Genomic DNA, 72,089 nt, shown 5'->3' with positions numbered 1-72,089 from the left:
CAGCCCCACTGTGACACCCTCCCATCCACCCTCCTGTCTCCCAGCCCCACTGTGACACCCTCCCATCCACCCTCCTGTCTCCCAGCCCCACTGTGACACCCTCCCATCCACCCTCCTGTCTCCCAGCCCCACTGTGACACCCTCCCATCCACCCTCCTGTCTCCCAGCCCCACTGTGACACCCTCCCGTCCACCTTCCTATGTCTCCCAGCCCCACTGTGACACCCTCCCGTCCACCTTCCTATGTCCCCAGCCCCACTGTGACATTCTCCCATCCACCCTCCTGTCTCCCAGCCCCACTGTGACACCCTCCCATCCACCCTCCTGTCTCCCAGCCCCACTGTGACACCCTCCCATCCACCCTCCTGTCTCCCAGCCCCACTGTGACACCCTCCCATCCACCCTCCTGTCTCCCAGCCCCACTGTGACACCCTCCCATCCACCCTCCTGTCTCCCAGCCCCACTGTGACACCCTCCCATCCACCCTCCTGTCTCCCAGCCCCACTGTGACACCCTCCCATCCACCCTCCTGTCTCTCAGCCCCACTATGACACCCTCCCATCCACCCTCCTGTCTCCCAGCCCCACTGTGACACCCTCCCATCCACCCTCCTGTCTCCCAGCCCCACTGTGACACCCTCCTATCCACCTTTCTGTGTCCCCAGCCCCACTGTGACATCCTCCCCATCCACACTGAGACCATGAAAGGACTAAGGGAGCATTCTTCAAATGTTATCCAAATGTCTTTTAATACTATGGTTATTTGGAGAGCCATCAGACTGTAGAGTTTAAAAACGTGTGTTCTGTGAAGGAATTTGTAGACAAGGTGGACTGTGTGGTTTCACCTGTGGAAAGTTCAGGAACAGGTAAAATTAATCTGTGCTGACCGAGGTCAGAACAGTGGTTATGTTTGAGGGGAGGGGTTGACTGGCGGAGGCTAGAGGATGTGTGTGTGTGTGTGTGTGTGTGTGTGTGTGTGTGTGTGTGTTGCAGGGGATGGAACCCAGGGCCTTGGATAGGGACTTGGATAGGGACTTGGATAGGGAGTTGGATAGGGCTGCCGGATAAAGTACAAAATGCCCAGTTACGTTTGCTATAGATGAGCAATGGATTCTTAGTGTCATAAATGTGATGAACACACTCCTCTCCGAATGGCCCAGGAGGGGGCAGCACCCTCTCTAGCCATAGTCACTCAGGGCTGCAGGCCCCTCCCGCTGCTGCAGGGACCTGAGAATCAGGGATGCAGGGCCCAGTAGAGCTGCCAGGGCTTCCCCAAAGGATCTAACAGGGGAGAAAGCCGTCCCTGTGAGAGCACTGGACTCTTCCATTTTCACGACTGGATACGGCATTTCCTCCTCGTCAGGAAGGGCAGAGGTGATGTAGCTGTGACAGCAAAGAGCTGAGCATGTCGAAGGCCTGGAGTCTGTCGTTCCGCCCTGAGACTCCCTGCTGGCACTCCTTGCTGAACTGGAGTACTGGCGCCACGTGCCTCCCGTTTTGGGGGATGATCTTGCTACTTTCTTTCAACCCATCCCACTGATCCATCTCACCCAGGGGCATTCTGGAACAGTTATATGTCATTTCTGGGGACCTATTTAAAATGTACCTTTCTTTGGTACTGTGTGACTCCAAGTCCAACGGAGGGTTCTCATTCCTGCCCCTCCCCATACCTCCTGATGGATGCAGAGATCTACCACACCCCTCTGCCCTGAGCCCAGGGGACTACCCTGAGTGGGAAGCAGCAAGCTCCTTAATAGAGAGCCCAGTGATGCCGGGCACCTCTGACACCTCCACTTCTGGCCCTGTTTCTCCTGAGGTGATCCCTGAGATTGAGTATTCCATTTAGAGAAGAGGGGTGTAGGAGCCAAGCAGCTTTTGAGAATATAGAGGGCACCAGACACCAAAGGTGTCTCTGAGGCTAAGTGCACAGTTGGTGTAGACTTCTGTGCGAAGTTCATGATCTCCATGTGGACGGGAAGTGGTTAGGAGTGTCAACCTGGGGACATCTGTTTCCTGGAACAGAAGCAGAGCAATCCTGTGCTGGGAGGCAGGTCCCCATATCACTCCTCCAAGTTCCCCCTTTTCTGTCCTCCAGATAAAGACAGTTGGGGGTCCATGCGAGGAAAGGGACTTCCTCACATGTGCTCCGGTCAGATCGAGGCCATTAAATACACATCAAGAGTGGACATCCATGCGCCAGAGGCAGACCTGCTGGCCTCTACCGTCTTGAAGACTTCCTTGTTATAGCTCTGGGACTCCGGCTTGGCTGCTGGGCCTCTCCACGTGGGTTGCTGGAAGCCAGTGGAGGGAGCCCCTGAGTCATCTTTGATGTGTGGAAGAATTTCTTGTAGAGCTTCCTGCGTGACTTAGAATGTCATTGTGCCCCAGTATGTTGGGGATCTGGGGAACAAAGCAACAGTTTTGAAAACTGGCACCTTGGGGGTAGGACTGCTGTAAATTGTTTTAAGCAACTGACTCTGAGACTAAATATGTAGGTAAACATTACAGGAGGACCAAAGTTTGTTCGTAACTTCTTGTTAGTGAGTAGAGTTAAAAATATAAGCACTTGAGAAAATGTATGTGTTAAAAAGCTTGATTTAGCCATTTCACAATGAGTGCATGTCCAAATATGTTGTTCACCATCAATATGTACAATTTTTATTTGTCAATTAAAATCAATAAGTGCAGAAATAAAAGGTAGGATAACAGTGCTATCAAATGAAGGCCAAGTAGGATTGAATAGGATCTTAGATCAGCGTGTTCTAAAATCTGCCTCTTTATTTCAGGGTATCTAATGGTTCCCAGGGATGCCAAGATCAAACATGGCTTGAGGTTCAGATTACCCACACAGGTCAGTTAGGTACTGGAAAGTGACTGTCACTCAAGTATGAGCCCTTGAGGCCCTCCCCTGGACCTTCTGTCACAGACCCCTCAATACTTCACATCCCTCTCCCTGATACTCTTCTTCAAATCTAGCACTTAAACATGAAGCGTTCTAAATGTTACTTATTGCTATTTTTATTGTTGATCTTTGCACAAGAAAATAAGCACCACGACTATAGGAATTCTTTGTAATTGCTCTGTTTGAGGCTCAGTCAATGTTTCTTTCAAAATGAATGAGTGAAGGTTGACGTGATCAGTAAGTCTTCTCCAGGAGGTAAAGCAGTGTGAGAGCCCCTCTGCGCTGTCGCTGAGCTGATTCGGTCTGGAAAGGTCAACACAGAGGTGACAGTACTCCCGACCCAAACGCACACTGGGGCTCGTCCCTTCCTCCCCTCCCTCCTAGGGCTAGCTCTGCTGTTACCAGGCAGACTCTTTGTGCTTGAAAGGAAGGGAGGGAATAGAAGCATGGGCAGGGCCAAGGTCTTTCCAAAGAATCAGGATGGAATAAATCGGTGGATGGGGAAAGCAGTATTCTGGAAAGGAAAAAGGTTTTAACTTCATGGTAAAGAACTCCAAAAGGACCAACCGAGTTACTTTTAAATTACTAATTGGCTCCAAACTCCTCTGTAATAGCAGATCCTTTCCTAATGGAGGATAAACCCTTTTGACAGGACACGATGTGAATGAACATTACAGGTACAGAAAACAATCAAAACTCCTCTGACCATCCCTGTAGACAGACTCCCTGAGAAGTCCTTGTTTGCATCTGTGGTTATCATTACAAACACAGTCCTGAAGCTAATAATCAGTGTTAGCACAAAAAGACCCAGCCAGATGCAAACTCCAAGAATCAGTCAAAAGCCTTATTCAGGAATGCAGTACTGGTTCTGACGGACCCACTTTTCTGGTGGAAAATGAGCCCTGAACAAAGAAAGGGGCTGGGCTTATAAAGGTTATCCTGAGAGGTGGTCTAGTGAGCATATCAGTTTTCTTGGGCTCTCAGGAATTTGGGGTCTGTCCTATTCATCAGTGAACGTGCCAGTTTGAGAGCTCAGGAATTTGGGCTTTTGGGTCAGAGGTCTGTGTTCCACATCTGGAGAGGATCTACTCTGCGAGGGGGATCACTGCCTCCCATGGACTGTCACTGTAGATGAGATGAGAGACCTCTCCCCGCCTACACCAGCGTCTGGAAAACGTCTGTCTTGGGAGATGAAGGCTGTCAGTGCATATGGTCTTTCTCACTCCCTTTTCTCAGGCCTCATTACCTGGGGGATTTTTCATTTTTCCATATCTATTAGGCAGCACATTCGTCTGCACACCTGCACTGGATGCTCTCTCCTTGTGCATCGACTGGGCCCCAAGGTACAGATGCTCCTGTTGGTAGTCATTGCAATGCCAGCCAAGCTTTTTCTTTGCCACGTAGTTGCTTTTGTTTGGGCAGAAGGCGACTGTGTCCTCCGCCCAGCTCCCTGAGCACCCTGCAGTACTTCCCGGCTCCACGTCTACCCCACAGCCTTGCACTGTAAATCACAGGCATGGGTGAGCTCTTGCCCTCACCAGAGGCAGGACCTGATGCTGGTAATGGAGGGAGGCTTGCTCAGGATACCAAGGCTGATTCTCCTGCAGGGCCTTCCTCCTCCAATTCTGGCACCCGGGCCCCGTGGCACTGCACTCCCAAGGCTGGTCCCTCCTCCTTAGCACCATGTGCACTACAGCGCTGATCCCAGCCAGCCCCTGTCCTCAGACCTCCTCAGGCACAGGACTGAATGCTTTCTCCCTGCCTCCCTTCAATGCAGGTGGAGCATCAGAGAACAGCTGACAGGAGTCTTAGGTTTGGGTCTTTCATTTATTAACTCTGTGATTTTGACATGTTATCTAAGCTGACTGAGTATGGATTACTACACCTGTGAAATGGTGTTAATAGACCAAAATGGTTTTAGGATTAAACATGTTATGAGAATAAAAATGTTTGGTAGACTTTAAAACACAGTATAAATTGAATTCTTGCAATTTTCTCCCTTCCGCCACCCCTTCAGTGCTACACTGCGGAAACCTGGCCAGGCCTCCTGGACTGGGCACCCCCATCAGCTTCTCCTTATTTTGCAGCAAACGGTGAAAGCTCGGCAGGGTCCCCTGAAGGGCTCACAGTTTGGTGATCCCCGCTTCAGGCAGATTCCACCCCGAAGGTAGCAGGGTCTTTCAAAATTGAGTGCCCTGGTGAGGCCTGCAAGGAAAAGACATTTGCATGAAGCCTCAATAAACTCAAGGTCAGGGCTGTGGTCAGAGCAGCAGGAGGCTCTGGCCGGGCCCACACCACCTCATCCAGGTTATTTGGGGAAAGGGAAGGAAGAGAGGATAACCACCTAAGGACATGTTTGTGTCAGAGTCACAACAACCAGTTACCAAGGGAGTTTGTTCAACATTTTTGTAATATTTTTCCTGTTTTCTTTTTCTCTTAGATAGTTGGGGATCAAACCCAGGACCACAAGCTAACATGTTCAATAAGTGATTTTGGGGTGTAGTGGTGACCTCTGCACAGCTCCCTAGTGCTTTGCTTTCTAACAGTTGTTGACTGGGAAAGAAAAAAGCAAACTGATGATAAGGAAGGGCAGGGAGTTGGTATTTACCGGGCAGTTCCTGGAGGACAGCACAGAGCGCCAAGAGGAAAAGGTAGCGTCTCATTGTTAGAATTAGGCTTCCAAAGACCTGGTGGGCAAGAGTCAAGAGCACAGAGTTAGACGTCCAGGTCTCTGCCAGAGGAAGTCATGGCAGCCAAGGAGTGGGGCAGAGGTCAGCTCTTTCTCACAAGGGTCTGCCTGCCGGGCACCGCCCTCCCTCTGTCCTGCCTGCCTGGTGGCATGGTGATCTCAAGGCAGAAGCCCCAGCACCTGAAGGCCAGGCGCAGGTCCAGAGCCAAGCTGTTTGCACAGGAGAGTAAGAGCAGCCCCACAGGTGAGGAGATAATTAGAAAAGAATCCAAGGCAAGCTGTTCGGATATTTCAGGGATCCTTAAAAGGAAGATCCAGAATGGTTTGGGACTAGTTATAACCTTTCCAGATAACCTGTGTTAAAGAAAAAAAAGAGTTTATGATGGATAAGAAAGAGTGGGAAAATGTGCCCAGTTATTTCTAGAGTTTGAATTAGACCATTTGTCTGCACTTAAATCTATTACTTTCTTGATTAAAAAAAAAAATTACAAAATTCAAAATAGTAGAGAAATTAAAAAATAAAAGATACAAAGATCCTCATAGCTTCTCTCTTCAATTATAGCCCCTATTTATAAGTCTGCAATTTTTGACCTTTTCCTTCACTAATGAAATCATGTAAATATTTGTGTGAATTTAAATTTATAATTGTACTTCATAACTAGCTTCATCATGCTTTTTCCCACTTAAACATCATCTTGGAAATTCTTTGCACATTTGTTTAAATATATCTGCCTCATGGACACATACAATACACATGGACCTTTAGAAATTCATGCAACTATCACATGTTATAAATTGCTAGAAATGAAATGTTGCTAGTTAAACATGTTTCAAGTTCTCAGATATGTTGCCAATTGCCCATATGGGAAACTGCCTTACCTCTTTATGAAAATGTCTTTGCCCATCAATATTCTCAGCAATACTGATTAGCAGCACCTGTTTTAAGCTTTGTCCATCATATGCAGCTAACGCTATTCCTGTTTACCTTATCATACCTTTTAAAATTATTTCTGAGGTTTTTTTTTTTTTAATGTTTGTTGATTATTTGTCTTGTGTAGTCCATTTTCCTATGGGATCCCTCATCTTGTTAATTTCTAAGAACCCCACACGCACTTCAGGCTATTAATTGTTTATCATGTGTGTCACAGAAATGGCTCTCAGGGTGCTTTTACTGCGCCTGCTGGTCCAGCAGCTGAGATCCATGGCTCAGTGCTGACTCCTCACGTTGCTCATGTCTGATGTCCCTGAAAGACACTAGTTTTGTTTGTGGTTTACCTCGCCATGTCTGCACCCCTGGGCAGCTTTGTTCGGAGTGTGCTCAGCCCTGGGCTGGACACGCTCTGAAAGCCCATGACAGACCTGCATTCCAGTGATGACCTGAGAGGTCCTTCCTGGCCCTCCAGACCCGAATTCCTGAGCCTACAGAAATGCCCTGTGGTCACCTCTCAACTCTGCCTACGGTGCCTCAGGTAGAAGGCCTGTGTCTGGATTCAGATCTTAGAAAACTAAGTCTGCATTCTTTGAGAAATAAAACCAGATAGGTTTCTGAGGAATTGCCGTCAGGCTTCTTTGATGTGTGGGTACAGTAAGGCATTCCGGAGAGAACGGGCAGGATGTTCCCACACTCATCGCCCACAGCATCTTCAAACAGCAGCCCAGCATGCCCCGTACCAAACAAACCCGAGGTCTTGCTAGGTCACAGTGGGCTCCGTCCACCTCTGCTCCTGTCCTGCATCAGCCTAACTAAGGCCGCTCCAGCAGGTCTTCTCAGACTCCACGGCCACTCTCAATGATTCAGTCCCATGAAAGAACTTCTGGATTACTTTCTGAAGTTAAAATTAATGTTATTGTTTTGTTAACATTAAATTGAAATTACAGGTTTTGTTTGCTTAAAAAAAAATGATGAGCTTTCCTAAAACATGTTTTTCCTTTATTTTAATACAGTCTTTTGGTGTCCTTCAATAAGCTTCTTCATATAGACCCAGAACATTTTTGTAACTTTATTGCTAGTTATCCCTATTTATTGTATTTTATATTTTCTCTTTTTGAGTCACATTCTTTCATTACATTACATACTTGGCTTATCTTCTTTTTTAACATAAAGAAAGCTATGGATTTTGTACTCTCATTTTTGTCACTATTCCCCAGGTTGAACTCCTATGGATGCTGATTATTTTGTGGTCACTTCTTAACAGTTTTTCAATCATAAAATCATAAAATTATCATTTTGCCTCTTCATCTAATTGTACTGACAAAAGAGGAGAACCTTGCCGGATCATCTCACCCAACCTATTCACATTGCAGATGAGAAAACTACGACCCAGGAGAAAAGTCAAAGTAACATCACCCAGCAGACCTGAGGAAAGCTCCTTGAACTCCCAGAACTTCTCTTACCACAACGTAATAATTGCCTTACTTCTCCATTTTCTCCTTGTTTGTTTCTCTTATTTCTCTCACGTCACGTACCAACTTTCTTAATATCCAAAAGCCAAACACGATAATTCACTTTTTTGAAAAAATAGATGTTTCAGTTTTTTTCGATGTGTGTGATTTCTTCCGCAAAAGGGTTTGATTTTTTCTTCCAGAACTTGATGAAGAACTTCAACTCATGCGTGAAGCATAGGTTGTAGCTTCAGCTCTGATGTTCGTGGAGATAAGTAGTGAGACTGTACCTGGGGAAGAAGTCGAGAGGATTTTAATGACAGCACCAAGAGCCAGTGCCTCTGTGACCCTTGGCCTGCGTCCGCCCCTGGAAGTGTCCCACATGGGGGTGGTTCGTTCAAGTTCGGCTTTCCATTTGGTGATCAGAGCCAGAGAAAAGTCTACTTAGAATCTAGGAACACTGAGGAGCACTGCTATTTGTACCCCTGAGAGAAATCGCTGAGAACGTGAGAGAAGTGAGAAAAATTAACAGAAACATAATGATGATTGGCATTTTAAGGAAAGAACAATAGAGGAAAAGGAGATGGGGGAGGATGTGGAAGAGGTGAGACTTCATGAGCATCTCTTGCAACATTCCCCAGGGCCCCTGGAGATGCCCGCTGCAGGGCAGACCTGTGAGTAAACACACCTGTGCCGAGTGACGCCCGTGGTGGCTTCAGTTAGTCCTCAGCGACAACCTTCAGGGGAAGGTTCTAGGAGGACTCTGCTCTGGAGATGAGGCAGCAGGGCCACAAGGTGTCAAGCGGAATGGGACTCGGATTCAACCAAAGCTGTCCTCGTAACCCCACAGAGGGTCGCTTCCTGTGGCCAAGACTCTTCCACAGAAATGGGTCCCAGCACCCGGAGAACATGAAGCAGAGAAGATAAGCGTCAGTGTTGCAGGATTTGGAGCACCTTGGAGCACCTCGGCTGGTTCTGCTCTGCCTCTGCTTAGAGCTGCGGGTGTCCGAGGGCAGGGCAGTGAGGTATGAGTGGGAAAGAGAGCTCTCCTCCATTCAAAAGGATCTTCTACCGAAGGCACAGCCACGAACAGTCGCTGATCTGGAATGCAGGACCCAGCCCCAAACCCTCCTTGGGTTGCAAATTGCAGTGTCCACGTGCCCCTCCCTCCCGTGGGCAGCCAGGCAGCTTGCTCAGCTTCTTCTTCATTCCTGAGTGGCTTGTTCTGCAGGTGCCAGTGACGGCCTGACCGTGTCTGACCGTGCTGGTGCCAGTGAACCTGAGAAACCAGTGAATCGGCAATTTCCAGACCAGGAGCCTGTGCCCCGGGCCCCGGAAAGCACGTTCCTTCCTGAAGCAAGCTTGGCTGAGGAGCAGATGTCTGAGGGGACAAGAGCCCTGTAAAATGCTGGAGGACAGTGTGTTTCTAGGAAGAACACGAGGAAGTTAGTTTTCTGCTCCAAGTGCTGAGCAGGCACAGGGCTGGGTGGAGCGGGGCAGTGCATGGACAGTGGCCATGCCACCGGTCAAGACTGCAGGGAAAGCCCAGGCCCACTCTTCACGTGACAAGTGACAGTGGGAAAAGCAGGCCTCGAGAGCCGGGTGACGTTCAGAGGATGAGAGGGATGGGGAGGGAACTTCTGAAGTCCTGCAGCTTCAGTGAAGCTGAGATGGCCAAGAAATGGGAAATGGGAAACAGTCTGCAAAATGCACAAAGCAAGGAGAGCTGGTCCTTAAAAAGTGTCTGGGGCAGACAGACACTGAAGCAAGGTCCTGGGGCATGAAGGAGCTGAGCGGGAGGGCGACCTGCGGATGCAGAGTTCTGCTGGTGCAGGCAGTGCCGGGGGCAGAATCAGGGCCCACCTGGTAAAAATGCGTTTGGGATAACCAGATGCATTGATCTTAACTGGAAACCACAAAACCGTCTTGGGTTATTCTTCAGAAGTGTTGCCCTCCGTGTTCATTGCAGCACTGTTCAAATGTGGAATAACCTGGCTGCCATCGGTGGACAAGTGATTAGGAAAATATGCTCTCAATACACAATGGAATGTTATTCAGCCATGAACAAGTGAAATCCTGACGTTTGCAACCAAGGGATGGAAGTGGATGACTTCCTGTCAAGTGACATGAGCCAGACACAGGAAGACCCCTACACACGTTCTCTCTCTCGAGTGGCTTTAGATGTGGAATGGTGATTCTGGAGGCTGAGAAGGGCAGGAAGCTGGGGCGTGGAGAGAGGTTGGACAGCTCTCCTGCTCTATGCAGAGTGGGGTGACTGCTGTTCACGATCACCTGCTATGTGTTTTACAGACAACTGGAGGAGATGAGCACGAAGACTCAGACACACAGAAACGATGAGGAGACAGAAATGCTATTGACTGATTATTCATTATATGCTGTACACTTGTATTGAATTGCACACTGTACCCCAGGAACCTGGACAATTATTACGTGATAATCAAAAATTAAAATGCAAAAGGGGTTTCTTAAAAGGGAATATCCTAATATTCCTCCATTTCACCTTTTTATTTTATTTATTTATTTGATACTGGGGATTGAACTCAGGGGCACTCAACCACTTAGCCACATTCCCCAGTTCTTTTTTTATATTTTATTACAGATGGGATCTTATTGAATTGCTTAGGGCCTCACTAGATTGCTGAGGCTGGCTTTGAACCTGTGATCCTCCTGTCTCAGCCTCCTGAGTCACTGGGGTTACAGGCGTGTACCATCATGCCCGGCTTAATTTTGCATTTTTTAAAGCAACTTTTGTTTATTTTTTAAAAGATAAACATGGCTGATCTGCACTAATCATAACATTTTGAAAAAATAAAACAACATTCAACATTTCTAGTCTATAAATAAAGAACACCCTGTTTTATTTATTCTTTTAACCAAAGGTAAAGTTGGAAATGAGAAAAAAAATGGATAATTCATATGAATTTAAAGAATCAGACATGGTTTTTGATTCTGAGAAAATAAAGACAAATGCAAAAAAACAGCTATAGGAATGAACTTAGTAAAGAATAACATTTAAAGGTTTGTGCTTAAGCTCTCCACGCTTGTCTTGACAGACTACGACATGTTTCAAGTCCTTAAGAACAGCAGTCAAATTTTGGACAATCCAAAAAAATCTCCATTTAAGAATCTGTTGTATTATTATAAATAAATGCAAGACAATGGTGTAAGTGAAGCCCAAGAACATTCCAATGACTACGGCATCAGCCAACTTGCACTGGCTTACATTTCACTTTTTCAAATGTGTTTCCCCCATTGCCGGTGTGAACCACCCCCCCAGATTCCAGGGCCAGGAAGACTGCTGGGTGACAAGATGTGCCTGCTGGCCCGTCTTACTCAGCACAACCGCAGCGCTAAGCACCTCTGTCTGTAATTAAAATAGCAAAACAGGCTCAGTGCACACACCCTCGTGTGACGAGCACAGCATGTCAGAATCGCAAATGCTAGAAATAAAGACAAGTGATGACTTGAAGGGCAAGAGAGTTTATTTTATAAAAACTGTACCACACCGACCATGATGACCAGCATACACATGATAATGGCATTTCTCTTGGGTGTCAACATTGCAGTGTTTTTGTATACTGCAGGACCAAGAACGTTAGAATAGAGATCTTAGATGAAAATGGACACTAATAACGCTGGTATTCTAACTCACAGAATTAATTCAAACCCCCTATGAAGCAGGGATATAATGTTACCTCGTTATGAAGAACAAAAGTTCTCTTAGCCAAGTAGGCAGGATGAACTTATACTCTCTTGTACTTTAAGCTTTAGTTTTTATAATTTAAACTGGCTAAAGCACAATCATACAAAGATAATTTCCATGCTACCATTGCACAAGTTTAGTGATTTTACTTAAAATTTTTTTAAAAAATCAACCCATCATCAAAATAAAGAGGCAAATAAATGTGACTTTCAAATCATTTGAAAAGCATAGTGCTTATTTGTCCAATACAGACTCAAATGCTTTAATTATAACTTCCAAACTTCTGCAATAACATTAATTTATATATGTATAAACATACACATATATACATAATTAATTTTTATATATGTATAAACATATGTACATATATACATTTATATGGGTTTTGTTTATAAGAACTATATTTCTCAATCAACAAGAGAAAGTTACTCTTTATAGAACAACATATTTGGTGGCATTTCCACATATCTATAGTAGACAAAGTCACATGATGTTATATCTGACTCTAAGTATTCTAAGGTACAAAATTTTGACCAAAGATCAAAATTATGATAATCTGATCTTTAAAATCAAACCCAAATGAGACTACTTTTAAGAGAATAAATGTGTCATTGAGTAACTATTCCAATAACTTTCTTCTTATGCCTTTCTGAAAACTGAATTTTTTTTAATCATGTGACTCACCACTATTTCATACTGATCTCTTTACGTCCGTGTTACCATTTTCACTACTGGGATTTCTGAGGCAGTGTTGAGTTTGATTTTATAAAAACAGTAGATACTTTAACTGTTCAGTGACAGTTTTTAAAATCAGTAAAACCAAGAATCACGTTATTTAACTCAGCAACTATAAAAACATTTGCGATTTTGGCATTTCCAACCAGAATCTGTATGTACTTTTTAAATTAAGCTGCTTTCAGATCTTTTTGGTATGTATCAGTCATTTGTATTTCCTTTATAATAAAATGCATTTAAAATAGTTTTTAAGGTTAAATGTCTGGGGGCAGAGACTTTAATCAATACCTTTTTTCAGCATAGTATAAATCAGTAAATTTTTTCCTTCAGTATGGGAATAGCAGAAATTATTTCTGGTCCCTCCTTAGATCAACCAACACCACTTTTAACATGTATAACACTGAAATTTACAGACATCCCTGAAAAGTTTTTTGATTAAGTAAACGAGGGAATCATAGTGGAGTCTCAATCAGTTAACAGTGTAGATCCATTTAAAAACAAACCAAAATACTGAATATTGAGAAAACTTTCAAGCTAAAAAAAAAAAAAGAAAGAAAGAAAGAAAAGAAAAAGAAAACCCTCCAGGAACTGAAACCAAGTGTGTGTTCTCACTGATTCTGTTCTTGTCTCCCCTGATTGGTCAAACTCTTCCTCCACATCATAAGCCACGTTTGCTGAAATCCTCAAGCCCAGTTTCAGGACACTTGTGTGAAGACGCTATGCTATTGTAGCATCTAAAGGAATATAGTGCACTGTCTCTTCCCTAACAGACTTCATATCCAGGGTTGATCACCAAGTCCACTCCTCTGTGTTCCCCAGCATCTGATCAGGAGATAACCCTTGCTGTGCAGACTGATGACGGCTGATCCTCCCCCCACCCCCACCAATATGAAGTTATAACCAGTTTGTTATCGTGTACACTGGCCTTTCACGCTTTCAATCAGAAAAGTTGTGACTTCCTTTGGGGTGGGGCAAACGAAAAACCAAGAGTCTAAAGGCACAAAGTCACACAGCTGCTCGAGTTGGAGCTTGTAAACTGAGAACAGGTTGAATTTAGGTAATCCCAATCTGAGAGTCAAAAGGCATCCACAGCAGGCTTTTACCCAGCCGACTTCTTTGAGATCCTCCATAGGTTTTGAGGTCTATGAAGTATGCAATAAAATGTACAAACTTCAAAAAGCAATAATTCAATTGTATAATCATTATTCCAAAATTTACAATGATAGTGTAGGCATACATGTTGTAATTTAGTTACAATGTGTGGTAATGGTTCTATGATATGACCATATTAACTGTTGCTCTCCTACATAATTATATATTCAACTGGCTTTCAGTTGAACACGAAACTATCCTTGTACCACCCAAAGTTGGCAATAGCTCTTGGACAGCAGTTTCTATCCTGCTGTAGAAATTATTTTTGGGAAGCGAAAAAGTTCATAATCCAATGTCCAGTCATTAAGCACTATCATATTTGTGAAGGGCTTCTTCCAACTTCTGGGTCACTTTTTGGAAAAATGTTATTTGTTGTTGTAAGAAATCGTGCATCTCTGATTTAAAGTTTTTTACTCGAATTTGATGGAAGTGATGAATTTCAGCCCAAGTGGCAAAAGAAACAGTGTTACAGCGATCCTGAACGCCACGGGCCTTTGGGACCTCCATCCTCCCTTCTTCCACATGTCGCCCACTCTCTTTTACTTTGGTAAGAGCTCCTTTCTGAATGGCGATGACATCTGGGAAGTTGGCCAGGTGCCCTTGGTAGAGCACTAACAGGTCCTTGACTGGGTCTGGCTCCTGCCTGGGCTGCTCGGCAAAGAGCTGGCGAATGGCGTCCTAGGCGTCTTCAGTGAAGGCGATGGCCTGATTCAGGCCTCCCGAGAAAGCCTGCTGGTCCAGCCCAAAGGCCTGGCTGAGGCCACGGGAAGATCAGCCCACCTTCGAAACTCCTTGAATCCCGGCTCCTGCTTCCCGGTGGCCTCGTGGGCAGCATGGTTGAGTTGCAGTCAGCGGCCGTCCATCTTCTCGGTGAAGCACTTGAAGTCATCAATCTTGCTCTCCACCTCCTGCAGGTCCAGAGCTGCTGCGGGCAGTGTGCTCAGGGTCAGGAAGAAGCTGGCGCCCCAGCTCATCCTTCTCGGCCTTCCTCTTGCCCAGCTTCCAGGCTTTCTCATCTGTGCTACTGAGGCAGGTTAGGAAGTGCTGGAACACATCACACTGAGCCAGCACTGGGTGGTGGGCCATGTGGTTCACCCACCAAATCAGGCCTTTCCTGCACTTCAAGATGAAGCAGTCGTCAGAGTGGCCACCGATCTGCTTCTCGGGCAGGTGGGGCACAGGGATGATGGGAACTTCCCAGCCAGCTGTGCATACAGCCAGTCGACATGCTTGTAGCCCCTGTGCAGCAGCACCTGAGCTTGCATGGACACCAGCTTGTAGGAGATGTAGCTCTTCATACCCTTGAACTTGGTCTGCTTGGTGGGTCCTCGAAGGTGCACTGGAAGGGGTAGGGGTTCTCCTGTCACTCGGTGCCCTAGGGCCCTAGCACCATGCATAGCTTGTCCCCATCCTGTGGGAAGCCAGAGGCCTCGCCCAACACGAAGACCTCCCCACCTGCCTTGACAAAAGAGAAGTGATTGAGGTTGCAGCTCACTGTGGCCGGTCCCAGCGGTGATGCTGCGGAGGTGCTGATCCACCTCCGGAGCCCAGGGACAAGTCTCAGAACACGTGGACAAGCGATAGCGGCCCGCCGACAACAAGCCGCCAAGGTACCGTGGGACTGTCGTCTGCTTGTTTTACATTGTCCGGGTCATCGTCGCTGCTCTGGCCGGCCTGGTAGTCGCCTTAGAGCTGCTGAAGCGAAGGCTGCAGGACGCCCTGCGGTACTGAAAGTCCGCGCCTGGCGACTGGAAGGTGCTAGGAGGCTGCACCTGCTGGGGCTGCAACAGCGGCTGGAAGGAGGCGCGCCAGGCTCCGCGTCTCCGGTCACCTGCACGTACGAGGACGGAGAGAGGCCACGGTCGCTGCGCTGTTGACCCCTGGAGCCAGCCATCTGTGTCCTGCTTAATGCACAGGCGCACACTCCGAGCTTCTGCAGGCAGATCTTGCCCGGTTCTCCGACCTGAAGTCGGACAGCGCCAAGCTCCAGGCGCACCTGCGGGAGATCCCCAAACCGGAGCCCCGACCAGGGCGCGCCCCGGGGGCTACCCGCGCCCTGGCGCACAGGCTAGAGTCCCGAGGGCAGTGCACAGCTTGTCCCTGTCGCCCGCCTGTCGCACCCTCCACGCGGCTCCGCTTGCAGCCCCAACTGCTTAATTTCACATTTTTATCTTCTTTATTTTCTAATTTTTGCACTAGTGGTTAATCAAAACTCTAAGCCCGAGCCTCTGGGATCAGGGCAGGGCAGCCAGAGACCTCTTCAGGCGGCTCTGCCCACTCCTGCCGCAGGCTCTTTTCACGGGGCGATCCAAGATGGCGGCCTAGAGGGTGACTGCACCCCCAGTCGCTCCAGAACCCAGGAGTTAAGAAGGGGAGGCATTGAGAGACTCGGACTGAAATAGAGCCACAGGTGAGTCTGTGCACTGGGTAAAGCTCGGCCCGGGTGGCAGGCACAGATAGGGGTGGCTTATCGGAGCCAGGCAGGGCAGCTAGAGTCTTCCACAGGCAGCCCTGCGCACTCCAGCAGTGGGCCCCACCCACACAGCCAACTTCTCCAGGTTCTCAGAGCGGGCCCCCTAGTGAGAGCCTATCTGACCAGAACAAGTTCCAAGTCCTGGAGCCAGGGCAGCACAGCGTACTCCAACCCGCAAGCAGCTTCAGGAACCAGGACAGGGCAGCCAGAGACTTCCCCAAGCAGCCCGGCCCCCTGCGGTGGGAGGCGCCTTTCAAGGCTAGCTTCTAGGACCAGACCGCCCAGTGAGAGGCTTTCTACATAGAACCAGCCACAAGCCCCCGAACCAACGGAGAGCTTCCATCCCCAAGCAGCCTCTGGGATCAGGGCAGGGCAGCCAGAGACCTCTTCAGGAGGCTCTGCCCACTCCGGCTGCAGGCTCTTTTCACGGGGTGATCTAAGATGGCGGCCTAGAGGGTGACTGCACCCCCAGTCGCTCCAGAACCCAGGAGTTAAGAAGGGGAGGCATTGAGAGACTCGGACTGAAATAGAGCCACAGGTGAGTCTGCGCACTGGGTAAAGCTCGGCCCGGGTGGCAGGCACAGATAGGGGTGGCTTATCAGAGCAGGGTAGGGCAGCCAAAGTCTTCCCCAGGTAGCCTTCCACACGCCCGGCGGTGGGCTCCTTCCACACGGCCAGCTGCACGGTGCAGGCCCCCAGTGAGAGCCTTTCCGCACAGAGCCAGCTCCAAACCCTGAAACCAGTAGGGGGCTAGGGGCAGCTTTCTTTGGATGCACTGCATTATCAAATTCCTCCAAGACATCAGGCTACTGAAGGCTGGGAGGTGATACACTGGAAATCTACCGGAACACTATAAGCCAATAGCGGAAATCTGTAATATCTCAGAGTCCCACTGACAGCTGACCAATATGAGAAAACAAGGGAAGAAAATGTCCCAAACAAACCTAGATACTACATCAATAAAACCCAATGACAGCACAGCAGAAGAAATGTCAGAAAAGGAGTTCCGAATGTACATAATTAAAACGATCAGGGAAGCAAATGAGGAGATGAAAGAGTAAATGCAGGCATTGAAGGAGGAGATGAAAGAGCAAATGCAGGCATTAAATGATCATACCAATCAACAGTTAAAAGACCAAATACGGGAAGCAAGAGATCATTTCAATAAAGAGTTAGAGATACTGAAAAAAAAGCAAACTAAAATACTTGAAATGAAGGAAACAATAAACCAAGTTAAAAACTCCATAGAAAGCATAACCAATAGGATAGAACACCTGGAAGACAGAACCTCAGACATTGAAGACAAATTATTTAATCTTGAAAACAAAGTTGGCCAAACAGAGAAGATGGTAAGCAATCATGAACAGAATCTACAAGAATTATGGGATATCATGAAAAGGCCAAATTTAAGAATTATTGGGATTGAGGAAGGCTTAGAGAAACAAACCAAAGGAATGAACAATCTATTCAATGAAATAATATCAGAAAATTTCCCAAATCTGAAGAATGAAATGGAAAACCAAGTACAAGAGGCTTATAGAACTCCAAACATACAAAATTACAACAGACCCACACCAAGGCACATTATTATGAAAATACCTAACATACAAAATAAAGACAGAATTTTAAAGGCCGCGAGAGAAAAGAATCAAATTACATTCAGAGGGAAACCAATAAGAATATCAGCAGATTTTCAATCCAGACCCTAAAAGCTAGAAGGGCCTGGAACAACATATACCAAGCCCTGAAAGAAAACGGATGCCAACCAAGAATCTTATACCCAGCAAAAATTACCTTCAAATTTGACGATGAAATAAGATCCTTCCATGATAAACAAAAGCTAAAGGAATTTACAAAAAGAAAGCCAGCATTACAGAACATTCTCAGCAAAATATTCCATGAGGAAGAGATGAAAAACAATGATGCAAATCAGCAACAGGAGGCGCTAGCCTAAAGGAATAGCCAAATAAAGGAGAAACCAAATCATGTCAAAAACAAATATGAGTCAAATGACTTGGAATACAAATCATATCACAATAATAACCCTGAAAGTTAATGGCCTGAACTCATCAATCAAAAGACATAGACTGGCAGATTGGATTAAAAAGAAAAATCCAACAATATGCTGCCTGCAAGAGACTCATCTCATAGAAAGAGATACCCATAGACTAAAGGTGAAAGGATGAGGAAAAACATACCATACACACGGACACAGCAAAAAAGCTGGAATATCCATCCTCATTTCAGATAATGTGGACTTCAAACCAAAACTAGTCAGAAGGGATAAAGAAGGACATTACATGCTGCTTAAGGGAAGCATAAATCAGCAAGACATAACAATCATAAATATCTATGCCCCAAACATTGGCTCATCCATGTACGTCAAACAAGTCCTTCTCAATTCCAGAAATCAAATAGACCACAACACAATAATACTAGGTGATTTTAACACACCTCTCTCACCACTAGATAGATCGTCCAAACAAAAATTGAATAAAGAAACTATAGATCTCAACAACACAATCAACAACTTAGACTTAACGGACATATATAGAATATACCATCCAACAAAGAACGAATACACTTTCTTCTCAGCAGCACATGGATTCTTCTCTAAAATAGACCATATTTTATGCCACAAAGCTACTGTTAGCAAATACAAGAAGATAGAGATACTACCTTGTACTCTATCAGATCATAATGGATTGAAATTAGAAATAAATGACAGAATAAAAAACAGAAACTTCTCCAATACCTGCAGATTAAATAATACACTATTATATGATGAATGGATAACAGAGGACATCAGGAGGGAAATAAAAAAATTCTTAGAAGTAAACGAGAACAAAGACACATCATATCAAAATCTCTGGGACACTATGAAAGCAGTACTTAGAGGAAAATTTATTTCATGGGGCGCATTCAAAAAAAGAAGTAGAAATCAACAAATAAACGACTTAACACTACAGCTCAAAGCGCTAGAAAAAGAAGAACAGACCAATACCAAAAGTAGTAGAAGACAGGAAATAGTTAAAATCAGAGCCGAAATCAATGAAATCGAAACAAAAGAAACAATTGGAAAAATTAGCAAAATAAATAGTTGGTTCTTTGAAAAAATAAATAAAATTGATAAACCCTTAGCCACACTAACAAAGAGAAAGAGGGAGAAAACTCAAATTACTAAAATTCGGAATGAACAAGGAAACATCACAACAGACACAAGTGAAATACAAAACATAATTAGAAGCTATTTCGAAAATCTATACTCCAACAAAACAGAAAACCTCGAAGACATCAACAAATTTCTAAAGACATATGAATTACCTAAACTGAATGAGGAGGACATACACAACTTAAATAAACCAGTTTCAAGCAATGAAATAAAAGAGGTCATCAAAAGCCTACCAACAAAGAAAAGTCCAGGACCAGATGGGTTCTCAGCCGAGTTCTACAAAACTTTTAAAGAAGAGCTCATTCCAATACTCCTCAAACTATTCCATGAAATAGAAGAGGAGGGAACCCTCCCAAACTCGTTCTATGAAGCCAATATCACCCTGATACCTAAACCAGACAGAGACACATCGAGGAAAGAAAATTTCAGACCAATATCCTTAATGAACATCGATGCAAAAATTCTCAACAAAATTTTAGCAAATCGCATACAAATATATTAAAAAGATAGTGCACCACGATCAAGTGGGTTTTATCCCAGGGATGCAAGGTTGGTTCAACATTCGGAAATCAATAAATGTCATTCTCCATATCAACAGACCTAAAGTTAAGAATCACATGATTATTTCAATAGATGCAGAAAAAGCATTCGATAAAATACAGCACCCCTTCATGCTCAAAACACTAGAAAAAATTGGGGTAGTGGGAACATTCCTTAACATTATAAAGGCCATCTACGCTAAGCCCATGGCTAATATCATTCTAAATGGTGAAAAACTGAAAACGTTCCCCCTAAAAACTGGAACAAGGCAGGGATGCCCTCTTTCACCACTTCTATTCAAAATCGTCCTTGAGACTCTAGCCAGAGCAATTAGACAACCAAAGAAATTAAAGGGATACGAATAGGAAAAGAAGAACTCAAACTATCCCTGTTCGCTGATGACATGATTATATATTTAGAGGAACCTGGAAATTCCACCAGAAAACTTTTAGAACTCATAAGTGAATTCAGTAAAGTAGCAGGTTACAAGATCAATGCTCATAAATCCAATGCATTTTTATATATAAGTGATGAATCTTCAGAAAGAGAAATTAGGAAAACTACCCCATTCACAATAGCATCGAAAAAATAAAATACTTGGGAATCAATCTCACAAAAGAGGTGAAAGACCTCTACAATGAGAACTACAGAACACTAAAGAAAGAAATTAAAGAGAACCTTAGAGATGGAAAGATCTCCCATGTTCCTGGATAGGCAGAATTAATATTGTCAAAATGGCTATACTACCTAAAGTGCTATACAGATTCAATGCAATTCCAATTAAAATCCCAATGATTTACCTTGCAGAAATAGAGCAAGCAATTATGAAATTCATCTGGAAGAATAAAAAACCTAGAATAGCTAAAGCAATCCTCAGTAGCAAGAGCGAAGCAGGGGAATTGCAATACCAGATCTTCAACTCTACTACAAAGCAATAGTAACAAAAACGGCATGGTATTGGTACCAAAATAGACAGGTAGATCAATGGTACAGAATAGAGGACATGGACACAAACCCAAATAAATATAATTTTCTCATACTAGACAAAGGTTCCAAAAATATGCAATGGAGAAAAGATAGCCTCTTCAACAAATGGTGCTGGGAAAACTGGAAAACCATATGCAATAGAATGAAATTAAACCCCTATCTCTCACCCTACACAAAACTCAACTCAAAATGGATCAAGGACCTCGGAATCAGACCAGAGACCCTGCATCTTATAGAAGAAAAAGTAGGTCCAAATCTTCAACTTGTTGCCTTAGGATCAGACTTCCTTAACAGGACTCCCATAGCACAAGAAATAAAAGCAAGAATCAACAACTGGGATAGATTCAAACTAAAAAGCTTTCTCTCAGCAACAGAAACTATCAGTAATGTGAAGAGAGAGCCTACAGAGTGGGAGAATATCTCTGCCAACCATACTTCAGATAGAGCGCTAATTTCCAGAATCTATAAAGAACTCAAAAAACTCTACACGAAGAATACAAATAATCCAATCAACAAATGGGCTAAGGAAATGAACAGACACTTCACAGAAGAAGATCTACAAGCAATCAACAGATATATGAAAAAATGTTCAACATCCCTAGGAATAAGAGAAATGCAAATCAAAACCACCCTAAGATTCCATCTCACCCCAATCAGAATGGCGATTATCAAGAACACAAGCAACAATAGGTGTTGGCGAGGATGTGGTGAAAAAGGAACACTCATACATTGCTGGTGGGGTTGCAAATTAGTGCAGCCACTCTGGAAAGCAGTGTGGAGATTCCTCAGAAAGCTTGGAATGGAAACACCATTTGACCCAGCTATCCCACTCCTTGGCCTATACCCAAAGGACTTAAAATCAGCATACTACAGAGATACAGCCACATCAATGTTCATTGCTGCTCAATTCACCATAGCCAGATTGTGGAACCAACCTAGATGCCCTTCAGTTGATGAATGGATAAAGAAACTGTGGCATATATATACAATGGAATATTACTCTGCAATGAAGAATGATAAAATTATGGCATTTACAGGCAAATGGATGAAATTGGAGAATATCATGCTAAGTGAGATAAGCCAATCTCAAAAAACTAAAGGACGAATGATCTCGCTGATAAGCGGATGAGGACATATAATGGGGGGTGGGAGGGGTTAACATTAGGTTTAGGGTTAGGTTTAGGGTTAGGGATAAGGAGAGCGGTAAGAATGAAGGAAAGAAGGACTGTATAGAGGGAAAAGAGGGGTGGGAGGGGTGGGAGGGGTGGGGGGGAAGGAAACAAAAATAATCAAACATCATTGCCCTATGTAAACGTATGATTACACAAATGGTATGCCTTTACGCCATGTACAAATAGAGAAACAACATGGATCCCATTTGTATACAATAAAAAAAAAAAAAAACACTGTGGGAATATGGAATTAAATAAATGCTCAAAGTAGATTTTTTTAAACCAGAAAAAAAAAAAAAGAAACTCTAAGCCCTACACAACACTACTCAACGAAGGAGCATCATTCCTGAATCAAGAGTTGGATTAACCAAGCTCTTAAGTCTGCGAGCAGGGTGTGGCCCAGCAGCATCACAGCCTATGGTCGCTTGGGAGGTCACTTCTCATTTACGAGCTTTAATTTCCTCATCTGGAACGCAGCAAGCCTGGTCTGAATGACCTCTAAATTCTCTCTGATCCTGAGATGCAAGGGCATTTGGACCCAGGACTTGTTCCCAGTGACGCCCCTCAATGATGAATGAGTTCTTCCCGGGTTGTCACAGGGACTACATAAAAACCAATTATCTGCTTCCTGTGGAATGTTCTCCTTGGTTCCTCCGGCTTAATAAAGGAAGTGTTATTCCAAATGTAGCATGATCTGCCTCCTGTTGGGGCTGGAAGCCAGCATCCTTCAGCTCCACTAATATCTGTGCACGTGAGGGAGGCTCAGTGCCCCCGCTTTCCTTTGGACAGATGTGACATCCTCCTGCCACACATAATGACCGTGTGTGGCATTTTAGTTCATGAGGTGAAGTCTGCTTTGTCCTGTACAAGTGCCGCTGCCACCACGTCCTTTGGTTTTCAGGTTGCCAGTGCCTTTCTCCAGGTCTCATGTTCCTTCTGTGTGTCCTTAAAGCTGAAGCGAAGCTCCGAGGGTAGCGTGAGCAGGATCGTGTTTCTTTTTAATGCTGCTCGGCTACTCTGCATCCACGGATAGGAGGATTTAGTCCTTTTGCATTCAAGGTCTTTTTGGACAAGTGGTATAGGTACCTGGTGCTGTACCTGTATTAGGTGTGAATGTTGCACTGATCTGATTGTAGAATAAAGAGGAAAACCATGGGAACAATGACAGGCCCAGAACCCAGTGTGAATGTCACAACCCATGAAAAGGACAAACAGCGCAGCTGTAAGTGAGGGGGGCACGGGGCAGGGAGAATGGACATCACGGCCTCCAGCACCCATCTTTTCCCCTCTGCTTGTGCATCACGTAAGCAGGAAGAATTTGTCAACACGTGCCTGAGTACTCAGCCTGGGTAGTAAAGGGGACAAGTAAGCAAGTGAAAATTATTACTTCTGTCACTGTTCACTCCAGGGAGCCAACAGAGAAAAGCATTACACTCTTATTTAAAATTACAGTAGGAACAAAATGACACCATTTTTAATATCAATCATTGAAGACAATATTTAGGAACACAGGAAAGGAAGTGTAAGAGTTATGAATCAATCTATTCAGTTGGGGAAAACATAAAATAAGACTTTAACAAACATGAAGAAATACTATTGCCATAGCCTGAGAAACTCAAATTTCATCAACTTTATTATCAATGTACACATCTATCTATCTGCTTATCATAAACCCAATAAAGACCAACATGACTGCTGTTCATTTTTGTTAATTCCCTCAGAGTCGATCCAATCTTTGCATAGACCCTGACTGTGCATGAACTGCTCTGTCCCTGTCTGATTCCTCCCGGGCCCCACCTGGGCCCTGGGCCCTGCCTGGAAGGCTCTCCTGGGGTGCCTGCCTCCTGCTCATCACATCCACACAGGGCTCCCACCCCCTCCAGCCCCTTACCACATCCCTTTTAGTTTTTTTTCTCTGTTGCACTTAACAACTTGAGAACTAATTGCGTTAATCTGCTATGGCTGCCTTAATAAAATAACTGGTCCCTGGCAGTTTAAACAACAGGAATTTCCTTCTCAGAGCTCGGGAGGCTGGAAGACCTGATCAAGGAGTTGGCAGGGCTGGTTTCATTCTCTGCCCTTTACTCGGGCTTACAGATGGCTGCCTTCTTGCTGTTTCTTGGACTGGCCTTTTTTCTGTAAGTGTGCATCTCTGGTGTCTCTTCCTCTTCTTAGAAGGAGACCAGCCCTATTGGATGGGGTCTACACAACACCAGCATGTTAACTTAGCTGCCTCTGAAAACCCTGTCTCAAAACCTGGCAGGTATTAGAGGTTAGGCCTCCAACTCAGGACCAGGGGCTACTCAGCGGTAACACTCTTGCACTTTGCTCATCATTTCTCCGTTTTCAGTTCCTGTCTCTATCCCAGACACTAATGCACAGTTACCATGCTGGCAGGGACTCTGGTCTTTTTGTTATTTACTGTATCTCCAGTGCTTGGGCAGTGCCTGGAACACACAAGAAAATCAATTAATATTTGTGGGAGGCACATACTATTGCTTTTCTCTTAACTTACCAACAGTGTAAGTTATAAACAGTACTTTATTTCCTTTATAATAAAATAATACTCTCTAAACATTAATTTTGAAATTATTGCTCAAGACCTCCGGCACTCCAAGTCAGGTCAGGCTGGTGAGCAGACCCGCAGGCTCACTCGCAGTTCTTTCCACTGTGGCTGGTTCTTTGGAATCAGAGTCCTCTTCACACTCACAGGTCAGCTTTGGAAATCGTAAGCCTGGCCTGAGGAGCCCCTTGGTGACCAGTTCCTGTTATTTTCTGAGACAGGGCCCAGATGCCAGCTTCCTGAATTCCTACCTCCAGCTTTCCTGAGCTGCCCAGGGCTGCTGGGTTCCTTGTTACCCTGCGCCTGTGAGTCAGCCTTCCTCAGGGCCTGCCACAGCCACAGGTGGCTTGAGCAACCAGATGCCACGGACGGTTTACCTCCTGACACCTGCAGCTGGAGCCACCAAGGTTATCAGAACAAACCAAGTCTCCTAAAGCAAAGAGAGTGCTGGTTCATTCTTCGTGACGTTCCCTGGGCCTCGTTGGTGTCCTGGGCTTCTTTCTGCAGTGCTATAGAACCCCAGGGAGACAGCACACTTAGCGGTTGAGAGACTGCAGACGTCCTCGCTCTGCCAGGCGGAGCATCGCCACGCTCCCCAGACAGCCAGGTTTGGTCATGATTCTGTTCCCCTTGAAGGGACACACTGATGACCTCCTGTTCAAGACTTGTGTGCTTGCCAAGAGAGGGTGGAGGCAGACACTGCGGGAGGCACAGACTGGGGCTGTCCCACAGGCTCTCCCTGCACTCTGTGGTCTCTGGGCCTCCCTGGCAGCTTGTCTGCGACCTCAGAGTTCATGGTGCAGCTGCACCCTCCTCCTGCCCTGGCACCCAGGACCCCCAAAACTGCAATATGAGGCTTCTCAGGGAGCCAGACTTCTCCGGAACATAGACTCACCCTAAGGAGAAGGCCAGCCCAGAGAGCAGAGCCAAGAGTGAGGAAAGGAGATGTGCCCCGTCTCATGGGCCACACCTGCAAAAACGAGGCCCCCTCTGTGTGGACTCTGAACTCTGCAGGCAGATAGTGGGCTTGAAAAAGCTGAATGGAAACAATGGGACCATAACCATGTTGACTTAAATGACAATCCAGTCAAAGTGAATGTCCCCAGGTCCTGCTGTGGTCCAGGCTGCACCACCGGGTACATCACTGGCAGATTTGACAAAGTTAACTGGATTTTTAATGATTTTTGTCAGTTTTTCAGAATTTTGAGATGTTTCCCTTTTCTTTCCATTTCACTTTTCTTGTCTGATGTCAGTCTGTTGTTCTTAGAACAGCTGTAACCAAACCAGACTTTTAAAGGGTACAAACCAAATGTCCAATATTATAAAATGTAAAGTAAATCATCATTGATTACAAAACAGCACATGCATCAAGATGCCCCTGTTACTTAAATATAATGAGTAAATACAGAATACAATCCAAAGGCATGTATTAAAACAGTGGCTCTCTTGAAAGGGCTGGATCGAATAAAGGTGGTTTCTATAGTGTTCTTTTTATCTGTGTTTTTGGATTTTCTTCATGTCACATGTAAATTGCTTCTGAAATAAGAATAAAATAAAAGCTATGAGCAGCAAAAGGAAAAAAAAATAGAAGGATCAGGAATATTTTGGGATATGTTAAATTTTTTGAACTCATTTTTATTAGCTATAGCGGTGACTCTAGCAGTATGATAAGTTTTTTTCAGTTTTGAAGATTGATTAAAATAAGGTTTCAACTGGACTCCTCGTCCTCTCACCCTGCACAAAATTCAACTCAAAGTGGAACAATTGGGAGGATTTCATCAAAAATGGAAGAAAGATCAGTGGTCTAGAGGAAGAGGACCAAAGGGGAGGGAGGAGAGGCAGGATAAAGGAAGAACAGTGGAATGAAACCTAACTTTCCTATATGCATGTATGATCATGCTACAGTGAATCTCACCATTATGTGGATCCACAGGGCACTAATTAATATCCGCCAAACTTAATACACACACACACACACACACACACACACTGCTACAGTTTAGATGTGAGTTGTCCCCCAAAAGCTCATGTGGGAGACAATTGAAGAAATGAAATGATCGGGTTATGAGAGTCTCAACCTTATCGGTGCATTAATCCACTGATAGGGATTAACTGGGCGGTGACTGTAGGCGGGTGGGTTGTGGCTGGAGGAGGTGGACCATCAGACATGTGACCTTGGGGTCTATATCTTCTCCTTGTTGAGTGGTGCTCTCTGCTTTTTTGATGACTATGTCCCCAAGGGCTTTCTCTGCCATGCACTTCTGCCATGATGTTCCACCTCACCCCAGGCACTGAGGAAGGAGTCAGCTGTCTATGGATTGACACATCTGAAACCATGAGCCCCCAAATAAACCTTTTCTTTAATTGTTCTTGTCAGGTATTTTAGTTGCAGCAGTTAAAAAAAAATCTGACAAAAACAAGAGTGCAATGATTAAACTGAAAAATTCAATAAAAAGCAACATTATCAAGTCCAAGACGGACCACGTGGGCTCAAAGACAAAACAGTTGAAATTACCTATCAGAGGGTCAAAAATGAAAATTATGAAGAAAGCCTACAAGAATTATAGGAGACACCATCAAGACTCTTATCCTAAGCATAATGGAAATTCAAAAGAAGAGAAAGGGCCAGAAAGTAGATTGAAAGAAACAATGGGCAAAATTCTCCCTAATCTGAGGACAGAAGCCAACATTTAGGTACAGGAAGCACTGAGGTCTGTAGCCAAGTTCAGCTCAAAGAGGGGTTTTCCAAGTCTCTCAGAAATCAAATGCCAAGAAAGAAAAGGCAGGAATTGACAGTTGACAAAGTGCAGCTGAGAAGTTGTGCATGAGCATCATGCGTGTGAAGACCAGTGTTTTATATATACATGTGTGTGTACGTGATCTTATTATTTATATATATATATATATATATATATATATATATATACATATATTTTTTTTTCACACACACACATATATATATAATTTTATGTATATAATTTTGTCCATGCTCTAGTGTTTGTGAGATAGGGCTTTATAGTTCTGGTGGTGTGGACATCAGGGTGCCATTTTCCTTTGCCTTTTATTCTATGCACATATCCATTCTATGACATATTCATTCTCATTCAATTGAAGATGTATCGATGAAGCTTGTAAAATCCACTTCGTAAAGGCAAGTGTCTCCTCCCAGACTGTTCAGCTCCAACCTTCTGGGAAGGAGGATGGCGACCTTCCTGACAGAAGATGCTGTAACAGAATAAACCTAGAGCTGACAATGGTTGGAAGGGGAAAGAGCTCTGCAGGTGAGGCCAGCCTAAAGGAGGACACTCAGGAGACAGAGGAGGTAGAGAGAGATCAGCGGCAGGATTTGAGCTTTCAGATCAACTGGTGCCTGAAGCCAGTGTTCACCATGAGATCCCTAGGACCCAGAGCCAGATTTGTTTAAAAGAGTTTGACATCAGATTCCTTGATGTCCTGACTGAAACACATAGGAAATATCAATGACGTATAGACACAGGCAACTTGCTATAAGGACTGTATTTGAGATGGGCAAAGAAAACCAAAGACAATATACAGGAAGAAAGAAGCACAACTCCTTTCTAGGTCACAAAACAAGCTTGGAACTTTCTTTCCTCTGTTCTCGATGTTCAGAGGCAGTGGGACGTGTAGTGAACAACTCCAAGCTGGAAACACAGCCTCCACTCTGCCATGGCACATGGAGCTCCTTTGTAGACCTGGGGACACAGAGGGAGTGTCAGGCACTGGGCGCTGGGGTCAGACATGGTTCCTAGGACAGTGAAGTTTCAACACAACATTACCCACGTGACCTATGACTTGTGGTGATAAGCTTCTCTTCAACTGTTCCCAGAGTGGATAACAGTCACAGTAGGTTCACATCAATCCCACAGGAAGGGATTCATAAAGGCATGCTCGTAAGGAGAGGTCACGGAGCCCACAAAAGATCAGCAGGCAGCACATGTCTGCTCACCGTCAGCAGCTTGTGTTTTCCCGTAACACAACGGACAACAGTTAACACTCTGGAAAGCAGAACAATCTAGAGAGAAATAGGGTAGTGGTTAAGTGAATGGGGTTTGGCAACAGCCCTATTGCATAATCATTAGTGACTTTAGTACGGCTATTAAGCTTTCTAAAGTTCCTTTTCAAACCCACAAAAAGAAATTAGCTATTGAAATCAGGTGCTTGATAGAATTATTGTGAAAATTTATTACCATTATGGATGAAAAGCTCTTATTAATTTTTAAATATCATCTGATATGAATATGGTGAATGTTTTTATATATTTTGAGAATATATATGGTAGTTTATTGTAGAATAGATATGGAGAATAGATATGGCAGATTATGGTAGTTTTCCAATTAACCAGACCTGTATGAAATCATGCAAGGCCCCCTTTACCCACATTGGTATTCTCATTTCACATAGGAAGATTTTAAGGTCCATAGGGTCGTGTATAACTAATTAGAACAAATTTGTAAAATTAAATAAAAAAAAGGAATGTTGCACCTAAGAGTAAAACTCAAATCGGGCTGTGTAGAGCAGACTGGGCCTACCCTGAGTTACTCCATTTTATAAAGTAGTACTTTGCCATGAGTCACTCTGTTTTGAGTACAAATGCCAAAGAGGAATGACTCCATGCCACGTACAAGTAAACAACCACTGTTTGCCCTGTGTAAACATGTCACACTCTGATAAGTAAATTAATTGTGCTAATGAAAACAGTCACTTGTGAACTTTTTTAACTAAGTCAGAAGCACGTGGTTACATGGGCTTATCAAACTCATATTAGAAAGTTCAGGCCCTGGATCTTATTGAACACACCAGGCCACTGAAAGAAGAAAGTCACTCACTCCAGACCCATAAGAGGAGGAGCACCCTGAGACTGGACAGTGCAGAAACTGATCCCATCACGAGGTCACTGTCATGAGTCTGTCCCAGGAAAACTGCCACAGTGAGAAAGCGTGGTTTCTGTCCCTCTAGGTACAGCCGGGCTTCTCCTGCCTGTGTGACCATCACACATGGCCCGCTCCATGCTGACATCTCAAGCTGGCTCTCTAAGCTGACTCTCTGAAACGGCCATCCTCTGGACTGTGACCTAGAGTAAGTGCTTGTGCTCAGACAGCTCTGTGCCTGACCAAGCTCTTCAGCTGGTTCCTAATCTTAGTGACCACCTGCAGTGGCTTTAGAAGTCCACCTGCTCTCTGCCTTTGCTCACAGTTCAGTCTCCTGGACTCCTATGGCTGCCTTCACCTTTTCTTAGCCCTTTTCTGACCTCTGTCTGTATCACTGTGTGAAGTGTTATAGTGACTTTAGTGTTATAAATATTTGTAGTTAAGATTAAAATAAAAGAACCTGTGATTGCCTAGCTTATGACTGTCAGGTAACCCAGGAGTATTTGGTGAACTGCTAACCACTGAAGATGGTGTAGCCTTTGTCTCTGTTGCTATTCTGACACTGTGGAAAAACGCAGGGGAGTGTGGTCTAAGCTAGCAGTATGGCTTGCTCAGCCACAGGTCTAGTCTCAAAACCACAGCCAGTTCCCTGAGTATTCAATACTGGAGAAAGATCACAGTGTGAGCACGTTACCAAGTCTGTGCACAACATAAATCTATGGTGGAACAGAAGAGTCCTGGCTTGGAGTCATCCTTGAGGGACAAAGAGGATTTGAACAAGCAGACAGGTGAGAGAACAAATTCCAAGTACGGATCATGGAACCAAGAAAGAAAGTGGAAAAACTTCAATAGGGAAGTGTGTGGATCATGCTGAGTGGAAAGGAACTTGTTGGGGTGGAGGATGCCAAGCAGCTGGATTCAATGCAGGGTTGGGGCACCTGGGTGACCTTATGGACAAAGCTTGCTTTGAAGATGAGTGTTAAGAACAGGAGAGGGTATGTGGGCTTGGATCTCAAGTGAATCCAGGAATTCTGAGTCCAAGCCCAGAGCCTCACTCTTTCCTTCATGTTCCCGTGTTCCTCAAGGAGTTCAGAGTCACCCGACAGATGCCTCAGAACTGGGTGGTTTGAGCCAGCAAGCGTGTCTTTTCCACATGGGCTTCTATAACCAGTGGAATGTTTCCAGAGGTTATCCTTGGGTCACTGTAGTGTGGGTTTCCTTGAGCCTGCAGGCTGCTCAGGGGACGTTCCTCACACGTTTACTGTGACAAGGAGCAATGACAACTAGCTCAGGTGGTGGACACCAAAGCCATATTAATGGAAAAAATGTGATTCTGACGGGGACATGTTCTCTGACCACTTGGAGCTGCAATACTTCTCAGTTTTCATGCTCACAAGCAGGTCTGTGATCTTCGTCAAAGGTCAAATGAAGGAAATCCTTTGAGTCTCTTCTGGGTTAAGCAAACCAAAGGACTTCGCATGGAACAAAAGCACGTTCTCTTCCTAGAATCTGGGGGAGTCTAAGTCTCATACAGGCCATCAAATTTTTAAACAGAAATGGGAAGTGGAGATGTGATCCTGCAATATGCATAATCAGAAAAGTGAGGGATCACACTCCATGTACGTATGGTCTCTCAAAATGTATACATGCATTCTACTGTCGTGCACAACTAATTAGAACAAATAAGATTAAAAATGGGAAGTGGTAATTTCAATTATTAACTGGTTTTCTTTCTTCACCACTTTTAACATTTCCTCTTCCAAATCACCTTCCCTTTCTGTCTCACCACACTCATCGCATAACACATATGAGCAAATATTTATTTCCACTGGCACAAAATGTACTTCCTACTCATTCCCTCATAATAAGGTTGCCACACAAGAAAAAAAATGTATATCCGTAAGTTATTCTTTAGACTCCAATTTTTAAAAACTGTATCCAAATGTCATATTTTGTACTTTTAAAGTCATAACTTCTCTGTTCTTTTAGGCTTTTACATTCTCAAATTGATGTTATCTTTTGTTTTTCCTTTTTTAAGTTCTAAAGAAAACAATACCAAAAACTACAATAGGTAGACATTGCATTACAATAAGATAAAATTTTAAAACTATCCAGTACAGGGGAGAAATTGCCTTCAAAGAGCAATTGACTTCTTAACTGTAACTGTAGAAGCTGGAATATAACATCAAGATATCCTCTGTGAGATACTTGGGTGTGGCTCAGTGGTAGAGAGTTTGCCTAGCATATGTGAGGCCCTGGACACAATTCTTAGCAACACACACGCACACACACACACACACACACACACACACACACACATGACTTCTTACACATGCTCAAAGAAAATAGCAGCCATCTTAAATTCCACACCCATGAACTGATCTTCGAAGGTAAGGCATAAACAGTTAAGCTTAATTAGATTGTCACCAGCAGCACTCCCCACAGGAAACCCTAAGTCGTACAGCAAGGTTGAAGGTCAGCTTCTAAGAGGCCAGAAGGAGTGGACGAGGGAAGAGCCAAGTCCAAGGGCAAATGTGAACAAACTTGACCTTAACATCAAAACTAACTGTGTCTTATGAAATAAAGGAAAGCGAAACACAGGGCTGTGCCTGCAGTGTGCAGAGACACAGGCCGTGTTTATGAGCGAATCTTCTTGATCAAGACAATGTGAGGGGCTGAGACGTGGCTGGGACCACCCACACCACCAGTGCCAGGAGCCCCAAGGTGGCAGGACTTCTGTCTCCACCCTTGGGCCATTCTGACCCTGAGATGGGGCCCAGCCATCAGGAGGAGGACGGCACAGGGTGCAGACTGCACGGAGGCTCTCCCACGGGTGGGGATCACAGCGCGGCTCAGGGACGTCAGGCCAGCCTGGGGGTCTAGCACAGAGCTGGGACAGCTCTTTCACATCCCAAAGGCAGTGGAGCTTTAAGGTCAGGACTCGGGCAGGCAAGGTCAGGCAGCCTTCCTTGGGTTGCTGCAGCTGCCGCGGACCTTCTGTTTTCTAGTCATTGATGCAACCCCCCTGTTGCTTCTAAGTTGTGGGAGGGTTATCCCAGCTCTATCTCACTGCACCTATGTGACAGATGCTCCATTAACAATTTTTTTTTGGGGGGGGGCTGGTGGAAATATGAGTTTAAATGTTTAATTGTCTCAAAGTCACTAAAGATTAAGCAACAGATTTCAACCCCATATACCTAACAATTACCCAACTGTTCTGCTTTCCAGAGGTCTAGCCACTGCCGGCTGCTGGCATTATTTGTGTTCTGAGTGCAGACACCAAGCAGCAGCTGATGTGAGCAGACGTGCTGACTGCTGATCTTACGTGGGCTCCATGACCTCTGCCTACTATATGCCTGGAAATTTCGCTCCTTTGGATTGAATTGAAGCCACTGAGACCTGAGTGTTTTCCACACCAGCAACAGTTGAAATCAGGCTGATTGTGGTGCATCACGGGTCATGAGTCATATGAGCAATCATTGTTGAATTGAGAGTCATTGTTCCCAGAAAATGGTGGTGGGAATGCTGCTGGCCTGTCCACCACCCGGCCCCTGGCACAACACTGTGGCAAGAAGAATAGATCCATCAAGGGGATGCAGGGACATGCAAGAAGAAACAAGTTCTCAGGGTCAGGATCCATCCTGTGTTCCACACCGTCTGTGGGGCAGCAGGATCTTCTGAGGAGGAAAGAAAAATAGGTCTATGAAATCAGTCAGGTGCTGGCCAGGGGAAAGGGACAGCTGGAGATTGACCTCTGTGCTTTCACTGCATTGTTGGTGCATTTGCTTATGCTTTAAGGAAGATCTGGGCACAGAGGGACAGAAGAGAAGCAGGAACAAACCCCAAAGGGCTCCTTCATTGTCCCAAAGTCACTTGTGCCCCTCTGACCCAGCAGCTCCAGCAGAGCCCTGTTTGCTGGGTGCTTGCCCAGCATCGGGGTGCATACCACTCGTGTGTGAGAGCATGCTGAGGATCCGGACAGACCTCCCTGGGAACGTGCAGCCTCTTCTGACAGGGTTCGGTGGGGAGGAGAGACAACCCTGAGTCCTGCACAGGACACGGGTGGAAGCCACGTCACACCAGGAGGACACTCACACATGCAAGACTCAGTCTACCAAACACAAATGAGAAGGACAGACTCAACATCATGAAAGAAAAGTAGAGACTACGTATGTATCTCCAGGCAACAGCAACAACAAAGCCCCAGAGAATGACAGACTTCAGAAAGACTGCTAATGCAGGCAAGGAAGGGCGAATTTCCTCAATTTATAGCAAACTCCTACAAATCAATAGAACAGAGAGGGCCAAAAAGAAAAAAGAAGTGTGCATATACCTCGGTATCAACTTTCACCCTCAGCCTGGGAAGGTGAACACAGTCTGTAACACACGTATCTGACTGCTTTCTCCACAGTGCCTAGGAAACCCAGAAAAGCAGAGGCTTCAGAAGCAAAGGTCTGGTTAGTCCCAGATCCCAACAGATGGGATGCGGCCAGCCAGGCTGTGGGTGCAGTGACTAAACTGTGGCCTCAAGAACCACAGCATCTTGCACCTGCTGCTCCGCCATCCTCACTGAGCCATAGTGTTGGCCACTGTGAAGGCGGCTGCCATCACCCACCTGCTTCCCTGGTCCCGGAAGAAACAGGAAGAGAATCATAAAACAACAACAAAACAAAGAGTAGGATGCAAAGACAAAGATTCACTTCATTATTTGAAAAGGATCCGCTTCGTGGGAGTTAGGTCTGACAGGTCAGCCCTCTGTTCATTGCACCCTCTAGCTGCCAGTCCTTTGTGGCATCAAACATCCTCCCTGTCCACAGTGCTGCCCTGAACGTGGGCAGCAGAAAGGACAGTGGAAATTGTAAAGGGCCCTTGGAATCATGGTCTACGGGGCTGTTGAGCATAGATAGCTTTGTAAATGCTGCTGGGACAAACTCTACAAAGGACAATGTGGTAATATCCCTGAAATATAATGTGTACTTTTGACCCACAAATTCTACTCTAGAAGCACTTTTATTGTTACTTATGAGCACAATGATATTCATAGATATATGGTCATATATGCACATGTAACTGATATCCATTCCTGTTTCCTACTGATTGCAAAAGTTCATGAATAACCAAATTGCAACAATCAAATATAATACCCACATGTAAATAGCTGAGAACATATTCAGTGGAATAGTATACATGGATTAAAATGATAAAGTCCTACGTGTTTTAATATAAAAAGTGTTCAAAATAAAGTAATAGTTTAAAAAACAAGCCAAAGGTCAGAGGAATGTGAACTTTTGAATGGTGGTGGTTTCCTGGAACAGAAATATTTCCTGGAATGACTGGGTCCAGGGACAGGAGCTCATCAATATCTCTGTTTTTCATTTTGTTCCTTGTGCATGAGTTAAATGTTTCTAAAATGGAAATAAAATCGAAGGTCTCAGAAGGGGACACAATGTTCTGGTATTTCCCAAAGCTAAAAGAGATAACTGGAACATATCTAATGGGATGTGTTCAGATCACATTGCTTCTTGAAGTAAAAAGTTCCATCCTTCATTCTGAGCAACATTACCTAGGGTCCTACTGAACTCACGTCACCTGAAGCATGATGAGGTCATTTTGCCCTCTCCACAATGGCCCCAAAGGAGACGTCCACAAAATCCTCCTTGGTGAGGGTGGTGATACATCCAATCCTACAAAGAATTGACTGTTGACTTCCCTGGGATCCAGGTCTGGACTCGGGGTCTGGGAAGCAAGATGCATTTTCGGAAACCAAGAAGCCTTTGTTCCCTGAGCTTATTGAATAAAGTTCTGTTTCTTTTGTTTTTTGAATGTTAAAGGTAAATGTTCAAGTAGATGGCAGACAGGAAAGACAGCAGGGTCCTTGACATGGACACCGGCTTGCACCCAGGACAGAAGCTGAACATACAGAGCAGAGCCGATAGAAGCCGTGAAAGCAGCACAACCTCAAGGAGAGCTGAGGCCAAGGCAGCCTCCTCCTCCCATCCAACGCACCTTCGCTGACACAGCCTTGGCTCCGAGCCTGTCCTCACACACCAATAAATGCAGCCGACTCCTCACTCCACACGCTCAGGCTCCTGCCTCCTCTCCAGGTGACTCCCAGCCATGAGGACCCTCGCCCTCCTCGCTGCCCTTCTCCTGCTGGCCCTCCAGGCCCAGGCTCAGCCTCTCCCAGGAAATGCTGAGGAGGCCCCAGACCAGGAGCACTCAGGGGAAGAGAACCAGGACGTGGAAATCTCCTTTGCAGGGGCGGCAGCCTCTGCTCTTCAGAAAGCAGGTGAGAGAAAGACCCCAAAATGGTGCAGGTTTGGTGGGCAGAGGAAGAAGTAGAGGAAGACTGGGGAAGTTTGTCTATTCCACTCAGGTCAGGTCACTTTGGTGACTTGGTTTTACTTCAGTGGGCCTTGATTTTCTTATTTTTAAAAGTATGAGTGACATTGAAATAAGCCTATGAAATTGTTATTTCTCTGAAGACTTTTGATTACAAAATGTACCTGGGAAATTCACTAGGCTGGTGATAAAGAGGAGCACACTTACTAGTTCCTTCTGGATGGAAACGCGTAGACTACTGACAGGAGGACCTAATTGACCAGAAGAGATTTCAGGGACTGGAGGCTGGTGTAGGACTTACATGCAGAAACACAAAAAAGGGAAGTCAGGGGAGAAGGGACCTCAGAACCAGTATGTGAGCAGCACTAGACCGGACACTCATTCCTGTCGACTGCATTGATGGAGCTGCAGCTGTAATGCATGACAGACCCACTGCACAAAGCATGCACCTGCCCAGGATCCTGCCTGAGCTCCACCACCGACCCCAGTCCTCAGTGCCCTGCACTCAGTTTCCCCCGTCCTCAGGAAGGCCTTCTTCTGCCCCTGTAGGAGCAGATCCTATCGTTTCCTGGAACCCATCCAGGGTATCTGCACGAAGGGTACTAGGCGCTATATGTTCTGCTGCCTCTGATCATGGAATCAATGAACAACATCACCAGGTCCCTTGAGACCTAGGAAAGATCTGTCATTACCCTTCGGATTGTCCTCGATTTTCTCTGTCTGAAATAAATTCCTCGCAGAAATTCTCTGTTTGCCTTTCAGTCAGGAGTCCTTGGGAGTCAAGGATCAGGTTCTTAAATGAAGCCCCTTTCAACAAAACCAGGGCTCCAAAGAGTGTGGATTACAAGGCTGGACACAGGTTCAGACACAAAAAGCAACTTGGATGACGCTGCGGTGCCTCTGCCTCCCTCTCCTGTCTCTGAGTGCTGCCCTCACCTAGGGCGCACTCACGCCCAACGGTCTCCAACACGAGACGAAGACTCACACTCAGCTTTAAACCTACATTCACAACACTTAGCTTCTTTGAGACACCACCTACCTCTTTCCAAATTTTGGAATTTTCCTGAACTGACCCTGAACATACAGCTGGCTGTTAAACCCCAGACTCCATCAGCTCTACGAGACAAGGGTAAGGAGGAGGAGAGAAAGTTGATTGCAAGGACACAAAAGGAAGGCAGAGCAGCTGGGAGAACACCCCGTGAGGAGCACATTACCTGCCTCACACAGAGGAGGAGCCCATATTCCTATAGGGAATCTCTGCTTCCCTCACACCAGGCTGCAGCCGATTTCTCATCCGCACCTGGGACATGCACTTTACTGAGCAAACCTAAAGCTACTGAGACTCGGACACTCCCAGCAAGAATAAACTCCAAGGGGCAACCTGGAGTGCCACATGCCAGGCACATCAGACTCTGACCTGGAGAACTTCCTCTCAAGAGAGGAGGGCTGAGCAGCGCCCCCAGAGCCCAGAGTGGGGACCAGCATGGCCCAGGCTCCCCTCTGCCCTGGGTCCAAGGCAGCCACCCAGCACACACAGGACCCTCACCTTCCCTACCTTGTCCTCCTCTTCTCATCCAAGATGTCACGCCCCTTCCTAAAACCCACGTCTGTGAAGGGACAGTCCCAGTCATGAGGAGGTGGGATGTGACTATACTCCTGTCAGGCCTCCCCTTCCCTCTCCAAGGAAACCACTGACCCTTGGCCAGCTTGCCCCTGAGGCCTCCACACGCCTGCCAGAAGTGGGCCACAGGCCCCTGTGAGGTGGCCACTGTGAGCCCCAGAGACTCACCTGACTCTGCCCAGCACTTCCTGAGGGATCCCCAGCACAGGACTGGAGCTAGGGTGAGCCAGGGCCTGAATGGTACTCCTGCTGGTCTGGGAACTGGGTGAAGGACCCAGGTCCTAGAGCCACAGAGACCACACAGTGCCAAGAGAGGGCCAGTGTCCCACGTGGGTTTACTGCCACCTAGTAGACACTGACTGGGTCAGACAGGGCCGTGACCACCAGAACCAAGCATTCCCAGAAGGCCAAGGGAAACAGGTCCCTTCCCACACCCACTCCACTGGACCTCGGAGGAGGGTCTCAGCCCCAAACTGAGGGTCTGCCTGTGTAAGGAGGCCAGACAGGGCTCAGCGACATCCTTGGCTGGGGAAGCAGAACCAGGACACCAGGGGACAGAGGGAGTTGAGGGTCTGACAGAGGGACCAGCTCTCCCTGGGGAGAGTGGAGGTCTACCTGGGGGTCTCCCTGGGAGCTCAGGCCTTCCTCAGCTTCTCCCACCTGCCACTGGCCTATGGCTTCCTGGTCCATGGAGGAAGCCTCCACATCGCTCCTCAACTGTGGGTGAATGTGGCTATTCCAGCCTCCGCCTCAGGGCAGCTGGCCTCACACCAGAGTCAACCTGGTTCCCTCCCCAGCTGCCTTCTAAAATTGCATGCTCTCACTGAGTTCAGTGAGATTCCAGGTTTTAAACTGTGCCCTATTTCCCTGCTGCTCTCCATCCAGCTGCGTTCTTTATCCTGCCCCATCCAGTTCGAACCGGGTCACATGACACACATTTTATTGGTTTATTTTGTGTAGGATTTTTCTCCCTAAAATGGAATGTATGCTCTTCTTTTCTCACTTTGTTCCAGATTTTTAGTAAGTGAATAACAGGAAGGATGTGTTGAAGAAATTAGATTTGATTAAATTAATTGTTATATACATTGTCACACAATGGTATAAAATTATGTTATTACCACTCAACTGCATTGAAGAAACTGAACACTATAGATCTAAACCAGTTCATGTACCAGGTCACGTGCCTGTTTACCTTCTACAAGCAATTAAAATAATTCGAGGTTAAACACAGGAAACATCCTAGACAACGTGCTTCTTCATGGACCATTAGCTGAGAAACAAGGTGCACATAATTATGGCATGAAGTAGACCATAAAGAGCTAAGAAGGCAGGCATGGTGGTACATGCCTGAAATCCCAGGGCCTCAAGAGGCTGAGGCAGGAGGATCACAAGTTTGAGGTCAGCCTCAGCAACTAAGTGAGGGCCTGAGCAACTTAGTGAAACTTCATCTTGAAATAAAATATACAAAGTACCAGGTTTGTGGCTCCGTGGTTAAGTGCCCCTGGGTTCAATCCCTAGTACAAAAAAAAAAAAAAATGCTCAGAGTAAATCTCAACCGGAAACACCACAGACGTGGGCAAGGTGGAGAGGTGAGATGGGGTAGGGCAGAATTTAGGGGTGGAGAGCAAGAGAAAGGCCCGTGCAGGGTCAGGCGAATCCACGGCATTTGAGGAAGCCAAGCCTCAGGAGAGCAGAGTGACGAGGAGTGACAGCAGACATGGCCAGAAGCCCTGCCATCACGGGAAAGGCGCGATGGAGGACTGGACACCCCGCCTGCTCTGTGGATGCGGGGGCACAGCAGGGTGGCCTGTGGGGTGGCTATGACGTCCTAGGTTGGTGATTGACACAACCAACTCCAGGGACACACAGGGGAGAAGGTGATTTCTCCCAACAACAAGTGCAACCTGCTTAGCCTCAAAAGTAACGGAGCTGGTGGCTGGAAGATAAATACACTAATTACCAAAGACGTGCAAGACATTTTCTATCTCACATTAGCCACTCATACTAAGTGCAGGAACATTCAACATCATCAAAATCTCAAGACAAACACTTTTACCTCTTTGTGGAACGTAAACCACTGCAATCACTCTGGAAATCTACATGGAGGTCCACAAAGGAAGAGGCATGGAGCACCCATGTGACCCAGGCACACCACCCGGAATGTATCCTGCAGAATTCACGTCAGCTTACTACAGTGATGCCCTTATACTCCTGAGTAAAGCAGCAAAACTCACCAGAGCCAAACTAGGGAACAAGCCTAGGTGTCCATCAATGGATGAATGGAGAAAGAAAATGTGGTGTATATACACAATGGAGTTTTACTGGGTCATAAAGAAAATGGAAATTATGTTATTTGCAGGAAAGACCTACAACGTGAGATCATCATGTTAAGTGAAGAAAGAGAAACTGAGAAGGTCAAGGGTTGTATGACTTCTCTCATAAGTGAAAACTAGAGAGGAAAAAGGTGGGTGTCCTATTGACTTGGGGCAAGACATTTTCCTAGTCTTAAGAGACAGTTGTCCTGAATATTTAGTGAAAATTTTGATAGATGTAAAAATGTTAAAGACATTGATCAATAGAAGAGGTAACACATAGTAATTTTTAAATTAAATTGTAAGAGTTCTGAGTTTCTGCAAATGCTACTTCTAAATTCAAAGCATTAAACATTTACCAGTGAATAATGTACGTTTTTTTTTAAAAAAAGGGTGAAGTTGAAATAAATGCATTCAAGTTAAGAAAAATTGTCACTCATTTACTAGGAAAAGGAAGTAAAGGCTAAGTCAAATGTGGAACCATCCTGTTGAAATACAGTTGTCCAAGGAGATCATTCCTCTGCCTCTGTGGCAGTTGGCAGCCTAGCTTCACAACACCAGTGACCCAATCACATTGACCAACACCCACACCAACATCCTCCAAGCCCTTCCAAGAACACCCAGCGCTTCACCAGCCTTCTGCCTCTTATTTCCAGAGAGCTGACTCCAACCCCTCTCCCTACTGCAAAGTCTTGACCCTATTGCAATAGTCTCATCAATTCTTCCTTCCCACTTTTAAAGTCTGGAGGGACAAGTTTTCCCGTAAGAATCAAGACTTTATTTGCACAGTGACTTGTAATAAAGACTCAAATTCATAGTGTGAAATGTGAAGTTTCAATAGATGTGCACCATGTGCAATGATCAAATCAGGACAATTGGCATATTCGTCACTCACCACATTTATCGTTTCTTGGTGGTGAAACCTTTGAAATCCTCTCTGTTTTGAAAGATACAATATGTTATTATTGACTACGGTGAGGCCCTTGTGCAATGACACCCCAGAACTCACTCCTCCTCTAACTGTCACTGTGCACCCAGTGACCAACATCTCCCCAGGCCCTATCCAGTATCTGGCAGCCACTGTTGTACCCTCTATTTCTACAAGACCCACTTTTTTACTTCCACAGATGAGCAAGAAGGTGTAGTACTCGACTTTCTGCAGTGACTTATTTCTCTTGACCTGATGAAACCCAGGTTCATCTGTGGTGCCACATGACAGGATTTCACCTCTCTCTGACTGAGTGGGATTCCAGAACATGTGAACCATTTTCTCTGTGCACTCATGCAGAGAGCCCTAGGACAGCGGCTGGCATTGAGCCAAGAGGTGGCGCATAATTAGTGTTAACATGGTGTGATCTACTTTTGCCTGGTTAGTTAATGTCTCCTCTGCACAAGTGGTCAACAGATGTTCCTCATTCTTTCTTGATTGGTACCCTGGCGCATGCTCCAACCGTGCTACTTAATCTTAAGCTGATTGGCTGCCTTAGGGTATATAAAACATTCACTTTGCCTGGGAGGAGGTCTCAGGACAGAGGACTGAGAACACACCTCTAAGTCGCAGATTGCAGAATGAAGGATCGGCAGGACTAAGCAGACAACTCTAGATCGCAGAATGAAGGTTGCAGTTCACAGAACGTGGGACTAAGCAGACAACTCTAGGTCGCAGATCGCAGAATGCAGAATGAGGGACTAAGAAGACACCTCCAGATCACAGGTCACAGGACGCACCACTAAGAAGCAACTCTAATAGAAAGCACCTCTGATAGCATGCACCTCTAGCACGCACCTTTAAGATGCAGGATGCAGGACGCACCTCTAAGAAGAAGCAGTAGACCTTTGATAAGCGTAGCCTCTCTGAAAGAATAGCATCTCTAAAATTAAGCAAAGTCTCTCCCCTCTAAGCAAAGTCTCTCTTCCTCTAAGCAAAGTCTCTCTCCCTCTCAAAGCCTCTCTTACTCTAAAATTAAAAGTAAGCAAAGCCTCTCTTCCTCTATAAACTAGCAAACAAGCAAACAAGCAAGGAAGTAGCCCAGATAAAGTAATAGAAGTAGTTCATTTCCAGTCCACCTCCGATAATTTACCGTGGGATAGTTGCTGTGGGTGGCAACACACTCACCCACTGAGAGTTTCATAGGTGGATGCCGTCTGTTGCTCTTGTGAACAGAGGCGCAATGACCGAGGAACACAGGGACGTCTCCATATGCTGATTTTATTTCCATTTTATTTTCTTTTTCATGTGCTTGATGTTCTGAACTAAGTTTAAAACTTTAACTGGAATGTAAGTTATGACAAAAATATGGGCTTTGATGAGTCTTTGAATTTTTTCCCCCTTACCATTCAAATTCCCTTGATTTAGTTCAGAACTGTTTCTGCACAGTGCCATGGTCTGTAAGGGAAAAGGTTCTTCATTCTAACATGGTCTGCTATGCACACTCCCATACTCCCTGTTCTATGACCCTGGATGACATTGACTCTCCCTACTCTGTAGGTGGGAGGTGTTTCTCCCACTTGACTGAGCACTCAGTCACCCAAAGAGTCTGATGCCCAGGCTGCACCAAGAAAAACTATGATCTGCTCTTATTCTCCTCGCTGTGCAATCCAAGGTCTGTGTGTCTCATTCCCTCTGGTTGCTGTTTCTCATGCTTACCGTGGGCACTAGCATGTGTCTTGGAGTTGACCCTGAGAAACCCACTCCAGCTAAGTTAGCATGTTGCCTCCTGTGCTTGGGAATTTCCACAAGGAATTCTGACTTCAAAGAGAGGTTGGTCCAAGGACTTAAGGGATGAGTGAAATTGTTGCCCTCACCTTTCTTACTCTCTCTCTATCTGGCTCATGCTTTGGCAGGATCTCCTGTGGTTGCAAAGCCAGTTGAGGACAACTCTACTTGGCCTAGAGGCTTAGCATCCTTCAGAAAAGATCTCTTTCCTTCCCCATGGATCCAGGAAACCCCTCACTTGCCCAGACAACAATGTCCTTCTGAATGTGTCCCTTAAGGAAGGTTCTGGACCACACCTGGGTCCAATATTGTTCCTGCATCCCGAGGAATTGGACCAAGAATTGGTGAGATGTTCTTCATGAAAATATTCCAGAGTCCTGAATCTATGTCACTTAATCCTAATGTGTTATTTTTTATCCTTGGAAAAACCAGTGAGGATATTCAATCCCACTTTATCAACATGCTGGGGAATCAAAAATTGACACGAAAAATGTACAAGTCCCACCTCTCTGCAGGCCATCGAAAATGCCCCATTCCCAGGCTGTTGGATAAGTACACACCCCAGAACATAGTGGCCTGAAACAGTGCACATGTTTTAACTCACACTCTTGCAACATGGGCTTTCACAGATCCGAGCACAAAAGGAGTGATCTTCTGGGATCTAGAAGTCACTGCACGATGACTTACAACAGAGCTGGCATCTATAGCTGGCTACCATCTGGGAGCTCAGACAGGGTTCAGTGTGCAGAGACAGGGATGGATTGGAGTGAGTTGACCCAGGTCCACAGAGAGGAGTTTATGATATGTTTAGTAATGACTAGAGATAGGAGGCCTTTAACCACAGAAGATCTCAAGCACTATCCATCAGGGCACTTTCCCAGGAACCTGGTTGTCACTAGTGCTGCTCCACGATGGCAAGTGGCCTCAGTTGGGGGCTCTATGTTCTCTTCACAGGACACCTGGGCTTCCTCAAACCTGGCGGGTGGGTCCAGAGTGACATCTCTTAGTGCACGTGTGCTGGCATGATAAAATATCGTGTACCCCAGAGCTTGTTAACTACAAAAACTCATTTCTCATGATTGTGGAGCCTGTGAAGCCCAAGATGAAGGAGCCAGCAAATCCACTGTTCAACAAGCCCTGCTTTCTGGTTTATAAGTGGATCTCCTGGATTTGGTGGAATGACAAGGCAGGTCCCTGGGTCGCTTTTGTAATGACCATAACTCCATCTATGAAGGAGCTGCTCTCCTGACCTCAACGAATACCATGCTCCATTTACTAATGTCATGCCTTTTGTGTTAAGATTTCTGCCTCTGAATTTTAGTGGGACACCAACATTGCCACCATAGCACTTTCCAGGAAAAAGAAGGTACAGAGTATTTGTGACTCCTAGGCTGGGCACAGAAGACAGTGTGGCAGCAGATGATACTCTCTCCTTGATCAGGAATTCAACAAGCCTAAATTCAAGAGCACTTGACATCAACCTTCTTTCTAGAACAGCCATCAAAGAATTTTCTTCCTTGTATTAAGACACCCAGGGTATTTATTTCTTCCTAGTTTCTTGAAAAATTCAAGCAGACAACAAATACTGAAAATATGGAGAGTTTGGGAAGGTGGATTAAGGTGGGGAACAGGGAGGAGAGGGAGCCCCTGGCAGCGTGGCTGTTTCCTCGGGCCATGCACACTGCAGGATGAGGAGGCACCTGGAAGCTGCAACCCTGTGTGAAGACAGGACACATCCTCAGTGCACAGGGCAGCAGAGGGCACCCTGAAGAACAAGGAATGTGGAATCTCATGGTCCCACCTCCCTGTGCACCTCCACCAAGCCCCCGACACACACATGCCATGCCTGAGGGTCCTGTGCAGCCTCATCCCATGCTGGGCTTGCAGTGTCTGGTGGGGCCAGTGACAGCATAACCCAGGCTGGAGTCCTGGTTTCTTCCACAAGTCTCTGCTTTCTCACCCGCCACGTGCATACTCACCAACAGTTGCCCATGAATATTGGCCCCAAAAGGATTCACCCAGAATTCTGAAGAGTGTCCACACTAACTAAAACTTCAATATAATTCAATATAAATGTCAATTCAGCCACAAGCTTATTAAAGAGCAGCCTACACACCTAGACTGGGTCTGGGTGGAAAGTCACGGGAGCACATCAGCTGCCATGGGGGTTACGGAACATCATGGAAATACAAGTCTTGTGCAGACTTGCAAAGGAACTGTTTTGTCTCTTCTTCGGTCCCAGCAATCTAGCAAGATGCAGCAGCAGAACAAGAAGAAAGTGAAGGGACCCTGGAGAACACGCATTCTGGTCCACTCTAGGCCTCACAGTCTCAGGATCACCTGCAGGAAGGAGTAGCAAGGTGAGTCCTGGGCACAGACTGAGAACCTGGCATACCCAGCAGGAGGAGGCAGGGAGACAGAGGACCACATCTAGGGCCTGAGATTCCCAGGCCTCCTGCAGTGCCTGCAAGGGGGTAGCAAACACACCACTGCAATGGGCCAGGGCAGCTGCAGCCCCGAGCCTCAGGACCTGGCCCAGTGTTCCCTGGGACCTCTGAACTCATAAGTCACTCTCTGCACTACCATGGGCCCCTGCCTGGGCCCCAAATGCCCCTGCTCTGGGACTCCTCCACCTGCTTCCTGTTCCTGGGCACCAGCCAGTGTCTGCATGAATCGCCCTCCCATTGGTTTGCACAATAATCATAGGCTCCACAGCCTGGCATGGCTATGTCACCCCTGCCTACCATCTGTCTGCCCCACTAAAGCAAACTCAGCACTGAGTGTTGGCCACTCTGTCACTCAAATCAAGGAAGGATTTTGGGTTGGTGGTGGAACTGCAGAGACAGGTGGTAACTGGAAGAGGTGACAGGACTGGAGGCAGGGAAAGAACCAGTGGCTTCCATTTCTGATGGATCATAAAGAAATGCTCTTTTCGGGGAACAGGGAGAGTCTACATTGCCATTGGGGAGGTCAGAGGGGATCAGAGCCTCACCTACCCACTGAGGCACAAGAAAACTCATCAGAAGGAGCTGGTGCCTGCCACCACAAAGCAGCTGTGGCAAAGCCACATGAGCCACACAGCAGCATGCTGCCTGGGACAGGGTGGCACAAGAAATTCCTGCTGTGCACACCCACATTCTCCTGTTTAGGTCAGAGTTTCCTGATCCCCAGCCCTGTCATCATGCTGAATGGCTAATCACAGGCACAGTGTGCTCTAGTGGGACCCTGTGTAGTTGGGGCAAGACCTGTCCTGCCTCTTATTTCCCTGCTTAGGGGCTCCTGGTGAACATGCTCATCTAGGGCAGAGGCTGCTCAGATTCTCCTCTTCACCTTACCTCTTCCTCGCTGTGTGCCCTTGGGTACCCCATTTGCCACCTGCTCCATGTCTCACCTGTCTCTACATCTCCAGCCATGATGTTCATCAGTGTTCCCCTGACAGTATTCCTCTTTGGAGTACCTGATTTAAAACCCATAAAGTGCCTGTGAAAATGCTGGAACACTGAGCAATGCTCTTCTAACTAGCTAGGGCGCATCATCCAAGACTCACAGACCAGAAGAGCCAGCTTCAGTAGCAAGCTTTCGGGAGCCTGGGCACTGGTGTGCAAATACACGTTCTCTGTGGTTCAGTGAGGGATTCAGGTACTCAGGCCCTTCTCTCCCTGAGACTGGTCATGGCTACTCTGTCACACCATGGCCACATTGACTTCAGAGTCCAGCATGTGCTGACACAGCAGGAAACAAGGCAGCAAAGAAGCAAGCCAAGGACCCACTTTTGGAGGACCCCATGAAAGAAGACAGACACTGCCAAAGGGCCCATGCCCCACACAGCTCTGATCAGGCCCTGCCACAAAGAAGGAGGGGCAGGATGGTGGCTGAGGAGGCTGCTGTCGGGATGGTAGCTGCAGCAGGGACAGCCTCTGGGTCCCACACACAGCCCCTACAGCAGCTTTCATAGGGTCTCAGCCCACAGCCTGGCCCTCAGGGAGCTCCTTGGAATTGAGCATCTCTAGCTGACTGCAGTGTGTAATAACCATTTGTCAGGTTGAGTCAAGGCCCAACTCTGGGGTTGACACTGAGATAGCAAAGCAGGTCATACCTTAGAGTAGGTCCTGACACTGATGTAGGACATGTTCCCACACAGACCAGGAATTATAGAAACTTCCCTGACAAAATGCCAAGATCTTGGCGAAAACACCTGTATGAGAAATGATGGACAGAATGACCATAAACAATTATCAACCTTCTGCCACATCCCCACTAGGACACCTTCATGACCCATGTTAAACTCCAGAGAGTGAGTAGACAATGACAAATTTCAGAGGCCCTGAGTCACACATCTCCCTAAGACCTATCCCCACAGGCCCTTCCCAGAGGACACAGAAGGGGACAAGGCACTAGTTTGCACTATATGTGGGCCTCAAATTGCCATAGGATTGGACACGTAGGCAATGCCCTCCTAGTCCTCGGCTGGGGTGTAATGCCATCCTGAGTTCATACCCAGACACTGCTGTTCAGTATCTGAGTGGCCTCTGGCCAAAGCAGCTGGCAAACTTCCCTTGTAGCAACCAAATGCCAACCGTTAGCCCCAGCCACAATTCAGCAGGTCCAGTGGCCTGCCTTTCATGCCCTCATCCACTCTGCCAAGGACAAACATTGCATGACAAGGAGGTCCCCACAGTTCCCTGGAGTCCACAGCAAGATTCAGCTACAGCTGTCCCAGGAGGGGTCTCCCATGCTCTGTGCCAGGTCCCAGTGGGTCCAGAGGTTTGTGTCCAGGACTAAGGCCTTCACCACTGACATTTGATCTCTGAAACCAATGGCTAAACATGGCCTAATGGCGACTCATGGGCCTCCTGATGTGTAGGCTCCTGGTGACGCAGATCCTCACACCCATTAGAAAGGCAGCTGTCTGCTGCACATAAACCACCTTGCCCCATTGCCACTGGGGGTTCCAGCTGTGCTGCATGTCCCAGACTTTTCACCAACTCTGGTCCTTGAAATAGGTGCCTGCAGGAGTGAACTCCCTGAAACATAGGGTTCTGCAAAGGACAGAGGGCAGGGTATCCCTGTTACCCAGCCCCCTCCCACAAACCCACAGGAACTGGACACAGTGGAGAGCATGGATGTCTGCTGACCTGGGAAGGCCCTCGCAGTGCTGAGGGAAGGGAACAGAAGCCGAGTCCCCTCCATTCACAGTACAATGGTAGCCCCCGCCTTGGAGAAGAGCATCTCCAACCCAGGAGTAAGGTGCTGTCAGCTAGCTTGCAGAGATGGTCACTGTACCCTGGACAGTGGAGGATGCTGGGGCCCAGAACCACACTCACTTTTGCACCTTCCTGGGTCATGTGCAGCGGGTTTCTGATGTGACTGGGCCAATGGTCATGCAACGGCTTCAACATTCAGGAAGGGCCACTCACCTGTTTGAGTCCAGTTAGTGCAGACCCCAGTCAACCTGCAGGCGATGTGTCTCTGCAGCATGAGCCGCAGGTCCACAGCCCTGAACATGCTCCAGACTACAGGCACATGAGGCAGCCATATGGAAGTGATGATGACTAATCTCACTGTCTCCTGGATCTACCCTGATCAGAGTGACAGTCCCCTGATGTCCCTCCTCAAAGCCAGGGAGCCAAAAGCTCTGTTTGTCCTTAAACTAGGACCTCCTTTCTTCCAGGCTTCAGGCCCAGGCCTACTGCCTCTGGTGCTGGCAGAGGGTGGGACTCACCTCCATCACTGGTCCTCTGCGGCCCTGGAGGATCAGCCACACCCCTCAGGTGCCTCTCACCTTGGCTCTAGCAGAGGACCGCCCCGTGACTGCAAAGGCTGCCCTGGCCCTGAGCAGTGGCATGAGGCTGGCACTGCCCTGCTCCCTGGGGCCCACATCCTTTCTGGGGTGGAAAGCTGCCTCCTTGGGCCTCTCCCACCACAGTGGGTGCCATTTCCTCTGCTGCAGCCAGCACAGACCCCTCCCAGCTTCTGTGGCTTCTGCATGCAGAACTCCTCAGCAGAACATATGCTCTACTGTTCCTGACTTCCTCCTTTTGGATCACGCACTACCATCCACTCAGATCAGCACTCTGCTCCAGAGCAGCCATGGACAGAAGAACTCCTTTCCACATAGCCTAGTGCCCCACGACACTGGGCTCCTGGGTCAGCACATGATCTTCTGTCTTCCTCAACTAAGCCTGAAGAGTGGATCCACAAGCACAGCAAGATCCTTCCAAGGGCATAACCCATCCTGCCTCTTGAACCTTGGCCACTGTGCCCTAACACAATAGGGCCTGGCCCATCTTGATCATCATGGAAGACTCAGGGTCTTTTTGCCTCTAGAGATAATATCATGTATATTTTCTCCAATAATAACATATCCCACAGCTTTACTAGACCTACATATTACCATCAAACCTAATGATGACCCTCAGGGACAAAGAGCCAGCTATGATCCCTTGGGACAGACAGCTCAGGCCTGAAGGCAAAGAGCAGGTCCCACATGATCTTCTTGGACCTATTTACCCAGGTGACATGCAGCCTTCACAGAGGCTCTGCCTTAAAAGTTTTAAAGCTTGGGTGATATCTCCCTCTCGTGCACCAACACGAGCAATGGAGATTATGGCTCTGAGTCCCAGGGATGACCAGTATGGAGAAGCATCCTTCAGATTGTTGACATGGGAAACATCACACAAGGACCACATGGAAGTACAATTCTGAGGCCCGGCTGATGGCAGTGCTACAAGCAGCCACTAAGGAAGTGTTGGCATAACCAATGCCCATGTGGGAGCACTGGTAAGACACCCTAGTAATAAGAAGGTGGCATTCGTTATGGTGGGACTTGCTTGGAACCTTATGTATAATAGAGTTCACGGGCTGCTATTAGATGCCTTTTGGGAAACCTGCTAGAACACGCCTTCCTGCCCATAAGTTTTGCCCTAAGCGATAAAACCCAGGTGAGCTGGGAAGCTGTGAGAACGGATGCCCCAGAGGCCCCAGATCCGAGGTAAGCCTGACATTTCAATGCCTCCTTATTAAATGGGTCCAGAGGCACCAGTGCTTCAACACGGCCAGGGCTCAGGACTCCAGGACTCCAGCTCAAGTCTCAGTGATGGGCAGCTGGCCCTCTGATGGCCAGGCTTTCATCTTCGGTGGTCAGGGAGGCTGAGCAACACTAACCCAGGCTGTGGTCCCAGGGCATGACCTCACATGCAGAGAGAGGTGTCACAGTCATCCCAGGCTCCAGGATGTGCACGAGCCCCCGACAGATGCTACATGTGCATGAACAGATCCTGTGACTCACGGGGCTTCACTGCAGCCTCCACCCACTGCATCTCTGAAGACCCCAGCAGAGAACAGGCTTGTGCAGCACTGGACCAAGCCAAGTGTGGGGGACACTCCACGAAAGTCCTCCCACATTGCTTAGGCACCAAATTCCAGAGAGACCACCTCCCTTCTGGAGTGGACACCCGGGAAGATGACCCCAACCTGAAGACCAAGCACCTCTATCCAGGGCATTCTTGATGGACATGTCACAGCTGGAGACCACTGTACCCTAGCACAAGAGGTCATCAAGGGAAAGGGGGCCTCACCAGAACTGCAGAGAACAGCTGATCTTGCGTACTGCTCTCACAGCCTCTGCCTCATGCTGCAGAGGATATGGACCTGGGTAGCCAGAGGATACAGTGCCTGGTACGCCCAGTACCCTGACCTGGAAGTGCCACTTCCCCTAATTCATGCTTCCCAATACCCAGAAAATGGCCCCACAGAATGGCATTTTCTGAGACCACTGTTTACCTTAAGGGACGCACCATTAGCTATGCCCCCTACTGTGAAGAAACCACAAGTCCTTGGTCAGGTTGTGAAGCTGCCCTTCTAGTTATGCAAAAGTAGTGGAATTGGGAGATCCAGGCATGACAACTGGATTTCCCAATAATGCCACTCTCTCCTGCCTAAGGGGGAAACACTCAGGCATTGTGGTGAGCTCTGTTCAAAACTCTGTGGGTCCCCACACTTGTCACAACCACCAGGACTTCCCTCTGCATGTACCACCAAGCTCCTCTTACCTCCCACATCTTGCTGAGTGGGCCCCTCCAGAAAGCAACCAAAGTCCCTGAAACTATCACCTGGGACCCAGTTACCAATGTGACCCTATGCTGAGCTGAGACCTGCACCCAAACCCTCAAACACTTACACTGCTGGACCCACGTGACATGGACTCACTGTGCTACTGTAGTGAAGCCCCCCTGTTGACTTGGCCATCCCCACCTGACACAAAACTGAAACCCTCAGCCTCCCTTAGACTCTCACGCTGTTGCTGCCAAATCTTCACCCTGACACGTCTCCCTTGACATAGTTAGAGTGGTGCTTCTGAGGTGGACCTGCAGTTCAGTGCACCTGTTTACACCTAGGTGGCCACTGTTCCCTCAACACATTTTGATCCGGCAACCTTGACCTAGGGACATAACACCTTAGGAGTGACTCTTTTCATATCTCTCTTCCACAAACTGGGTCCTGTCGACCTCTCCATCAGGTGTAAGATGGTAAAGAATGGTCTGTAGACATGAATATCATTCTTACCATCTTACATATAACAGATGCTTGTTCTTCACTTCAGGCGATAAACGTCAGGACCCCAAGTGTGCTAGGCAAGTACTTTACCTCTGAGCTAAGCCTGCAGCTCAACTGGAACATTTTAAAATGTACATGGTCACCAGAAGACGTCCCAGCCGGGTAACTCACCTGCAGCAGGGCCTGTGCATCCCAAACACACAGTACTCACCTGTCATACTGGGACAAGGGTGGTCTTTGAGACTGGTCAACACTGGTTTGGCTACAATGTCTTTGAAAACACACCACCAAGTGAGGCCACCTATGGACGTCTCTCTGCCAACTTGGCAGCCTCCTTGAAGGCCATCACTCTCATGAGTTCTTGGCACAGATGGTCTGACAGGTCTTTAGCCCAGGCCTTTCCATTAGTCAAGCAATGAGGGGCTGGTTCCCTCTGCAAAATGCATGCCACATGCACATCCATCAGTCAGGAGGCTCCATCACAGCCTGCCCAGCTCAGAATCCCAGGCAAAGGTGGTATACAGCTCACCTGGGGCCCAGCATCTCCACTCTGCCAACAGATAGAACGGGCTCTCCTGGTTAGACCCCAGGTCCTGGGGAGGCTGATCAAGACCTGGAGTCTGAACCTTGCTGTGTGATCAAGGGCATTGTCATGTTAGTCACCTTACAAATCAAGAACTCTGACATGCAGACCAGGATTTCCTGGTGCCTTTTAACAATTCTTTGCTCTGGTGCTTCAGCTTCACATGCATGTCCACCATCTCAGGAAGAATGCAGAAACACAGCTGGTTTCAACCTAGACATGGCCAAGACTGAACGAAAAACATAAGATCTCCTTTTGGTGGCCCTGCTTTAACCCCACCATCAAAACTATTGTTCCACTGCCCTTGTGCAAGAGTTGTTGGAAGAACCAGGAGAAACCCAGAGAAATGACGACACCCCACCCCACAGCCCTTTAAATAGGGGAAGTGTGTCCTCTGAGTGTGAGGGTGCTGTAGCCTCGGGAGACCGGGAACTCAGGACTGCTCTCTGCCTGCTTCTGGTCACCAAGCTAGCTGAGCATCTGTGAGTAACAGAACGTTCCAGGGCTCTGCACTGTGCTCATATCATTGACCTGGTGCAGTCAGGAAGCTAGGCTGCTCCACAGGAACCCTGCTGCAAGGAGGCCCCACTGGGGTCTTCTGCAAGCCCCTGGTAGCAGCACAGGTTAGCCGCCTGCAGCTAAGTGAAGATGGAGCTCAAAAAGCTCCAAACACAATTACCTTAGGGGCCCGTCCAGGTCAGATAATTGTAGATTCCGAAAATGTTCTTGATTTTGAGAAATGTCTGTTCAGGTTCTCTGTTCATTTTTTAATCAGGTTATTTGGCTTTTCCTACTGAGTGTGTCTGTGGCCTATGTATTTTGGATATTAATCCGGTATTGAGTGTGTGCTTTGTATTTATTTTCTACCACTTGCCCGTTTGTGTCTCCATCTGTCTGGTGGTTTCTGGTGTGGAGGCTGTGAGGCCTGAGACCAGCCCATCACTCTGCCTTTGCTTCTGCTGCCTCTGCCTTTGGTGTCATGGCCACGACATCACTACCCAGGTCCATGATCAAGAAATTCACCTCAGTGTGTGCTTCCAGTCATCCAGTGGGCTCAGGTCTTGTGTTGACGTTTGAAATCCACTGATGTGAGATGAAGATCCAAATGCATATGAAATCATCTGGTCGGGCTCTTTAGACTCAAGAGTTAAAGGGTCTCTCAGCTCAGGAAAGATGCAGAGAATTGACTGTCTTCGCTTGGACAGCTCCCTACCCAGGAGCCCACTGAGCTCCTTCCTCTCACCTGTGGCCTGAAGAGGTCACTGTGAGGTGCACTCTGCTCCAGCAGGACCCTGCTCACCCCATGACCCCAAAACCCCCTTCATCAGGGGATAACAGCCGTGAGCCCTGACAGAGCTCACCTACCCCAGTGTGCACAAGACTCTTTCGAATATTAAAAATTTAACATACAGACAAGTCGAAAAAGGGACATTTAAGTGGGAAATAGAAAACAAGAGCAGAGCCTGTGTCACCACTGTCAGCTTGACCTGAGGACCCGAGGGACCAGGGCGCCCTCCCTCCTTCCAACGCCCCTTCGCTGGCACAGCCTTGGCTCCGAGCCTTGCTCACACCCCTGTCAGTGCAGCTACTGCTACTCCACATGCTCAGGCTCCTGCCTCCTCTCCAGGTGACTCCAGCCATGAGGACCCTCGCCCTCCTCGCTGCCCTTCTCCTGCTGGCCCTCCAGGCCCAGGCTGAGCCTCTCCCAGGACATGCTGAGGAGGCCCCAGACCAGGAGCAGTCGGGAGAAGAGGACCAGACCCCAACCATCTCCTTTACAGGGCTCGGGAACTCTGCTGAGGACACAGGTGAGAGCTTCAAGGACAGAGGGGGGTGTGAGATGGGCTCAGAACCAGGCCTGGCACCGTCACTGAAGTGACCTCGCTGAACTCCTTGACCCCCGATGCTCTCATTGAAAACTGAGTGTCAAATAGCCCTTTGCAGAAGCTTTTCTTCCTGCAAAGATGTTGGATTCCAAGGTGTGTTTGTAGGACTAGGTTAGCACATGAAGAGACTTAATGTCTGCTTCCTTCTGCATCTAACTGGGTGGCCTTAGTCAGAGGGAGACGATTTTCTTCTGTCTCTCAGGAGGAACTCTTGCAAATGGGGAAGGGGTATGAAGCTGTATTCAGACACATGAGTGATGGGGCGGGAGAGAAGACAAGCCATAGTGTGCCTCTGTGTGTGTGACCCAAACTCGCCAGGAGCATTAATCTCTGGACTGAGGCTGCACAAGGCACTGTTTCTAATGTCCTGACAGGAGGAGCCGTCCCCACTGGCCGTGCAGCTCCCCTAGACCTCCCTCACCCCTGCTGCCAGCTCTGGATTCTGACGCTGTGTCTGTGTCCCCAGGTCTCAGGGCAGGTGTGGTCTGTCGCTGCAGAAGACCCAACTGTGGGTTCCTGGAGCGCACCGCAGGAGCCTGCAGACTCAATGGCGTCTATTACAGACTCTGCTGTCGCTGAGCTGAGCATGGAGAACAACAGAGAAACAAGTCACAAGAAGCTTGGAGATCTAGGAGGGAGCTGCTATTTTACCTGGGCCCGGCATCACTTTCCTTCCCCAACCCAAATAAACTCCCTGCAGCAAGCTCTCTGTGTTTGTGCTCCTTGGAAGCTCACTGTGTCTCAGTCTTGACCTGTGGGCTCATCTGAAATGAAGCCCCTTTAAACAAAATGCTGGCTCCAAAGAGGAAAATACAAGGACAAACACGGTTCAGGACCACAGAGGTGAGAAGGCAGAAAGGTGCCCCCTGTGCCTCAGCCTCCCTCTCTGTCCCTGAGCGAGGCCGTCACATAAGGTGGACTCGCCTTCCAAGACTGCTGCCATGTGCAGGCAGAGAGCTCCCTGTCCACTTCAGGTTTGCCATGACAAGGTCCAGAGAAACCGCCCTGCTCTCTTCCAAGGCTAGAAACTCCTGAACACACTGCTCCCAATCTGCCTGAGAAGCCCTGGTGGGGGGGTGGCTGCAGACACAGCTGGAAGGCAGGAAGCAGGGCTGTTAGCAGGGGGGGCCCAGGTAGGAGAAGAGCAGAGAGCCCTCACTGGGCCCCACCCATTGTCACTCCACGGAGCACTTCTAGTCCAGCTGGGTGGGGACAATAGGGCTGGTTCCAGAAGCACTCCAGCAGGACTCAGACCCACCCAGTTCGAACCCGGTCACATGACACACATTTTATTGGCTTGTTTTGTGTAGCACTTTTCTCCCTAAAATGGAATGTATGCTCTTCTTTTCTCACTTCATTCCAGATTTTTAATGTGATTAAATATAAGGATGTGTTGAAGAAATTAGATTTGATTAAATTAATTATTATATACAATGTCACAGAAAAGTATAAAATTATGTTATTACTACTCAACCTCATTGAAAAAGTGAACAATATAGATCTAAACCAGTTCATGTACCAGGTCACGTGCCTGTTCACCTTTAACAAGCAATTAAAATCATTTGAGGCTAAATGCAGGAAACATCCTAGGCAAAGTGCTTCTTCATGGACCATTAGCTGAGAAACAAGGTGCACATAATTATGGCATGGAGTAGACCATAAAGAGCTGAGAAGGCAGGCGTGGTGGCACATGCCTGTAATCTCAGGGGATCAGGAGGCTGAGGCAGGAGGATCACAAGTTTGAGGCCAGCCTCATCAACTAAGTGAGGGTCTAAGTAACTTAGTGAAACTTCATCTTGAAATAAAATATACAAAGTACCAGATATGTGGCTGCGTGGTTAAGTGCTCCTTGGTTCAATCCCTGGTACAAGAAAAAAAAAAAAAATTGCTCAGAGTAAACCTCAACCTGAAACACCATAGACGTGGGCAAGGTGGAGAGATGAGATGGGGTAGGGCAGAATTTGAGGGTGGAGAGCAAGAGAAAGGCCCATGCAGGGTCAGGCGAATCCACGGCATTTGAGGAAGCCAAGCCTCAGGAGAGCAGATTGACGAGGAGTGACAGCAGACATGGCCAGAAGCCCTGCCATCACGGGAAATGCACGATGGAGGACTGGACACCCCGCCTGCTCTGTGGATGCGGGGGCACAGCAGGGTGGCCTGTGGGGTGGCTATGACGTCCTAGGTTGGTGAATGACACAACCAACTCCAGGGACACACAGGGGAGAAGGTGATTTCTCCCAACAACAAGTGCAACCTGTTTAACCTCAAAAGTAACGGAGCTGGTGCCTGGAAGACAAATACACTAATTACCAAAGACATGCACATTTTCTGTCTCACATTAGCCACTCATACTAAGTGCAGGAACGTTCAACATCATCAAAATCTCAAGACAAACACTTTTACCTCTTTGTGGAACGTAAACCACTGCAATCACTCTGGAAATCTGTATGGAGATCCACAAAGGAAGAGGCATGGAGCACCCATGTGACCCAGGCACACCACCCGGAATGTATCCTGCAGAATTCACGTCAGCTTACTACAGTGATGCCCTTATACTCCTGAGTAAAGCAGCAAAACTCACCAGAGCCAAACTAGGGAACAAGCCTAGGTATCATCAATGGATGAATGGAGAAAGAAAATGTGGTGTATATACACAATGGATTTTTACTGGGTCATAAAGAAAATGGAAATTATGTTATTTGCAGAAAGACCTACAACGTGAGAATATCATGTTAAGTGAAAAAAGAGAAACTGAGAAGGTCAATGGTTGTATGACTTCTCTCCTACATGAAAGCTAGAGAGGAGAAAGGAAAGAAAGGTGGGGGTTCTATTTATGTGGGGCGAGACAGTTTCCTAGACTTATGAGACAGTAGTTCTGAATATTTAGTGAAAATTTTGATACCTGTAAAAATGTTAAAGACATTGATCAATAGAAGAGGTAACACATAGTAATTTTTACATTAAATTGTATAAGTTTCGAGTTTCTGAAAATGCTACTTGTAAATTCAAAGCAATAAGCAGTTACCAGTGAAAAATACTCGTTTTCATTGGAAAAAAAAAATTGAGTGAAGTTTAAATAAATGCATTCAAGTTAAGAAAAATTGTCACTCATTTACTAGGAAAAGGAAGTAAAGACTAAGTCAAATGTGGAACCATCCTGTTGAAATGCAGTTGTCCAAGGAGATCATTCCTCTGCCTCTGTGGCAGTTGGCAGCCTAGCTTCACAACACCAGTGACCCAATCACATTGACCAACACCCACACCAACATCCTCCAAGCCTTTCCAAGAACACCCAGTGCTTCACCAGCCTTCTGCCTCTTGTTTCCAGAGAGCTGACTCCAACCCCTCTCCCTACTGCAAAGTCTTGACCCTATTGCAATAGTCTCATCAATTCTTCCTTCCCACTTTTGAAGGCTGGAGGGACAAGTTTTCCTGTAAGAATCAAGACTTTATTTTCACACTGACTTATAATAAAGACTCAAATTCATAGTGTGAAATGTGAAGTTTCAGTAGATGTGCACCATGTGCAATGATCAAATCAGGACAATTGGCATATTCGTCACTTACCACATTTGTCATTTCTTGGTGGTGAAACCTTTGAAATCCTCTCTGTTTTGAAAGATACAATATGTTATTATTGACTACGGTGAGGCCCTTGTGCAATGACACCCCAGAACTCACTCCTCCTCTAACTGTCACTGTGCACCCAGTGACCTACATCTCCCCAGGCCCTGTCCAGTATCTGGCAGCCAGTGTTATACCCTCTATTTCTACAAGACTCACTTTTTTACTTCCACATACAAGAAAGAAGGTGTAGTACTCAACTTGTGCAGTGACTTATTTCTCTTGACCTGATGAAACCCAGGTTCATCTGCAGTGTCACATGACAGGATTCTACCTCCAAATGGCTGACGGGGATTCCAGTAAATATGAACCATTTTCTCTGTCCTTTCACCCACTGAGGGGTTCATAGGTGGATCCATCTCTTGCTGTTGTGAACAGAGGCACAATGACCAAAGAGCACAGGGATCTCTCCACATGCTGAATTCATTTTCATTTTATTTTATTGTTTATGCATTTGATGTTCTGAGCTCAGTATAAAATTTAACTGAAATTCAAATGATGATAAAAAGTGGGCTGTTATGAACCTATAGAATTTTTCCTCTTTAAAATTCAAAGTCCTTAGACTCAATTCAGAACTGTGCAGAGAATGGGAAAAGGTTCTTCATTCTAACATGGTCTGCCATTCACACCCCCAAACTCCCTATCTGTGACCCTGGATGGCACTGACTCTCCCTACTCTGTAGGTGGGTCATACTTGGCTGAGCACCCAGTCACCCAGGGAGTCTGATGCCCAGGCTGCACCAAGAAAAACTATGATCTGCTCTTAATCTCCTCCCTTGTGCAATCCAAGGTCTGTGTGTCTCATTCCCTCGGTTGCTATTTCTCATGCTTACCATGGGCACTAGCATGTGTCTTGGAGTTGACCCTGAGAAACCCGCTCCAGCTGAGTCAGCATGTTGCCTCCTGTGCCTGGGAATTTCCACAAGGAATCTGACTTCACAGAGAGGTTGGTCCAAGGACTCAAGGCATGAGAAATTGTTGCCCTCACCTTTCCTACTTTCTCCCTCCCTGGATCATGCTTTGGCAGGGCTCTCCTGTGGTTGCAAAGCCAGTCAAGGACAACTTGACCTGGCTTAGTGGCTTGGCATCCAGGACATTGATCTCTTTCCTTCCCCATGGATCCAGAAAACCCCCCCACTGCCCAGACAACAATGTCCTTCTGAATGTGTCCCTGATGAAGGTTCTGGACAACACCTGGGTTCCATTTTGTTTCTGCATCCCTAGAAATGTGGACCAAAAATAGGGGAGATGTTGTTCATGAAAATAGTCCAGAGTTCAAAATCTAAGTCACTTAACTGCGATGTGTTATTTTTTTAATACTTGGGAAATCCAGTGAGGATATTCAATCCTACTTCATCCACATGTTGGGGAAGCAAAAATTGACAAAAAAAGTGTATAAGACCCACCTCTCTGCAGACCTTCGAAAATGCCCATTCTCAGGCTGCTGGTTAAGATGCACCCCAGAACTTAGTGACCTGAAATAGTGCACATGTTTTAACTCACATTCTAGCAACATGGGCTTTCTCAGCTCCATGCACAAAAGGAGTGATCTTCTGGGATCTAGAAGTCACTGCACGATGACTTACCACAGGGCTGACATCTATTGCTGGCTACCATCTGGGAGCTCAGACAGGCCTCAGTGTGCGGAGATAGGAATGGACTGAAATGAGTTGACCCAGCTCCACAGGGAGGAGTTTATGATATGTTTACTAATGACTAGAGATAGGAGGCCTTTAACCACAGAAGATATCAAACACTATCCATCAGGGCACTTTCCCAGGAACCTGGTTGTCACTAGTGCTGCTCCACCATGGCAAGTGGCCTCAGTTGAGGGTTCTATGTTCTCTCCACGGGACACCTGGGCTTCCTCAAACATGATGGATGGGTCCAGAGTGACATCTCTTAGTGCACGTGAGCTCGCATGATAAAATACCATGTACCCTGGAGCTTGTTACCTACAAAAATTCATTTCTCACGATTGTGGAGCCTGTGGAGCCCAAAAGGAAGGAGCCAGCAAATCCACTGTTCAATGAGGCCTGCTCTCTGGTTTATAAGTGGATCTCGTGGATTTGGTGGAATGAGAAGGCAGGTCCCTGGGTCGCTTTTCTAATGACCATAACTCCATCTATCAAGGAGCTGCTCTCTTGACCTCAATGAATACCATGGTCCATTTACTAATGTAATGCCTTTGGGTTAAGATTTCCACCTCTGAATTTTAGTGGGACACCAACAATGCCACCATACCTCTGTCCAGGTAAAGGAAGGTACAGAGTATTTGTGACTCCTAGGCTGGGCACAGAAGACAGCGAGGCAGTAGGTGAGACACTTTCTATGAACAGCAATTCAATAGGCCTCAATTCAAGAGCATTTGACATCAACCTTCTTTCCAGAACAGCCATCAAAAAATTTGCCTCCTTGTCTTAAGACACCCAGAGTATTTATTCCTTCCTAATTTCTTGAAAGATTGATGCAAGCAAATACTGAAAATATAGAGAGTTTGGGAACATGGATTAAGGTGGGGAACAGGGAGGAGAGGGAGCCCCTGGCAGCGTGGCTGTTTCCTCAGGGCCATGCACACTGCAGGATGAGGAGGAGCCTGGAACCTGCAACCCTGTGTGAAGACAGGGCGCATCGTCAGTGCACAGGGCAGCAGAGGGCGCCCTGAAGAACAAGGAATGTGGAATCTCATGGTCCCACCTCCCTGTGCACCTCCACCAAGCCCCCGACACACACATGCCATGCCTGAGGGTCCTGTGCAGCCTCATCCCATGCTGGGCTTGCAGTGTCTGGTGGGGCCAGCGACAGCATAACCCAGGCTGGAGTCCTGGTTTCTTCCACAAGTCTCTGCTTTCTCACCCGCCACGTGCATACTCACCCACAGTTGCCCATGAATATTGGCCCCAAAAGGATTCACCCAGAATTCTGAAGAGTGTACGCACTAACTAAAACTTCAATATAATACAATATAAATGTCAATTCAGCCACAAGCTTATTAAAGAGCAACCTACATGCCTGGGACTGGGTCTGGGTGGAAAGTCACAGGAGCACAGCGTCTGCCATAGGGGTTACAGAATGTCATGGAAATACAAGTCTTGTGCAGACTTGCAAAGGAACTGCTTTGTCTCTGCTTCAGTCCCAGCAATCTAGCAAGATGCAGCAGCAGAACAGGAAGAAAGAAAAGGGACCCTGGAGAACACGAATTCTGGTCCACTCTAGGCTTCACAGTCTCAGGATCACCTGCAGGAAGGAGGACCAAGGTGAGTCCTGGGCACAGACTGAGAACCTGGCATACCCAGAAGGAGGAGGCACGGAGACAGAGGACCACATCTAGGGCCTGAGATTCCCAGGCATCCTGCAGTGCCTGCAAGGGGATAGCAATCAAAACGCTAAAATGGGCCAGGGCAGCTGCAGCCCCGAGCCTCAGGACCTGGCCCAGAGTTCCCTACGACCTCTGAAATCATAATTCACACTCTGCACTACCATGGGCCCCTGCCTGGACTCCAAATGCCCCTGCTCTGGGACTCCTCCACCTGCTTCCTGTTCCTGGGCGCCAGCCAGTGTCTGCATGAATCTCCCTCCCATTGGTTTGCACAATAATCATAGGCTCCACAGCCTGGCATGGCTATGTCACCCCTGCCTACCATCTGTCTGCCCCACTAAAGCAAGCTCAGCACCGAGTGTTGGCCACTCTGTCACTCAAATCAAGGAAGGATTTTGGGTTGGTGATGGAACTGCAGAGACAGGTGGTAACTGGAAGAGGTGACAGGACTGGAGGCTGAGAAATTACCAATGGCTTCCATTTCTGATGGATCAGAAAGAAATGCACATTTCAGTGGTCAGGAAGAGACTACATTGCCATTGGGGAGGTCAGAGGGGATCAGAGCCTCACCTACCCACTGAGGCACAAGAAAACTCATCAGAAGGAGCTGGTGCCTGCCACCACAAAGCAGCTGTGGCAAAGCCACGGGAGCCACATAGCAGCCTGCTGCCTGGGACAGGGTGGCACAAGAAATTCCTGCTGTGCACACCCACATTCTCCTGTTTAGGTCAGAGTTTCCTGATCCCCAGCCCTGTCATCATGCTGAATGGCTGGTCACATGCACAGTGTGCTCTAGTGGGACCCTGTGTAGTTGGGCAAGACCTGTCCTGCCTCTTCTTCCCCTGCTCAGGGGCTTCTGGTGGACATGCCCACGTAGGGCGGAGGCTGCTCAGATTCTTCTCTTCACCTTACCTCTTCCTCGCTGTGTGCCCTTGGGTACCCCATTAGCCACCTGCTCCATGTCTCACTCGTCTCTACATCTCCTGCCATGATGTTCATCAGTGTTCCCCTGGCAGTATTCCTCTTTGGAGTGCCTGAGTTAAGACACATTAAGTGCCTTGGAAAACGCTGGAACATTGAACAATGCTCTTCTCACTAGCTAGGGCACCTCATCCAAGACTCACAGACCAGAACATCCAGACTCTGTTTTCGGGCGCTTGGCACTGGTGTGCAAATAAGAAGTGCAGACACAGGAAGCTGCTCCGTTCTCTGTGGTTCAGTGAGGGATTCAGGTACTCAGGCCCTTCTCTCCCTGAGACTGGTCATGGCTGCTCTGTCACACCATGGCCACATTGACATCACAGTCCAGCATGTGCTGACACAGCAGGAAACAAGGCAGCAAAGAAGATGCAGAGATGGTCACTGTACCCTGGACAGTGGAGGATGCTGGGGCCCAGGACCACGTAGACTTTTACAGCTTCCTGGGTCATGTGCAGCGGGCTGGTGATGTGACTGGGCCAATGGTCATGCAATGGCTTCAACATTCAGGAAGGGCCACTCACCTGTTTGAGTCCAGTTAGTGCAGACCCCAGTCAACCTGCAGGCGATGTGTCTCTGCAGCATGAGCCGCAGGTCCACAGCCCTGAACATGCTCCAGACTACAGGCACATGAGGCAGCCATATGGAAGTGACAATGACTAATCTCGCCGTCTCCTGGTTCTACCCTGATCAGAGTGACAGTCCCCTGATGTCCCTCGTCTGAACCATGGAGTCACAACCCTTCTTTGTCACTATACAAGGACCTGGTTTCTTCCACGCTTCAGGCCCAGGCCTATTGCCTCTGGTGCTGGCAGAGGGTGTGACTCACCTCCATCACTATCCTCTGAGGCCCTGGAGGAACAGCCGCACCCCTCAGGTGCCTCCCGCCTTGGCTCTGGCAGAGGACCTCCCCGTGACTGCAAAGGTTGCCCTGGCCCTGAGCAGTGGCATGAGGCTGGCACTGCCCTGCTCCCTGGGGCCCACATCCTTTCTGGGGTGGAAAGCTGCCTCCTTGGGCCTCTCCCACCACAGTGGGTGCCATTCCCTCTGCTGCAGCCAGCACAGACCCCTCCCAGCTTCTGTGGCTTCTGCATGCAGAACTCCTCAGCAAAACAAATGCTCTACTGTTCCTGACTTCCTCCTTTTGGATCACGCACTACCATCCACTCAGATCAGCACTCTGCTCCAGAGCAGCCATGGACAGAAGAACTCCTTTCCACATAGCCTAGTGCCCCACGACACTGGGCTCCTGGGTCAGCACATGATCTTCTGACTTCCTCAACTAAGCCTGAAGAATGGACCCCCAAGCACAGCAAGATCCTTCCAAGAGCATAACCCATCCTACCTCTTGAACCTTGGCCACTGTGCCCTAACACAATAGGGCCTGGCCCATCTTGATCATCATGGAAGACTCAGGGGCTTTTTGCCTCTAGAGATAATATCATGTCTATTTTCTCCAATAATAACATATCCCATAGCTTTACTAGACCTACATATTACCATCAAAACCTAATGACGACCCTCAGGGACAAACAGTAGGCCATGATCCCTTGGAACAGACAGCTCAGGTCTGAGGGCAAAGAGCAGGTCCCACATGATCTTCTTAGACCTATTTACCCAGGTGACATGCAGCCTTCACAGAGGCTCTGCTTTACCAGTTTTAAAGCTTGGGTGATATCTCCCTCTCGTCCACCAACACGAGCAATGGAGATTATGACTCTGAGGCCCAGGGATGACTCATCGTGTGTCATCAGTATGGAGAAGCATCCCTCAAATAGTTGACATGGGCAACATCACACAAGGACCACATGGAAGTACAATTCTGAGGCCTGGCTGATGGCAGTGCTACAGGAAGCCACTAAGAAATTGTTGGCATAACCAATGCCGATATGGGAGCACTGGTAAGACTCCCTAATTAAAAGGAGGTGGTGTTCATTATGATGGGACTTGCTTGGACTCTTTTTAGCATTGTAGTTGACGGGCTGGTATTGGATGCCTTTCAGGAAGCCCTGCTAGAACAGGCCTTGCTTGTCATAAGTTGTGCCCCAGGACATAAATCCCAGGTGAGCTGGGAAGCTGTTAGAAGGGATGCCCCAGAGGCCCCAGATCCGAGGTAAGCCTGACATTTCAATGCCTCCTTATTAAATGGGTCCACTGGCACCAGTGCTTCAACACGGCCAGGGCTCAGGACTCCCACTCAAGTCTCAGCAATGGGCAGCTGGCCCTCTGATGGCCAGGCTTTCATCTGCGGTGGTCAGGGAGGCTGAGCAGCACTAACCCAGGCTGTGGTCCCAGGGCATGACCTCACTTGCAGAGAGAGGTGTCATAGTCATCCCAGGCTCCAGGATGTGCACGAGCCCCCGACAGATGCTACATGTGCATGAACAGATCCTGTGACTCAGGGGACTTCACTGCAGCCTCCACCCACTGCATCTCTGAAGACCCCAGCAGAGAACAGGCTTGTGCAGCACTGGACCAAGCCAAGTGTGGGGGACACTCCACGAAAGGCCTCCCACGTTGCTTAGGCACCAAATGCCAGAGAGACCACCTCCCTTCTGGAGTGGACACCTGGGAAGATGACCCCAACCTGAAGACCAAGCACCTCTATCCAGGGCATTCTTGATGGACATGTCACAGCTGGAGGCCACTGTACCCTAGCCCAAGGGGTCATCAAGGGAAAAGGGGGCCTCACCAGAACTGCAGAGAACAGCTGATCTTGCGTACTGCTCTCACAGCCTCTGCCTCATGCTGCAGAGGATATGGACCTGGGTCGCCAGAGGATACAGTGCCTGGTATGCCCAGTACCCTGACCTGGAAGTGCCACTTCCCCTAATTCATGCTTCCCAGTACCCAGAAAATGGCCCCACAGAATGGCATTTTCTGAGACCACTGTTTGCCTTAAGGGACCCACCATTAGCTGTGAACCCTACTGTGAAGAAACCACAAGTCCTTGGCCAGGTTGTGAAGCTGCCCTTCTAGTTATGCAAAAGTAGTGGAATTGGGAGATCCAGCATTACAACTGGATTTCCCAATAATGCCACTCTCTCCTGCCTATGGGGAGAAACACTCAGGGATTGTGGTGAGCTCAGTTCAAACCTCTGTGAGTCCCCAGAAGTGTCACAACCACCAGGACTTCCCTCTTGCACATACCACCAAAGCTCCTCTTACCTCCCACATCTTGCTGAGTGGGCCCCTGCAGGCAGCAACCAAAGTCCCTGAAACCACCACCTGGGACCCAGTTCCCAGTGTGGCCCTATGCTGAGCTGAGACCTGCACCCAATCCCTCAAACACTTACATTGCTGGACCCACGTGACATGGACTCACTGTGCCCCTGCAGTGAAGCCCCCCTGCGGACTTGGCCATCCCCACCTGACACAAGACTGAAACCCTCAACCTCCCTTAGACTCTCACGCTGTTGCTGCCAAATCTTCACTCTGACGCGTCTCCCTTGACAGAGTTAGTGTGGTGCTTCTGAGGTGAACCTGCAGTTCAGTGCCCCTGCTTACACCTAGGTGGCCACTGTTCCCTCAACACATTTTGATCCGGCAACCTTGACCTAGGGACATAACACCTCAGGAGTGACTATTTTCATGTCTCTCTTCCACAGACTGGGTCCCATCGACCTCTCCATCAGGTGTAAGATGGTAAAGAATGGTCTGTAGACATGAATATCATTCTTACCATCTTACATATAACAGATGCTTGTTCGTCACTTCTGGCAATAAACGTCAGGACCCCAAGTGTGCTAGGCAAGTGCTTTACCTCTGAGCTAAGCCTGCAGCTCAACTGGAACATTTTAAAATGTACATGGTCACCAGAAGACGTCCAAGCCGGGTAACTCACCTGCAGCAGGGCCTGTGCATCCCAAACACACAGTACTTACTTGTCATGCTGGGACAAGGGTGGCCTTTGAGTTGGTCAGCTCTGGTTTGGCTACAATGTCTTTGAACACACATCACCAAGTGAGGCCACCTATGGACAGTCTCTCTGCCACCTTGGCAGCCTCCTTGAAGGCCATCAATCTCATGAGTTCTTGGCACAGATGGTCTGACAGGTCTTTAGCCCTGGCCTTTCCATTAGTCAAGCAATGAGGGGCTGGTTCCCTCTGCAAAATGCATGCCACATGCACATCCATCAGTCAGGAGGCTCCACCACAGCCTGCCCAGCTCAGAATCCCAGGCAAAGGTGGTATACAGCTCACCTGGGGCCCAGCATCTCCACTCTGCCAACAGATAGAACGGGCTCTCCTGGTTAGACCCCAGGTCCTGGGGAGGCTGATCAAGACCTGGAGTCTGAACCTTGCTGTGTGATCAAGGGCATTGCCATGTTAGTCACCTTACAAATCAAGAACTCTGACATGCAGACCAGGATTGCCTGGTGGCTTTTAATACTTCTTTGCTCTGGTGCTTCAGCTTCACATGCATGTCCACCATCTCAGGAGGAATGAAGAAAGAGCAGCTGGTTTCTACCTAGACCTGGAAAAGACTGAAGGAAAAACATAAGATCTCCTTTTGGTGGCCCTGCTTTAACCCCACCATCAAAACTATTGTTCCACTGCCCTTGTGCAAGAGTTGTTGGAAGAACCAGTAGAAACCCAGAGAAATGACGACACCCCACCCCACAGCCCTTTAAATAGGGGAAGTGTGTCCTCTGAGTGTGAGGGTGCTGTAGCCTCGGGAGACCGGGAACTCAGGACTGTTCTCTGCCTGCTTCTGTTCATCAAGCTAGCTGAGCATCTGTGAGTAACAGAACGTTCCAGGGCTCTGCGCTGTGCTCATATCATTGACCCGGTGCAGTCGGGAAGCTAGGCTGCTCCACAGGAAGCCTGCTGCAAGGAGGCCCCACTGGGGTCTTCTGCAAGCCTCTGGTAGCAGCACAGGTTAGCAGCCTGCAGCTAAGTGAAGATGGAGCTCAAAAAGCTCCAAACACAATTACCTTAGGGGTCCGTCCAGGTCAGATAATTGTAGATTCTGAAAACGTTCTTGATTTTGAGAAATGTCTGTTCAGGTCCTCTGCTCATTTTTTAACCAGGATATTTGGCTTTTCCTACTGAGTGTGTCTGTGGTCTGTGTATTTTGGATATTAATCCAGTATTATGTGCTTTGCATTTATTTTCTACCACTTGCCCGTTTGTGTCTCCATCTGTCTGGTGGTTTCTGGTGTGGAGGCTGTGAGGCCTGAGACCAGCCCATCACTCTGCCTTTGCTTCTGCTGCCTCTGCCTTTGGTGTCATGGCCATGACATCACTACCCAGGTCCATGATCAAGAAATTCACCTCAGTGTGTGCTTCCAGTCATCCTGTGGGCTCAGGTCTTGTGTTGAGGTATGAAATCCACTGATGTGAGATGAAGATCCAAATGCATATGAAATCATCTGGTTGGGCACTTTAGACTCAAGAGTTAAAGGGTCTCTCAGCTCAGGAAAGATGCAGAGAATTGACTGTCTTCGCTTGGACAGCTCTCTACCCAGGAACCCACTGAGCTCCTTCCTCTCAACTGTGGCCTGAAGAGTCACTGTGAGGTGCACTCTGCTCCAGCAGGAGCCTGCTCACCCCATGACCCCAAAACCCCCTTCATCAGGGGATAACAGCCCTGAGCCCTGACAGAGCTCACCTACCCCAGTGTGCACAAGACTCTTTCGAATATTAAAAATTTAATATACCGACGAGTGGGAAATGGGACCTTTAAGTGGGAAATAGAAAACAAGAGCAGAGCCTGTGTCACCACTGTCAGCTTGACCTGAGGACCCGAGGGACCAGGGCGCCCTCCCTCCTTCCAACGCCCCTTCGCTGGCACAGCCTTGGCTCCGAGCCTTGCTCACACCCCTGTCAGTGCAGCTACTGCTACTCCACATGCTCAGGCTCCTGCCTCCTCTCCAGGTGACTCCAGCCATGAGGACCCTCGCCCTCCTCGCTGCCCTTCTCCTGCTGGCCCTCCAGGCCCAGGCTGAGCCTCTCCCAGGACATGCTGAGGAGGCCCCAGACCAGGAGCAGTCGGGAGAAGAGGACCAGACCCCAACCATCTCCTTTACAGGGCTCGGGAACTCTGCTGAGGACACAGGTGAGAGCTTCAAGGACAGAGGGGGGTGTGAGATGGGCTCAGAACCAGGCCTGGCACCGTCACTGAAGTGACCTCGCTGAACTCCTTGACCCCCGATGCTCTCATTGAAAACTGAGTGTCAAATAGCCCTTTGCAGAAGCTTTTCTTCCTGCAAAGATGTTGGGTTCCAAGGTGTGTGTGCAGGACTCGGTTAGCACATGAAGAGACTTACTGTGTGCTGCCTTCTGGATCTAACTGGGTGGCCTAGTCAGAGGGAGACGATTTTCTTCTGTCTCTCAGGAGGAACTCTTGCAAATGGAGAAGGGGTATGAAGCTGTATTCAGTCACATGAGTGATGGGGCAGGAGAGAAGACAAGCCACAGTGTGCCTCTGTGTGTGTGTGACCCAAACTCGCCAGGAGCATTAATCTCTGGACTGAGGCTGCACAAGGCACTGTTTCTAATATCCTGACAGGAGGAGCCGTCCCCACTGGCCGTGCAGCTCCCCCAGACCTCCCTCACCCCTGCTGCCAGCTCTGGATTCTGACCCTGTGTCTGTGTCCCCAGGTCTCAGGGCAGGTGTGGTCTGTCGCTGCAGAAGACCCAACTGCGGGTTCCTGGAGCGCACCGCAGGAGCCTGCAGACTCAATGGCGTCTATTACAGACTCTGCTGTCGCTGAGCTGAGCTTGGAGAACAACAGAGAAACAAGTCACAAGAAACTTGGAGATCTAGGAGGGAGCTGCTATTTTACCTGGGCCCGGCATCACTTTCCTTCCCCAACCCAAATAAACTCCCTGCAGCAAGCTCTCTGTGTTTGTGCTCCTTGGAAGCTCACTGTGTCTCAGTCTTGATCTGTGGGCTCATCTGAAATGAAGCCCCTTTAAACAAAATGCTGGCTCCAAAGAGGAAAATACAAGGACAAACACGGTTCAGGACCACAGAGGTGAGAAGGCAGAAAGGTGCCCCCTGTGCCTCAGCCTCCCTCTCTGTCCCTGAGCGAGGCCGTCACATAAGGTGGACTCGCCCTCCAAGACTGCTGCCATGTGCAGGCAGAGAGCTCCCTGTCCGCTTCAGATTTGCCATGACAAGGTCCAGAGAAACCACCCTTCTCTCTTCCAAGGCTAGAAACTCCTGAACACACTGCTCCCAATCTGCCTGTGAAGCCCTGGGCGGGGGTGGCTGCAGACACAGCTGGAAGGCAGGAAGCAGGGCTGTTAGCAGGGTGTGCCCAGGTAGGAGAAGAGCAGAGAGCCCTCACTGGGACCCACTCATTGTCACTCCACGGAGCACTTCTAGTCCAGCTGGGTGGGGACAATAGGGCTGGTTCCAGAAGCACTCTAGCCACCAGCAGGACTCAGGCCCACCTGGCCACATGCACCCTGGGGTGGCCTGCAGCTGTGGGAACCAGACTCTGCCTGCAAAGTGCAGCTTCCAAAGAGCCCTGGGAAATGAAGAAGTCGGCGGCGGGACACCAAGCGACCCAGACTTCACGTCCATGCTGCAGTGTGCTGAGCCTCAGAACTTCAGGAGGGCCAGTGAAGGCAGGATCCTGGTCTGAGGAAGGAGGGCTGAGCAGCGCCCCCTAGAGCCCAGAGTGGGGACCTGCATGGCCCAGGCTCCCCTCTGCCCTGGGTCCAAGGCAGCCACCCAGCACACCCAGGACCCTCACCTTCTCTAACTTGTCCTCCTCTTCTCAGCCAAGATGTCACGCCCCTTCCTAAAAACTGCGTCTGTGAAGGGACAGTCCCAGTCATGAGGAGGGGGGATGTGACTATACTCCTGTCAGGCCTCCTCTTCCCTCTCCAAGAAAACCACTGACCCTTGGCCAGCTTGCCCCTGAGGCCTCCACACGCCTGCCAGAAGTGGACCACAGGCCCCTGTGAGGTGTCCACTGAGAGCCCCAGAGACTCACCTGACTCCGCCCAGCACTTCCTGAGGGATCCCCAGCACAGGTCTGAAGCTAGGGTGAGCCAGGGCATGAATGGTACTCCTGCTGGTCTGGGCTCTGGGTGAAGGACCCAGGTCCTAGAGCCACAGAGACCACACAGTGCCAAGAGAGGGCCAGTGTCCCACGTGGGTTTACTGCCACCTAGTAGACACTGACTGGGTCAGACAGGGCCGTGGCCACCAGAACCAAGCATTCCCAGAAGGCCGAGGGAAACAGGTCCCTTCCCACACCCACTCCACTGGACCTCGGAGGAGGGTCTCAGCCCCAAACTGAGGGTCTGCCTGTGTGAGGAGGCAGACAGGGCTCAGGGACACCCTTGGCTGGGCAAGCAGAACCAGGACACCAGGGGACAGAGGGAGTTGAGGGTCTGACAGAGGGACCAGCTCTCCCTGGGAACAGTGGAGGTCTACCTGGGGGGGTCTCCCTGGGAGGTCAGGCCTTCCTCAGCTTCTCCCACCTGCCACTGACCTGTCTTCCAGATCCTTGGAGGAAGCCTCCACATCGCTCCTCAACTGTGGGTGAATGTGGCTATTCCAGCCTCCACCTCAGGGCAGCTGGCCTCCCCGCAACGTCAACCTGGTTCCCCCCCACAGCTGCCTTCTAAAATTCCACATTCTCACTGAGTTCATTGAGATTCCAGCTTTTAAACTGTGCCCTGTTTCTCTGCTGCTCTCCATCCAGCTGCGTTCTTTATCTTGCCCCATCCAGTTCAATCCGGGTCACATGACACACATTTCATGGCTTTATTTTGTGTAGCACTTTTCTCCCTAAAATGGAATGTATGCTCTTCTTTTCTCACTTTGTTCCCAGATTTTTACTAAGTGACTAAAAGGAAGGATGTGTTGAAGAAATTAGATTTGATTAAATTAATTGTTATATACAGTGTAACAGAAAGCTATAAAATTATGTTATTACCACTCCACCTCATTGAGGAAAACTGAAGACTATAGATCTAATCCAGTTCATGTACCAGGTCACGTGCCTGTTCACCTTTAACAAGCAATTAAAATCATTTGAGGCTAAACACAGGAAACATCCTAGGCAAAGTGCTTCTTCATGGACCATTAGCTGAGAAACAAGGTGCACATAATTATGGCATGGAGTAGACCATAAAGAGCTGAGAAGCAGGCATGGTGGCACATGCCTGTAATCCCAGGGGATCAGGAGGCTGAGGCAGAAGGATCAGAAGTTTGTGGCCAGCCTCATCAACTAAGTGAGGGCCTGAGCAACTTAGTGAAACTTCATCTTGAAATAAAATATACAAAGTACCAGGTTTGTGGCTCCATGGTGAAGTGCCCCTGGGTTCAATACCTAGTACAAAAAAAAAAAAAAAATGCTCAGAGTAAATCTCAACCTGAAACAGCACAGACGTGGGCAAGGTGGAGAGGTGAGATGGGGTAGGGCAGAATTTAGGGGTGGAGAGCAAGAGAAAGGCCCGTGCAGGGTCAGGCGAATCCACGGCATTTGAGGAAGCCAAGCCTCAGGAGAGCAGAGTGACGAGGAGTGCACAGCACACATGGCCAGAAACCCTGCCATCACAGGAAAGGCGCGATGGAGGACTGGACACCCCGCCTGCTCTGTGGATGCGGGGGCACAGCAGGGTGGCCTGTGGGGTGGCTATGACGTCCTAGGTTGGTGAATGACACAACCGACTCCAGGGACACACAGGGGAGAAGGTGATTTCTCCCAACAACAAGTGCAACCTGCTTAGCCTCAAAAGTAACGGAGCTGGTGGCTGGAAGACAAATACACTAATTACCAAAGACGTGCAAGACATTTTCTATCTCACATTAGCCACTCATACTAAGTGCAGGAACGTTCAACATCATCAAAATCTCAAGACGAACACTTTTACCTCTTTGTGGAACGTAAACCACTGCAATCACTCTGGAAATCACTATGGAGGTCCACAAAGGAAGAGGCATGGAGCAACCATGTGACCCAGGCACACCACCCGGAATGTATCCTGCAGAATTCATCTCAGCTTACTACAGTGATGCACTTATATTCATGTGTAAAGCAGCAAAACACACCAGAGCCAAACTAGGGAACAAGCCTAGGTGTCCATCAATGGATGAATGGAGAAAAAAAATGTGGTGTATATACACAATGGAGTTTTACTGGGTCATAAACAAAATAAAAATTATGTTATTTGCAGGAAAGAAGTACATCTTGAGACATCATATTAAGTGAAAAAAGAGAAACTGAGAAGGTCAAGGGTTGTATGACTTTTCTCCTACGTGAAAGCTAGAGAGGAAAAAGGAAAGAAAGGTGGGGGTTCTATTTACTTGGGGCGAGACAGTTTTCCCTGTCTTCCGAGACAGTAGTTCTGAATATTTAGTGAAAATTTTGATAGCTGTAAAAATGTTAAAGACATTCATTCAACAGACAGAAAAGGTGAGATATAGTAATTTTTACATGAAATTGTAAGAATTTTGAGTTTCAGAAAATGCTACTTGTACATTCAAAGCATTAAGCATTTACCAGTGAAATATAGACTTTTTTTTATAAAAAATGGTAAAGTTGAAATAAATGCATTCAAGTTAAGAAAAATTGTCACTCATTTACTAGGAAAAGGAAGTAAAGACTAAGTCAAATGTGGAACCATCCTGTTGAAATGCAGTTGTCCAAGGAGATCATTCCTCTGCCTCTGTGGCCGTTGGCAGCCTAGCTTCACAACACCAGTGACCCAATCGCATTGACCAACACCCACACCAACATCCTCCAAGCCCTTCCAAGAACACCCAGAGCTTCAACAGCCTCCTGCCTCTTATTTCCAGAGAGCTG

The 72,089-nt window shown here is 47.7% G+C and overlaps 1 pseudogene; it reads right to left on the bottom strand.

Moving 5' to 3' along the window:
* Nucleotides 1–13,885: 13,885 nt before the first annotated feature.
* LOC124982237 (sorting nexin-18-like) lies at nucleotides 13,886–47,874 on the bottom strand (annotated as a pseudogene).
* Nucleotides 47,875–72,089: the final 24,215 nt, after the last annotated feature.

The sequence above is a fragment of the Sciurus carolinensis genome, chromosome 4, assembly GCF_902686445.1.
Source record: "Sciurus carolinensis chromosome 4, mSciCar1.2, whole genome shotgun sequence".
Lineage (NCBI taxonomy): Eukaryota > Metazoa > Chordata > Mammalia > Rodentia > Sciuridae > Sciurus > Sciurus carolinensis.
Note: the sequence above shows the minus strand (reverse complement) of the source record. Positions and strands in the feature narration are given on the sequence as shown.